At 33.7% G+C, this 72089-nt stretch overlaps 5 protein-coding genes across 10 annotated transcripts; 2 read left to right on the top strand and 3 right to left on the bottom strand.

Moving 5' to 3' along the window:
• LOC108661130 (RNA-directed DNA polymerase homolog) lies at nucleotides 21143-23442 on the top strand (the record flags this gene model as incomplete). Its single annotated transcript, XM_018117019.1, has 3 exons — nucleotides 21143-21214; nucleotides 22120-22180; nucleotides 22994-23442. Coding segments are annotated over exons 1-3 (582 nt in total), but the record flags the coding sequence as incomplete, so codon positions are not given.
• On the bottom strand, nucleotides 28893-36949 carry LOC18604378 (zinc finger BED domain-containing protein RICESLEEPER 3). Its single transcript, XM_018117017.1, has 7 exons — nucleotides 36945-36949; nucleotides 36140-36439; nucleotides 31778-31847; nucleotides 30810-30939; nucleotides 29714-30768; nucleotides 29308-29535; nucleotides 28893-29204 (listed from the first exon to the last, which is right to left on the bottom strand). The coding sequence occupies exons 1-7, from the start codon at nucleotides 36947-36949 to the stop codon at nucleotides 28893-28895; spliced, it is 2100 nt and encodes a 699-aa protein (XP_017972506.1).
• LOC18604377 lies at nucleotides 38679-49563 on the top strand. 5 transcript variants are annotated; one of them, XR_001927183.1, is made up of 11 exons: nucleotides 38679-39542; nucleotides 39784-40041; nucleotides 41944-42186; nucleotides 42354-42503; nucleotides 42711-44197; nucleotides 44738-44811; nucleotides 44941-45022; nucleotides 45105-45230; nucleotides 45570-45704; nucleotides 46609-46766; nucleotides 49057-49137. XR_001927183.1 is itself a non-coding variant. In XM_007036811.2 (11 exons), exons 1-11 carry the CDS (start codon nucleotides 39102-39104, stop codon nucleotides 49034-49036), a joined length of 3144 nt encoding a protein of 1047 aa, XP_007036873.2. In that variant the 5' UTR covers nucleotides 38681-39101; the 3' UTR covers nucleotides 49037-49111. The 5 variants fall into 5 exon arrangements, 4 of the variants coding, with proteins under 4 accessions (XP_007036873.2, XP_017973308.1, XP_007036872.2 ...); XM_007036811.2 differs by having other exon boundaries at nucleotides 38681-39542; nucleotides 45598-45704; nucleotides 49019-49111; XM_018117819.1 differs by lacking the exon at nucleotides 49057-49137 and adding an exon at nucleotides 48433-48916 and having other exon boundaries at nucleotides 38681-39542; nucleotides 45598-45704.
• LOC18604376 lies at nucleotides 49877-53442 on the bottom strand. Of its 2 annotated transcripts, XM_007036808.2 has the most exons (5): nucleotides 53241-53442; nucleotides 51991-52139; nucleotides 51441-51527; nucleotides 50921-51079; nucleotides 49877-50197 (listed from the first exon to the last, which is right to left on the bottom strand). In XM_007036808.2, exons 1-5 carry the CDS (start codon nucleotides 53353-53355, stop codon nucleotides 50099-50101), a joined length of 609 nt encoding a protein of 202 aa, XP_007036870.2. In that variant the 5' UTR covers nucleotides 53356-53442; the 3' UTR covers nucleotides 49877-50098. The 2 variants fall into 2 exon arrangements, with proteins under 2 accessions (XP_007036870.2, XP_007036871.2); XM_007036809.2 differs by lacking the exon at nucleotides 51441-51527 and having other exon boundaries at nucleotides 53241-53441.
• On the bottom strand, nucleotides 53818-55711 carry LOC18604375. Its single transcript, XM_018117016.1, has 4 exons — nucleotides 55418-55711; nucleotides 54535-55200; nucleotides 54180-54420; nucleotides 53818-54092 (listed from the first exon to the last, which is right to left on the bottom strand). The coding sequence occupies exons 1-4, from the start codon at nucleotides 55709-55711 to the stop codon at nucleotides 53818-53820; spliced, it is 1476 nt and encodes a 491-aa protein (XP_017972505.1).

Raw genomic sequence — 72089 nt, 5'->3', positions numbered from 1 at the left:
TTATGAGATTCTTATGCATCAAAGTCTTGTTCCTAAATATGTTCCTGGTCATTGTATTGTCAACAATAAGGGCATTAACAATGCTCAATGATTGGTATATGCTAAGCCTTCTTATTTTAGAAGTAAGTAACTGATCTCATAGGTTGAAACATGTGAGATACTTGGGGATAGTTTATGGGTGCTTGTTAAGGAACAAGTTCATTGAACATGACTCGTTATGAGAGTGCCATTTGGTATTTCACTCAAGTGTCTATGGAAACACTTTCATGTGTCAATAGTGTAAGTAATCCTTAGACTTGTGATGCTAGGCCATCTTGTATGTGAATTGTCATGCCTTGATTTCACCCTTACAGGTCTAAAGGCGACCAGATGTCTAAACAGGGTGCTTTTGGGTATGCCATGAAGCATGCGAAGATGAATGAGTAGTCTAGAAAGGATTCATTACCCCCAAGTGATTTGCAGGGGACATATCTCACTTGCTTTTAGCTTATATTATCAAAGTCTTTGGTCGAGGTGATCTTAATAAATTTGGATAGGTCAATATGAAGCTTTAGGACTAACATGGGATGTCGTAAGTAGACACCATGCCATGCTTCATGACATATCGTTGTTTAATTTTCTATCCACTCAAGTGTACGTATCACAAAGATAATATAGTAATGAGTAGAGTGTTGATCTTACAGAGAACTAAATTAATTCTTACTGTTAACTACTAAAATTGTAACAACTTAATCTTATCCAAACAATTAAATTTAAAATTATTAAAAAAAATTAAAACTAACAAACTAAAACTAAAATTAAATAGTAAATTTGTTTTATAAAACTCATTTAACTACTAGATCTAAGATTATGATATCCCTCAATACTTCATCTGATTATTGTCTCTCTCTTTTAACTTAGTTTAATGGATTAAGTTACTAACCTAGAGTTCTAAATTATTTACAAGCCTCTGTCTAGTTTCTCATAAAAATACCACTTTCAATTAATTTACTTTATGCAAATTAAATTGAAGAAAGATTTATTAAATTTGTGCTCTAATTTTGTCTATGTATGGCTTATAAGTGTATGTCTACCCTATATGCAAATCAAATCACCTAATCAACTAAGTGTATTCGATCATACGTTATTCTATTCAAAGTCTACCTAAATCTCCTTTGTTAAGGTTTAACCTAGGTTTCCAATTCAATCTAATTGGTGATCAGGCAATTAGAAGCATTAAAAACAGAATAAAATAAATAACTTAAATCCATCAAACATAAGCAAAAGAGAGATAAACAAATCAGACTACATATTGAGCTTAATCGTAATCTTAGATAAAAAGTTTAAACATTAAAAACAAAACCAAAAGAACAAGAGAATAAAAAAAAAAACTCAAGAATTGTATTCTTGATCTCCAAATCTCCTTAAATCCTTCAAATTCTTCTTAGCTTCAATGACTTTGTGGCTTGACTCTCAGCTGTTAATCTGATGTTTTGTTCTCTTCTAAAAGTCCTCCGAAAGGTTATTTTTATAGGGTTTTGAAGTTAGGCCAAGTTGGGTGAAGAAAGAAGTCAATTTCAATCAAGATTGCCTCATCAAACTACGTGGGCCATGGCCTACTACCTCCAAAGCCATGGCCTAGACCATTTAAATAGTATAAATCGTAATTGTTCTAGGACTGCTACAGTGTATCAACTTTGATAACATTTTTAACCATTTTCTAGGCCAAACTGCATAGAGTGGTAAACATGAAAGTTGTAAATCTTTCTCTTATCTTTCCAATGGTTGAATAATCATCTCATTTGGAGCTCTGTAGAGAGAGTTATAACTGAAATACCAAAATATATGTAGTGGAGGTTTGCACCTCAAAATTGCTCTCATTCTTTCATTAAAAATTTTCTTTCATCAAATATTTACAAAAGCACAAATAAATCAATAACAACCTATCTTAATCACATTAACATCAAATTAAGGATAAAATTAACTAAGATTAGATTGACTCACCTAAATTAACTAATTTAAAATAATTAAATAAAATCTACTAATTTTTATGCATTGCTACAAGAACTAAGCTAAATTAGTATCAAAATTAAGCTCAAATAACTCTATATCATATAGTTATCACATATCCAGAATATTTGATGAAAGGATCAAATTACATTGAGATACTGTACACTGAAAGGTTAGTTAAACCATATTGACTCTTTTGACATTTTGGTGGTCATAATGTATTGCAAGATATCCCTCATGATTTATAAAAAATAAGTAATTGGATTAGTTCATATTTATTGCCAACATATTGGGGGCCTAATGGGTCACACACAATAAGGTGACAATGTGAAATTAAAATGGGATTTGTGCTCAATAGAAAATTTGGAATTTCTAATATGGACTTAATTAAATGGTTTAAGTAAGTACAAAGGTTAAATTGTAATTAATCAAAAGTTGGATCAGCAATTTAACCAAATTATAAATACTTAAATGTGGATGTTGCTCCATATAAGAAGAATTAGAGGTCAGAAACACTTGATAGAAAATCGAAAAAGCTTCACGAGCCTAAGAAACATTTTGTTAAGAGGGTTCTAAGAATTGTTTTTCTTTGTCATCTTTTTTACCAAAACTGATTCTTTGAAAAGTGAGATTTATGAAATCTTGGCCCATAACGTCGCTTTACGGCAACACAGAATCCCTCCTCGAAGAAGGCTTTCATCTGTCACTTGTGTGGATCATCGTTAAAGGATGGACACATGAATAGCTTTGGTTTGCGATAATTGAGCTTTGGGTGTGCAATTAAGAAAAAGGGTCATAAGTTGTGATTTATTGAAATCACTACTAAAGGTATGATTCTGATTATTTGCTTATATGTATGAATGTTAGTCTAATCAAATACCAAGACAAGTGATCCTATGGAGGTTTCGATTTTCTATGTTTATTTTGGCTACATTATTCAATTTTAATTGTTAATTTTTGAATTTCGTTCTTTTATCTAAGCATGGTCGAAATCTAGCATTGGTATCAAAGCCACCTTGTATTTGCTTTTGATTGGATGATGCTTTAGTTGTTGCTAATATGAAGAAATTAGTTTTGCCTCAAAACCTTAATTCAAGTCGACATGTATACTATAATTATCAAAATTGTTTTGATTAATTTTAACATTCAATTCCAGCAAGTTAATCATCATTTAAAACTTGATGTTAAGTATTTAAATACTGATTTGAATCAAAGTTTTAAAAGTTGAAAGAATCGGGTTCAAAAATTGGAATTGTTTCATGCGAGTTTGAACTTGATACGGTGAAATATCAAGACCAGAAAAATCTGATTTTTCTAGGGTTCATGGAGTTCATTTGAGAACATACATAAGTTCTAAAGGGGTTTAAAAGAAAACCTTCTTAGGCTTAGTGCACTCTTAAGTAAAACGTCCCTTTTTACCACAATTAAAGCATTTCAACCTGAACTTATCTTTTTTCCCACCACACTTGCCTCTCTAGCGCATGGTGACTCCATCACTTTTAGGCCTTAGACTTCTAATCTTTCCCTTCTTTTGTTGTCTATTTCATTGAGGAACACACCTTTTGCGATTTCTAGCTTGAGCTATCATAGTAGTGCTGTGTATAGCTTTTCTACACTCTACCACAAGCTCTAAATGGAGAGAAATATCATTAAAAGTCTTTATCCCCTCATTATGTGTCAATACAAGTTTAACATATCTCCAAGAGGACTTAGGGGGTAACCAAATGACAACTAAGACTTGTTGCTCATCTGTGACATCATAGCCAACTGTTTTCATTTCTCTTATCATGGCTAACATGGCCCTTAGGTGCTCAACCATGGTGTGCTTTGAGTCCATCACATATTGATTGAACCTAAGTGTTAAGGCATGAAGCCTCGTAGATATAGTTCCACCATACTCGAATTTCAGTTGTTCCCACAATCGTTTGGTAGTTGGGAAGTTCTCAAACTCCCTAATGAGATCATTGTGCATGCAGCTTAATATGGCAAAGGATGCACTATGGTCTTTCTTATACCAAGTGTCATAGGGCAATCCTAGGTAGTGTTTCCAACTTCAGATGTGTTCATCTCTTTTGTCAGATGATCGAGCAACTCTTGTTCATTAAGAAGATACTAGACTTTCTTATGCCAACTATCATAGTTTTTGCCATCAAGTTTGGCACCTTTGATCAAATTGGTAATAACTTGTTTTGAAGTCATATCATTACATCATTGCATAGAATTTAATTAGGTTGACATCTAATTTTCTAATCAATTAAAATTAGACATATTTGATTTTTACCTATATTACTAGTTTGAAAATTTTACTTGCATACTAGAAATCATCGCCAATAGTATAAGCATTAATTTAAATGCCTAATCTAATTCAATCTCGGATTATGGGAACAACTCCCACTTACCACATACAACATAACATAACATATTAAGTTCTATTGAAGAACTCTATTAACATTTATAAATGCTCATATCCAAAATAATATTATACGTAAAATAATCGCAAAATTATATCCCTTTACATGGCCTCAATAAATAATTAATACAACTTAAAAAATAAATTACATCACGAGAAACCTATTACAGCAATCTATTAAAAAATATTAGAGATGCAACATTTGCTCATATGCATTTGTTATTTTGGAACATTAGCACTTGAAAAATAATTAACATAAATAATAATTAACAAATAATTAAAATAATCACAAAAATGGGCACTTATAAAAAATAAATTTTAGTATATAATTTTACTTAAAAAATAAGTAAAATATTGCAATCATAAAACAATATTCTCAAATGAAATGTAAGAGATATATAATTTTACAACATATGTAAAATAATTCATTTAACATGCATTTGCTAAATTCACTCAAATCATATATATTTCAGAAAATCAATTTCTATCATAAAACATATAATTATGATTATGGTTAGTTAAATAGATATATAACACATGTGAATTTAACAAAATAAAACACCAAGAATATAAATAACATTTTCAAAAAATAAATTAATATTCAAATTTTTTGGGTCAAATTTTAATACAAAAAAGTTATAAAGACACTATGTAAAAATAAAAAAGGGTCAAAAATTCGTATTTATGTAAAACTTATCCAGCAATGCCACTCAATCACCTTTCGACGACCACATCAGCTTTTCATGCCTATATCCGGCCCCTTCTGGTCTTTACTATACTATACTGCACTTTCATCATAGGAACACTCCTTTAGTTTAGTTATTAAAAGGTGCATTTAAGAGTTCTTATGACTGTCAATGCAAGTTTGAATCCTACTACTTACATTTTTTTCCCCATTTTTAATCTTATTTTACTGCCATTTATAAGGTGTCATATGGCTCTTGTTCAATGCATCTGTTGCACTGGATTAAAGCCTATTGGTTTCAACAAAACAAATTTGCTATCCAATTTTTTTGTACTTAATTTATCATGATATCTACATTGAAAAATATACATTTAATATATCGTTGAAAAGATAATATGGAATAGAACATATCTATTTAAGATTTATTCATTATAAATCATGTATTGATAATCAAAATTAAAAACAATCATGTTGGGCCATCATTCAAAACGTATGTTCAAAATACTAAAACTCAATTCATCAAGTTACACCAAACTTAGAGGCATGTTCTAGGCATCTTGAGGAATATTTTGACAAAAGTTTTATGACATAATATTTACAAATAAAAAATATGTTAGAGCTATCTTAAATAATTAAGCATGCATTCAAGCATAATAATGCATGTAAATATTTAATACACGAATTTAAAAGGATGAAAGCAAGCCAAAATCTTCTCTAATACCACTGTTGGGAGGTGGGCTTATCTTTCGATTGAATTTTGTTCCCCTTGACCTAAAAGCTTACTTTAAAAATTCTCCATTATGTTTCAAACGTGCATACAACAACTACACAACAACATCTCTATTCTAGTTGTTATGAAATGATTGCCAAAGTCCTCTTGTCATGACCCGGAACTCCTATCAGGCCCGTGACAACCGTCGCGACGTCCTGATAGGCACTCATTACCCCGAATGCCGATCGAAACCCGCAAGGTTTAGCATCAACTTCCGTATCTCCCCGGTGAGCGACAGTTATTAAATCTCGCATTTCAAGAAATCATAAGTCGTTTCCAAATCAAAATAATAAAATATTATTTTCTGGCTCACAGGGGCATTTTCGTCATTTTTTTAAAAATACCGACACCAGCCAAAAATATGGTGTAAAAGCTAAATATGTTTATACATACTTTTAAATCAGATAACTGAAGTATAAAATTACTTTTACAGTGACACATAGGCTCCCAATTGACCAAGAAGGTATAGGGCTACGAACCCTTACTTTCTAAAATGTAGCTCCTAGATTAATTCTCGTCTTAATCAACTATCAACAAACTATCCTGAGCCTGAAAAATGGATAGGAAGAGGAGTGAGATTACATAATCCCAGTGAGCAAACAATTACCATCAAAAGCATCTAAAGCCGAGTAGATAGAGACAATATAAAAAAATTATATTTCAATAATGTTCATAACGCAAAATTTTTTTCAATCTATACCAAACAATTTCTTTTCGTCAAAATTTCTCCGACTTATGAGTTTCTTAAACTTGGCCCCTGCCAAAATCATTCTCGCGAGTACCTTCGTTAAGGTATCCCACTGAGATCATCAAGGCTGTTAAATGTCCCATACCCATAAACATGTTTTCACATCTAACACATAGCCATTCCTTGGCGTTGGCTGAGTCTCACTCTCACGTGGTGGCCCAAACGTGAGGTGCACTCAAATCTTACCTCAGGAGATACTTCATCCAACATCTCCCCTCGGAGGTAAATATATAATTGGGTTACCATGCCCCTCTCATAGGCAGTCCACGAAAACCCCCACCACTGCAGTGACCGTGTAATATACCACCAGACCCATAAAATTTTCAGTAGCATAATATGACGAGTAAAATGTAATCCAGTCTTTCGAGACCAATCCAAAACTGTTCATATATTTCATGCCAACCCCAAAAATTTAGCCATCATGCTACCATAGTGTCATAAGCCACAATTTCAATAACATATAAAATCATAAATTTCAACACAGTCTCCATATACTCAAATTTTTCAAAATAATATTTAATTTCAAAACCAGTATAAATCTCATTTTTATTAAAAAACATTTTAATTGGAAAACATAATATTTTATAATTTAAACTCACCATTCAATAAAAGCATCAAACATGTATAATTACTGTAGATATTTAAGACGATAAATTGTCCACTCACAGTTTTAGGAGTCAATGTACTCCTAATCCCAGTCTTCAAGCACAATTTCTGTACTTTTACCAGTGTAATTTGCTCACCACCTATCCACAATGTACAATACATAATTCACCACATTAATACTTGACCATTATAAAATCAATTCAGGCTCGGTGTATATGCATGATATGATATGCAACTTATCCGACTACCGCTTAAATGCGGTGCTGACCTAATTCGACTTATTACCGATTAAATGACAATTGTGTCCGATTTAGCTCCAAATTGCTCCATTTCATTTCTAGTACCTCAATTCACCAAACATTATTCAAATAACACCAATTTCAGCATCAAAACTCTCCCATTTCTTCATGAAAAATTTTGGCCATTACAGTGCACTAACTCCATGATTTTTCCTAATTAATTTTCTTACCACCATTCATCATTTTCTAAGCCATTTCTCTTGAAATAATAACAATCCATCACCCACACACATCAAAGAAGATTCGGCCAATGAAGATTCATGGGAAAAAAGGGATTCTTTTCTTGTTGTTTTGCTTCTAAATATGTTAAACTAACCTTAATCACTAACATAACTTAAAATCAAACAATTCCAACTTCATTCTCTCTCCATACCCATTTTGACCAGCTATGAATTCACCATGAAAACATGTAATTTAACCATGGAAAATAAGGAGAAATGCTTAAAGAAAATAGATTTCAAGTTTAAAATGAAAAATCTTACATTTTTCACTTGTTTTCCTTAATTTTCCATACTTTTTTTCTTGAAATCCTCCACCTAGGTTTGTTCTTGTTTTTCCTTTCTTTCCTTTTGTCTTGGTCGAATATAGAGAAGAAGAATGGGCTGATTTATGCTGATTTTTAAGTTAAATAATAAAATATTCTAAGCTTGACACATGGCATGTTTCCATTGGTCTATTTTTAAAACTTTAAAAATTTTAAACCTTTTATCTCCACCACATGATTAGTGAAAGGTCAAAATGAGGATAAGGGAAGACCATGTGCTGGACAAATGTCCTGATGGTGGAGAATTACAAATTTACCCCTGGGATGGCAAAATTACCATTTTACCCTTATACTTCAAATTATATCGAAAATTAAAATTTTTCACTTCTAAACCTCAAATCATACTCAAATACTCAAATCATACTCCAATAAATCAAATGGGGCGAAAAAAATCTTTTCTAAAATTTCCATTTTATCCCCAGGTGGCAAATGATCATTTTACCCCTAGATAGTGAAAATTTCGGTTTGACTCCAAATTGATCCTCGAACTCTGAATTACCGTTTTGAGTCATCTCTAGATTGTGAAACTCTTAATTTCACCTTAAAATTCCTATTTGAACTAGTTCGAGGCTTAATCGACTTAATGGTACCATTAGGGGCAATATCATCTTTTAACGGTTCCTCGAATTTCTTGAATATGCAAACATTCTATTGAGCATGTAAATGACGTCGTAATTACTTTATAGGACAGGGTTTGACAACACTACCCCCTTAAAATAAAATTTTGTCATCAAAATTTCACTTATCAAACTAAAAAAAAAGGTGGGGTATTTTCTTCCATTATTTCCACATACTTCCTGTTTATCTCACAGGTATGAAATATCAATCTTCTTAATCATATTAATCCATTTCGTACAGCTTAACCATGCTATAGATCATATTTCCTTGATTTTATCTCATTGACTATTTCTCAGAGTTTCTTATGTTCATATAGTTCAATTTTTGATAACATTTCTTATCATTGTACTACTTACATCACTCATCATATATTAAGTTTGAATCTTAATTCACTAAAAATCATTTTTCATTTTAGTTGATCACAATATCAACCCCACATATGTGTATATGCCTTATAATCCCATTTATATTTTCAAGATCTATCTTGATTTGATCATTGAATACGATGCAATATCACAATTCCTTAGAGTCATCCCTTTGTCCTCAATCATCTTTTATGCCTCTAAATTGCTTTGTATCCTTCTTGTACTTCGACATTAATTTGTTACTTAAGATTTAAATTCATTTGAACTTTGTATACCTCAAGTATTTTTGAGTTCTAATTTCCACAATATAATAAGAAATTCTTACAATAATATTCCATATGAACTCATTTGCTATATTATTCTTGAAATCTTTATTTATACGTCCATCACTTGGTATTTACATATCCTATCACTATCTTACACCTTCATCTAACTTTTCACTCACTTTCTCCAGATCGGACTCGTGCTTCATCTTTTGTTATAGCGAAAACTCTTGTTGAAGAACGAGTCGATGGCCTCAAAGGTGGTTGTGCCAGGGTGTTGCTACCCATTTCAGACCGTACAGTTACCCCCTACCTCGGGTGTACTCCAGAGGAATCTCTCCTCTGCATATTCGTATGAGCTAGTGGGGATGGAGTAGCTACAGTAACCCGTCCTAACTGTGGGCAGTCACTCCTAATGGGCCCGGCTGACCACAAAGAAAACATTTTATGCCCCAACACTCCCCAACATGATATCTCCCACATTTTTCGCATTTATTCGAACCTTCAGAACTCTTCTCGAAAGTACTACTCATCCCAGACCTATTAAATCTCAAAGGTCTTTGTTGTGACTACAAAAGTGAGGGTCGAGGAAATATCACCGGAACAGATGCAGCACTCTCAGAAGCAGATGTGTCCTTACCTCTTTTGGGCAGTTGACTAGAGGATACATTCGGGTTCCTCCTCTTTGCAAAATCAGCTCGTATTCTCCGATTTTCATTAGCGAGTTTTTCAACCCTTAAAGCCATCTGTACAACTTCTTTATGAGGCTCCCGGCCTGTCACAGTCATCCGCTTTTTGATCTCGTTACAGAGCTCTTCTTCAAAATAACTAGCCTGATCTTGCTCAGACTTCTCCAGGTCTGGCACATATGACCTCAGCTCGTTAAAACGAGTCTCGTACTCGTCTATGGTCAAATTCCCTTGTTGTAAACTTAGGAATTCTCTCTTTTTCTCTTTTTGATGAAAGTATGTGTAGTATTAACCGTCGAATTCTTGTAGGAAGTTTGTCCAAATCAGCGGAGTAATGAAACGTGATTTTACCGAGCTCCACCATGTACGGGCCCTCTTCTCTAGTAATCTTGTGGCCACCATTAATTTCATATCATCATCCAATTTTATATCCACAAATGTCTCCGTTACTTGAGTAATCCAATTTTTAGCTGCGGTTGCATCCAAATCACCAACAAAAGAAGTGCAACCCAACTGCCTAGCTTCATTAAGCTTTTTACAAATGGAGACATCTAGCACTGGTGGTGGAACAGGAGGTGGTGTTGATGGCATTAGAGATACTGCTGGGGGAATAACATGAGGGACTTGACCAGCTTGAGCCTGGCCCGTAATGACATTAAGAAAAGCTGCTAATGCTTGGATTACCTTAGGAGACATGGTAGGAACACTAGAAGTAGTAGTAGGTGGTGGAGGAGGTGGAAGAATCTCAGTAGACTCAGCAGCAGGTGCTGCTTGAAAAGTAGGTGCAGCAGACTCCCCCTCCACGGGATCTAGCTGACTAGGTCTAGTACGGCCTCTTCCCCTTCTTACTGACCTATAGAGAGGTGGGCGCCCACGTCGAGGAGGCATGGTACTCTACAATAAGAAATGGAATGACTTAGATGACTTTATATTTTATATGTAACTAACTCGATCTAACCTAACTTAACTTGACTTGGGGCCACGCATTGTCAGTGTGAATTCTTAAAACAATTTTTTTTTTAAAACCAAAAACTTTAAAATCCAAAGCTTTAAAATCAAAATCTCTGATCTCTAAACCATGCTCTGATATCAATTTAATTCTTCCCACCCCTTAGGGCATGGTGGCATCAAATGGTACCTATCGAAGCATTCAGCCTTTCCTGACCAAGCTCTTGGGCGGAGAGCCATACTTCGCCACAGATCATATGTGAGAGTTCTCAGGAACAGAGCCTTTCCTGACCCTTTGCTCTGATACTAATTTAATATTTAATTATCATAACCCGAAACTCTCATCGGGACAGTGACAACCGTCGCGACGTCCCGATAGGCACTCATTACCCCGAATGCCGATCGGAACCCCACAAGGCTTAGTATCAGCTTCCGCATCTCCTCGATTAACGACAGTTATTAAATCTCGCATTTCAAGAAATCATAAGTTGTTTTCAAATCAAAATAATAAAATGTTATTTTCTGGCTCATAGGGACATTTTCATCATTTTTTTTTCAAAAATACCGAAAGCCGTCAAAAATATGGTGTAAAAGCTAAATATATTCAAACATACTTTTAAATCAGATAACTAAAGTATAAAATTACTTTTACAATGACACGTGGGCTCCCAACTGACCAAGAAGGTGTAGGGCTACGAACCATTACTTTCTATGATGCAGCTCCGAGATTAATTATCGTCTTAATCAACTATCAACAAACTGTCTCGAGCCTGAAAAATGGATAGGAAGAGGGGTGAGATTACATAATCCCAATGAGTAAACAATTACCATCAAAAGCATCTAAACCCGAGTAGATGGAGACAATATAAAAACGTTATATTTCAATAATGTTCATAACGCAAAATTTGTTTCAATCTATACCAAACAATTTCATTTCGTCAAAATTTCCCCGACTTATGAGTTTCTTAAACTTGGCCCTTGCTAGAATCATTCTCGCGAGTACCTTCGTCAAGGTATCCCACTGAGACCGCCAAGGCTGTTAACTGTCCCATACCCATAAACATGTTTTCACATCTGACACGCAGCCGTTCCTTGGCGTTGGCTGAGTCTCACTCTCACGTGGTGGCCCGAACTTGAGGTGCACTTAAATCTTACCTTAGGAGATAGTTCATCCAACATCTCCCTCCGGAGATAAATATAGAATTGGGTTACCATGCCCCTCTCATAGGCAATATACGGAAACCCCCACCACTGCAGTGATCGTGTAATATACCACTAGACCCATAAAATTTTCAGTAGTATAATATGGCGAATAAAATGTAATCCAGTCTACCGAGATCAATCCAAAACTGTTCATATATTTCATGCCAACCCCAAAAATTTAGTCATCATGCTACCATAGTGTCATAAGCCACAATTTCAATAACATTAAAAATCATAAATTTCAATACAGTCTCCATATACTCAATTTTCCTAAAACAATATTTGATTTCAAAACTAGTATAAATATCATTTTTATTAAAAAACATTTTAATTGAAAAACATAATATTTTATAATTTAAACTCACCATTCAATAAAAGCATCAAACAAGTATAATTACTCTAGATATTTAAGATGATAAATTATCTACTCACAGTTCTAAGAGTCGATGTACTCCTAATCCCAGTCTTCAAGCACAATCTCTGTACTTTTACCAGTGTAATTTGCTCACCACCTATCCACAATGTACAATACATAATTCACCACATTAATACTTGACCATTATAAAATCAATTCAGGCTCGGTGTATATGCATGATATGATATGCAACTAATTCGACTACCGCTTAAATGCGGTGCTGACCTAATTCGACCTATTACCGATTAAATGACAATTGTGTCCGATTTGGCTCTAAATTGCTCCATTTCATTTCTAGTACCTCAATTCACCAAACATTATTCAAATAACACCAATTTCAACATCAAAACCCTCCCATTTCTTCATGGAAAAATTCGGCCATTACAGTGCACTAACACCGTGATTTTTCCTACTTAATTGTCTTACCATTATTCATCATTTTCTAAGCCATTTCTCTTGAAATAATAACAATCCATCACCCACACACATCAAAGAAGACTCTGCCAATGAAGATTCATGGGAAAAATGGATTCTTTTCTTGTTGTTTTGCTTCTAAATATGCTAAACTAACCTTAATCACTAATATAACTTAAAATCAAACAATTCCAACTTCATTCTCTCTCCATACCCATTTTGACCAGCCATGAATTCACCATAAAAGCATGTAATTTAACTATGGAAAATAAGGATAAATGCTTAAGGAAAATAGATTTCAAGTTTAAATTGAAAAATCCTATCTTTTTCACATGTTTTCCTTGATTTTTCACACTTTTTCTCTTGAAATCCTCCACCTAGGTTTTGTTCTTGTTTTTCCTTTCTTGCCTTTTGTCTTGGCCGAATATGGAGAAGAAGAATGGGCTGATTTATGCTGATTTTTAAGTTAAATAATAAAATATCTTAAGCTTGACACATGGCATGTTTCCATTGCTCCATTTTTAAAATTTTAAAAATTTTAAACCTTTTATCTCCACCACATGATTAGTGAAAAGTCAAAATGAGGATAAGGGAAGACCATGTGCTGGGCAAATGTCCTAGTGGTGGAGAATTATAATTTTACCTTTGGAGTGGCAAAATTACCATTTTACCCTTCTACTCCAAATTATACCAAAAATTAAAATTTTTCACTTCTAAATCTCAAATCATACTCAAATACTCAAATTATACTCCAATAAGTCAAATGGGGCGAAAAAAATCTTTTTTAAAATTTCCATTTTATCCCCAGGTAGTAAATGACCATTTTACCCCTAGATAGTGAAAATTTCAGTTTAACTTCAAATTGATTTTTGAACTCCGAATCACCATTTTGAGTCATCTCTGGATTGTGAAACTCTTAATTTCACCTTAAAATTCCTATTTGAACTAGTTCGAGGCTTAATCGACTTAATAGTACTATTAGGGGCAATATCGTCTTTTAACGGTTCTTTGAATTTTTTAAATATGTAAACATTCTATTGAACATGTAAATGATGTTGTAATTATTTTATAAAACAGGGTTTGACACCTCTAGAATTAATTACTCATCCAAAACCCTTAGGTCTTGTTAATGGTGCTTTAAGAATACAGAGAATGCGAGAAAGTGTTTGTATTATTTTGACTTTATGAAAAACTGACGTTTCTTCCTCTCAAGAAAATTTCAATATGTCTGTTTATTATATAAAGATAATATCTCTATTCTATTGGGATAGAAAGATACAATATCTTTGTATCTTAATTAACTTGGAACTTTATCCCAATGGATTATTGCATTGATAATCCTTATTTAAATTTAAAAAAATTAAATTCAAATTTATATCCTATCCAAATTATCTTATAAATGTTTTTTAAATGATTCAATTAATAAATATCATAACAATATCCAACATTAATCAATTAAATATTTGTTAATTATCCACAAATAATTAACACAGTTGCATGCCATGTGGACACACCACATTTAAATGAAATAAAAATGATTGATGATTTTGTATTTGTTATTGCTGTTTGATTTTTGTAAAAAAAAAATGGTGATTTGTGTTATGTTTGTTGTTCACTATTTGAGTTATTGTGTTAAACAAATTGGTGAATTGTTTAATTTTTTGTGTTATTTATGTTATTGATTAATTAGTGTTATTGTGTTGAAAAAAATAGTGATTTGTCTATGTTTATTATGCAAAAAAAAAAAAACTCAAAAGTTTCGTATAAATATATTTGTAAATTTTCATTAACACATATATTTGTAATGATTTTCAATAAATTTTTGTATAAATTATTTGTGTAATTTAATATTAATGCAATCTATGACATGTAATTAAAAAAGTATGATTAATAATATAAATTAAAAATTAATATTAATTAATTAATCGTAACTTAATTAAGGTCTTAGTAATTATCTAGATAATGGAATAATTAATATTCTTAAATATGGAATTAATTAAATACTTAAATAATTTATTTACTAATTACTTATTACATAATTAGTATGTAATTGTATTAATTAAATTATAATATTACTTAATTGAGTATAAGTTTAATCATGGAAATTAATAACTAATACTATTAAATTTTATAAAAATTACTAACAAGTAATATTATTAAATTTCTTAAAAATTTTGTAATTAATAATATTTGTGTATATATGTGTTTACTATATATATATATATATATATATATATATATNAGATGAAACGAACTAGATCGATTAATTCGGTTAATAATCAAATTAATCAAAATTTTATAATAACATTATATTATAATATAATAATATATATATATATATAAATATATATTTGTTGTGTTGATAAAAGATTTGGTTGTGTATTTTGTGTTAGTTTAGTTCAAAATTATAACTTTTGTAATTTAGTTATATAAATTTTTAATTAAAATTGTTAAATTAATAATTAATAATTTGTTTTTTCTTTTGTTGATAGTTGATCAATTATAGTTAAGTTCAAGCATTCCGAGGGTTGAAGGTAGTCGATTGTTGCATCTAGTTTAGTTGAGTAACCTTTGCCTTAACCACCATTGATGCTGACTATTACTCAAGCAGTGGAACCTCTGGTTCCATCGTCGACTATAACAACTGCTTTTTTTGTTGATCCACCAGTAGCAGTCCCACTTGCATATGCTTTGATGCTTACTGCTAGTGCATCTTCTACTTGTGATAAAGGTAAGGGTGGCTCTTGTTTAATAGCATAGTGTAGGGGTAGAGGGCCTAATGTACGGCTACCCACTCCTATCGATTCGAAGCAACGTTTACGTTTGACTTTGGTTAGAAAGAGGTAATTTCATAACTCTAAAACAAATACAACTATTAATTATTTAGACTATATCTTTTAATGATGCATATAATTACATTACAGTACGATTGTAAAGATTGAAGTGGCTCCACCAATCACGAGAATAATTAAGAGTCACTTCAGTGGTGCCTAACATACTTGGAAGGTTGTTCTAGACGATGTAAAGCATTAGACGTGGAGAAAATTTGAGGTACCATGTGATATTTTCAGTAAAATATTAATTGTTATTGAAAAAACTATATTTTATTGGTTTTAACACTAATACTTTATTATTTTTACATATGAGTCTTTTATGCGAGCCTTTACAAATGCTTTAATGGATTGAAAAATATGAGAAAAAATTTGTAAAGACCGTTTGAAGGATCTTTTAGGGAACGAGCGTGAAAAAGCTCAAAAGGAGGTCAACGTTAAAAACATCATCTAGACGAAAGAAATGCCTCAAGCCTAAATCACGACAAAAGTCTTGGATGCCCTCACTGATAATGTTTGGGGCATCAATGAGTGGTAGTGTCAATCTCGAAAGGCCAAGGAGAACCGCTTGAAAAGAATAAAGGAAGCGTGATGAAACATAGGCAGTTCCTTACCCTCTGACATACATGCGATGAGAATGTTATGTGTTCTTAATTTGCATTAATATATTTACATATGAATTGTTATTATGCATTTGTTGTTGTGATATCTATTGTTGGAGAATGTGAATAGAATGGTTGTGATTTTGTGTAATTAAACATGTTTGGTTCTTGTGATATTGGAATATATTGTTTGACTATTTTGTTGGTATATATGGTGTGTTTATTGATGTGATTGTGTTGTTGAAGAACACAAGGAGAATGGTTGTTGTGATTTTTTTGTAATTAACCATTTTTAGTCATTGTGATATTGGTAGACTTAGCAATTCGTGTTAACATGTCGTAAACGTGTCAAACACGATTAGATACGAAACACGTTAAGGCTAAACAGGAACACGACAAGTTTAATATTCGTGTCTTAAATTTAAAACACGTACACGTATACGTTTAGTACACGTGTAACACGGCACGACACGATTAACACGTTTATTAAACGTGTCAATATAAGACACGACACGATTAATGACACGTTTAATACGATTAATATGTTTAACACAATTAAATAAAAATATTTACAATTAAATATAATTTTATTATTTAAATTTAAAACCTATAATTATAAAAATAATTATAACAAAACAAAAATAATAATAACATCAAATATAATATAAATTAATATAAATAATATACATAAAATTCATTATCATATAATATGATAAAATACATCATTAACAATTTAACATCAAACTTTCGAACACTAATAATATTAAAAATCATTCATAATTTTCAATCATAATTAAAAACACATCATTAACCACATCATCAACCATGAACAAATCAAAATTGAAAACTAGTGCTCCAATGTCACATCATTCCGACGTCATAAAACCTAATAATAAAATGAAAACAATATATTAATAAAATTAAATCAATATAGAAAAAGTTAAATAAAATGTCAAAGTTAGTTTAAAGCATACCTTTTCATTGATGATTAATCGACATCAACAGTATTAGAGCATACGGCTGATGACATTTCTTCCTTACTAATTTCTAAATTTATGACATCCGAGGTAATACTGTTCATATCTATTTCTACATATGCTACAATATAAAAAAATATTTATTAAAAATAATTAAATAAATCAAAGTTACACTAATCATGCATTTAAACAGAAGAAACATAGCCAAAAATAAATGAAAGAATGTATTACCAGTTTCTCCATGTAAAACCTGACCCTATAAACACATGTCATGACATACATGCACTGAGTAGCATGTTATTACGCTAAAAAAGCACCTAAGAATAGATGAAACCCGATATTGTACCTAACGGTACACTTAAATTGATTTAACCTCGAACTAGTTCAAATAGGAATTGTATGATGAAATTTAATATTTTATAGTCAAGGAATGACTAAAAATGATTGTTTGGAGTTCGAGGGTTCATTAGGGGTAAAATTGAAAATTTTGATGTTTAGGGGCAAAAGTCGTCATTTTGCCACCTAAGATAATAATTTGATCAGGGAGTAAAATTTTTGATCAAGATTAACTATTTGGAGTATAATTTAATGATAAGAAGTGAAAAAGTTTAATTCTGGTGATTTCTGGAGTGTAGGGGCAAAATCGTAATTTTACCATACGCGGACAAAATTTGAGATTTTGAGAGAATTTAGATCAAATTTGACAAATTTGAGAATGGCATGAGTATAAGGGATGAAAAATATGTCTATGGGTAATTTTTCAGTTTTTTGGGCAAAAATGTAATTTTTCACTTTTATGAAGGTAAAAGTGTAAATTTCAAAAATTACTCCACCGAGATTTTGGATAAGTCTGAGAATTTTATCTAAGCTATGGATATGTGGGACAAGTGTATGGTGAAAATTTGGAAACAAATGGATGAAATTTTAAAAATGGGCCAATGGAAAGTGACACGTGGCATTTTTAAATGAAATAATATTATTTTAATGAAAAGTCAGCCCATTTAAACCCCATTTTAAGTGCTGGCTGTCCATAAGGAAGAACAAGAGAGGAAATAGAGAGGAAAGGAAGAAAAAAAGAAAAACCAAAGAGAAACAAGAAAATTCAAAGGGGAATTCACGTTTTTCGCCCGTTTACGCGTCTAACGGTAAGATTTTTTGATTTTAGCTTGATTTCTACCTTTCCTATGCCTTTATTTCCATTTAGCATGCTTGAGGAGAGAGATCAAAAAGTGATATCAAGGGCTGGATGAAATTGTAGGGGAGAGAAATTGAAATTTTTAGGTTTTGATTTTTAGTTAAATTGATAATTTTTGTTAGTTAAATGTGTTTAGAAATTAAATTGGGCAAGAAATCATTAAATTTTCACAATACCCACTCTTGGCTGGATGCTCAATGCTGTACAATGATGATGAATTGATTTTATTCTAAGGGAAATGAAGAGAAAATGATGAAAAACGATTAAACGTGATAGAAAAACAAAGTAGAAAATTAACCGAGTTAATGTCCCATTTTTGGCCGAATTTTCCAAGGAAGGGAGTGAGCTGATTTTGTTGTTTTTAGAAGGTTATTGGCTGATATTTAATGGTTAGAAATGTTGGAGAGAGAATGGGATGATTTAGAGCTAAAATGGAGCGCGTTAGCAATTTATCGGGCAAAGTGCCAAAAATAGGTTAATACCGCGTTTAAGCCGTTTTAGGCTATTGCATTTCATACCATGCATTAGTATAGGATTTAAGTTAATTATATAGTGATTTAGCATCAATGTGATGAATTGTGTAAATTTTTGTAATGTGTCTAGGAGGAGAGCCTTCCGGAAAAGGCAAAGAAGTCGTACCCGACGAGTAGTGATCGGGGCGCTTAGAAAGCTTTTAGTTTGTACAAACGGTGAGTAAACTTATTATTATTGTAAATTATCTAGAGTTTATTTTAAATGCCCTTTATGTATTTTATGAAATGAGAACGAGATTAAAACGGGATTTTTGATGTTTTAGGAATAAATGTGACAAATAAAAATATATTGTATTGATTATGAAATTGAGTAATTGGAGGCTGCAAATTGACTTGAAAAATATATATTTTCCTAGGAATGGCTTATGAGAAATGAGTATATGTGGCTATATTTTGTGAGTGCATTTGGGAAATTTATGTAAGTTGGTTTTACTATGCAGGCTGGATAAATAAATAAAAGCCACGTTATACTGTCGAAATTTTATTAAAATTGGTGGGTTAGTCACTGCAGTGACGGGTTTCCGTGGACTGCCTATTAGAGGGGCACGGTAAACCCAGTTATATAGTTACTCCGGTTGTAGAGGCGAGGAGGGTAACTCCCGGGGTAGTATTAGAGCTCACTTCACGTCGAACCCCCACGTGAATGTGTAACTCGGCCAACGCCAAGGGACGGCTGGTTTTAAAAATAAAAATGTGTTTCACGTGTGAATATTTTAACACCCTTGGCGGACTCGGTTAGATGCCTCGGCCAAGGTATCCCCGAGGATTAGTTTTGGCTTGAGCCTTGTTTTAATAAAAGACATAAGCCTTAACAACTGTTTTGGTAAATTACAAATATTTTATGGTTTAAGAAATAAATTGAAAACATTATGAAATGGGTTGAAATTTGTTGTTTAAACTTGCCTCCATTTTACTCGCCTTTAGATATTTATGATAATGTCTGTTTACTCATTGGGATTGCAAAATCTCACCCAACTCCTTTCCACCCATTTCAGGTTCAGTATAGACTGTAGATAGCTGATCTCATCGAGGACTACCATTGGATCTGCATTTTCCAAACCGTAGGTTCACAGTCCTCTTTACTTTTGTTTATTCGGGGGCCCTCTTGTTATTGTAAATTAAATTAAATATTTTGGCTTACTGTATTTCAGTATGTATAAATTTATTTAGCTTTTACGCTATAAAAATTATTCACGTATAACTCTATAAATATTGTTTTATAAGAAAATAGAATATTTTCCTTAATATTTCTTTTATTTTCTTATTATATTCAAATAACCGTAATTTCGTTTTAAATGAAGATTTTAGACTTTTAAACTCATTTTGAATATGAATTATGTGTTTTTGTACTTGTATATTATGTTTTAGCCAGTTTCAAAAAATTTGAGAAAAAATTACCAAAATATCCCTGTGTGGCGAAAATTTTATTTTGATTGTTTTTTATCTAAAAAAGTGTATATTCTCTAAAAACTCGATATTTAACAACGATTGCTCATAGGAAAGGAAAGAAACTGATATGTAAGCCTTGCAGAGTTCTGGTTGGCATTTCGGATAATGAGTGTCAATCGGGACGTCACGGCGATTATTATAGGCCTGAGGGAGGTTTCGGGTCGTGACAATTCTATTGGTATTAGAGCTTTTGGTTTTAAAGATAAGAGTTTTTGGTTTTAAAGTGGTTTTAAAAATTTACAGTATCAGTGTGGCGTCAGATTAAGTTAGATTTGGTTGAATAGAATGCCTGCATTTTCATATAGAGCCTAAGGTTCCCTAAGCTTGTTCGTTTTCTCTTATAGATTATTATGCCTCCTCGACGCGGACGCCCACCTCTCACTAGATCAGTTGGGACGGGAAGAGGTCGTTCCCAACGTTGTCAACTAGATGCAGTAGGGGAAGAATCGGCTGCGTCTACCATTCGGGCAGCACTTGCTGCTGAGCAGGCCGATAGTCCTCCACATCCTCCACCTCCTCAGCCACCTACTGGTATTCCCGCCATGCCTACTGAGGTAGCACAGGCATTGGCAGCTTTTTTTACCGCAATGGCTGATGGAGCTCAGACTGGTCAAGTTCCACCTATAGTACCACCAGTTACTCCTTTAGTTCCACCATCGGTACAGGATGTATCCATTTCCAAGAAGCTAAAAGAGGCTAGATAGCTCGGTTATGTTTCTTTCGCGGGTGAGTTGGATGCCACTATGACAAAGGACTAGATTAATCAGGTTTTAGAGACTCTCTCTGATATGAGATTAGACGACGACATGAAGCTGATGGTGGCTACGAGATTATTAGAGAAGAGGGCTCGTACTTGGTGGAATTCAATGAAGTCCCGTTCCACTACTCCTCATACGTGGTCCGATTTTCTCAAGGAATTCGTGGTCAGTATTTCACTTATTTTCATCAGAAAGAAAAGAAGAGAGAATTTTTTAGTTTGAAACAAGAGAATCTAACTTTAGAGGAGTACGAGACTCGTTTTAACGAGTTGATGTTATATGTGTCGGATCTGATGAAATCTGAGCAGGATCAGGCCAGTTATTTCGAGGAATGGCTCAGTAATGAGATTAGAGAGTGGATGACAGTGACTGGTAGGGAGCCGCATAAGGAGGTGGTACAGATGGCTTTACGGGCTGAGAAGCTCGCGACTGAGAATAGGAGGATTCGGACTGAGTTTGCAAAAAGGAGGAATCTTGGTATGTCTTCTAGTCAGCCAGTAAAAAGAGGCAAAGACTCAGCGATTTCAGGGAGTACTACTTCTGTTTCCGTGACATCTCCTTGACCTCCATTTCCACCATCACAACAGAGACCTTCGAGGTTTAGCAGATCTGTTATGACTGGTTCTGGGAAGAGTTTTGGAGGTTCTGACCGATGCAAAAATTATGGGAATTATCATAGTGGGCTATGTAGAGGGCCAACAAGATGTTTCCAATGTGGACAGACGGGTCATATTAGGAGTAATTGCCCACGGTTAGGATAAGCCACGGTAGTTGCATCATCTTCACCAGCTCACACTGATATGCAGAGGAGAGATTCTTCTGGGTTGTCACCGAGACAGGAAGTGGCCATATTGTTCGGTGTGGAGAGTAATACCCCGGCACATCCACCTTCGAGACCACAGACTCGTACCTCGATAAGAGTTTTCGCTGTGACGAAAGATGAGGCACGGGTCCGACCTGAAGCAGTGACAGGTACTATGTCTTTATTTGATAAAGATGCTTATGTTTTGATAGATTCTGGCTCAGATAGGTCTTATGTGAGCACCACATTTGCATCAATTGCTGATAGAAATCTGTCACCATTAGAAGAAAAAATTGTAATTCACACCCCTTTAGGAGAAAAGCTAGTTAGAAATAGTTGTTATAGAGACTGTGGGGTAAGGGTAGGCGAGAAAGAATTTAGGGGTGACTTAATTCCTCTAGAGATCCTGGATTTTGATCTAATATTGGGTATGGACTGGTTAACTGCACATCGGGCGAACGCAGATTGTTTCTGAAAGGAAGTTGTTCTTCAAAATTCGGAGGGAGCAGAGATTGTATTTGTAGGGGAACATCGAGTATTACCGTCCTGTGTAATCTCGGCCATCAAAGCTTCGAAATTAGTGCAGAAAGGGTATCCGACTTATTTGGCATATGTGATTGATACTTCAAAGGGGGAACCTAAGTTAGAGGATGTCCCAATAGTAAGTGAGTTTCCTGATGTATTTCCTGATGATTTACCTGGACTACCTCCTGATCGAGAGCTTGAGTTCCCTATTGATTTATTTCCGGGTACCGCACCTATTTCTATCCCTCCATATAGAATGGCTCCGACAGAGTTGAAGGAACTGAAAGTCCAGTTGCAAGATTTAGTGGATAAAGGTTTCATTCACCTTAGCATTTCTTCTTGGGGAGCACCAGTTCTATATGTCAAGAAAAAGGATGGCACTCTTCGATTGTGTATTGATTACCGTCAGTTGAACCGAGTGACCATCAAGAATAAATATCCTTTACGCCGAATAGATGATCTGTTTGATCAATTACGAGGTGCGATGGTATTCTCTAAGATTGATTTGAGATCTGGGTACTATGAGTTGAGGATTAAGGAGCAGGATGTACCCAAGACTGCTTTCAGTACGCGTTATGGGCATTATGAGTTTCTGGTGATGCCGTTTGGTTTGACTAATGCCCCGGCAGTTTTTATGGATCTTATGAACAGGGTGTTCCATCCATACTTGGATACGTTTGTGATAGTATTCATAGATGACATCCTGGTTTATTCGAAGAATGATGATGAACATGCTGTCCATTTGCGCATTGTGTTGCAAACTTTACGCGAGAGACAACTCTATGCCAAGTTCTCTAAATGTGAATTTTGGTTGAAGGAAGTGGTTTTCTTGGGACATGTGGTGTCTGGAGCTGGAATTTATGTCGATCCCAAGAAGATTGAGGCAATCTTACAATAGGAGCAACCGAGAATGGTAACTGAGATTTGTAGTTTTCTTGGCTTAGCTGGTTATTATCGGAGATTTGTTCAAGGATTTTCTTTGATAACAGCTCTTCTGACTTATTTGACTCGTAAAGGAGTTAAGTATGAGTGGGATGATGTTTATGAAAATCGATTTCAGGAGCTAAAAAATCGGTTAACCTCCGCTCCCGTATTAACACTTCCTGTTAATGGAAAAGAATTTGTGGTATACAGTGATGCATCTAAGTTGGGATTAGGGTGCGTATTGATGCAAGATGAAAAAGTAATAGCTTATGCTTTCCGACAGTTGAAGAAGCACGAGACGAATTACCCTACTCATGACTTGGAGTTAGCAGCAGTAGTCTTCGCGTTGAAGATTTGGAGACATTATTTATATGGTGAGCGTTGTCGGATTTTTACTGATCATAAAAGCTTGAAATTTTTGCTCACCCAGAAAGAGCTTAATTTGAGACAGAGACGATGGTTGGAATTGATTAAGGATTACGACTTGGTGATTGATTATCATCCGGGAAAGGCAAATGTTGTAGCGGATGCCTTAAGTCGTAAATCCTCATCGTCGTTAGCAACACTTCGGAGTTCTTATTTTTCTATGTTACTTGAGATGAAATCTCTAGGGATCCAGTTGAATAATGGTGAGGATGGAACCCCACTTGCTAGTTTCGTTGTGAGACCTTCATTGTTGAATCAGATCAAAGAATTGCAGAAATCTGATGATTAGTTGAAACAGGAAGTTCAAAAGCTGCAAGATGGAGAAATTAGTGTGTTTAGACTCAACGATGACGGTACTTTGATGCTTAGAGACCGAATTTGTGTCCCTAAGGATGATTAGTTGAGACGAGCTATTTTGGAGGAAGCTTATTCTTCCGCCTATGCTTTACATCTCGGAAGCACCAAGATGTATCGGACTATTAAAGAAAGTTATTGGTGGCCGAGTATGAAACGAGACATAGCAGAGTTTGTAGCGAAATGTCTCACATGCCAACAGATCAAGGCGGAGCATCAAAAACCGTCAAGTACTCTTCAACCTTTACCGATTCCAGAATGGAAGTGGGAACACGTGACTATGGATTTTGTTTTGGGATTATCGCAAACACAGAAGGGAAAAGATGCAATCTGGGTGATCGTAGATCGATTGACTAAGTTCGCTCACTTTCTAGATGTCCATAGTACATACTCTATTGAGAAGCTGGCTCAGCTCTATATAGATGAAATTGTGAGGCTACATGGAGTTCCCGTTTCTATAGTGTCAGACAGAGATCCTCGATTCACTTCTCGATTCTGGTTGAAATTTCAAGAAGCTCTCGGAACCAATTTGAAATTTAGCACTGCTTTTCACCCACAGATGGATGGTCAGTCAGAGAGGACTATCCAGACCTTGGAAGATATGTTACGGGCTTGTGTCATTGACTTTGATAGGAGTTGGGACAGACATTTGCCATTGGTGGAATTTGCTTACAACAATAGCTTTCAGTCTAGCATTGGTATGGCACCGTACGAAGCTTTATATGGAAGAAAATGTCGTACTCCACTTTGTTGGGATGAAGTGGGTGAAAGGAAGTTAGTGAGTGTGGAATTGATCGAGCTAACTAATGACAAGATCAAGGTTATACGAGAGAGGCTAAAGGTAGCCCAGGATAGGCAGAAGAGCTATGCAGATAAACGGAGAAAAGACTTGGAGTTTGAGATCGATGATAAAGTTTTTCTTAAGGTTTCTCCTTGGAAAGGTAATAATTTGAATACTTTGAAGTATTAAATCTTATTGATTATACTATCATGATAAATTATGGTGTTTTATTGGATAATGAAAGGTGTGATTCGATTTGCGAAGAGGGGAAAGCTCAACCCAAGATATATTGGACCATTCCGAATCATTGAAAGGATTGGACCAGTGGCTTATCGGTTAGAATTACCTCCGGAGTTAGATCGGATCCACAACGTTTTCCATGTCTCCATGCTTAAGAAATATGTACCAGATCCCTCTCACGTCCTCGAAGCACCTCCGATCGAGTTGCATGACGATTTGAAGTTCGAGGTACAACCTGTGAGTATCTTGGATCGAAAGGATCGAGTACTGAGAAACAAGAGTATTTCAATGGTCAAAGTATTGTGGAAAAATGCTCGAATGGAGGAAATGACATGGGAAGTAGAGCATCAGATGAGGAACCAATACCCGCATCTATTTGTCGAATCTGGTAAGTGAAATTTTGAGGTCAAAATTTTATTTTAAGGGGGGTAGAATTGTAAAACCCGACCCTATAAATACATGTCATGACATACATGCACTGAGTAGCATGTTATTATGCTAGGAAAGCACATAAGAAAAGACGAAACCCGATATCGTACCTAACGGTACACTTGAGTTGATTTAACCTCGAACTAGTTCAAATAGGAATTGTAGGATGAAATTTAATATTTTATAGTCCAGGAATGACTAAAAATGATTGTTCGGAGTTCGAGGGTTCATTTGGGGTAAAATTAGAAATTTTGATATTCAAGGGCAAAATCGTCATTTTGCCACCTAAGATAATAATTTGATCATGGAGTGAAATTTTTGACCAAGATTAACTATTTGGAGTATAATTTAATGATAGGAAGTGAAAAAGTTTAATTCTGGTGATTTTTGGAGTGTAGGGGCAAAATCGTAATTTTGCCACCCACGGACAAAATTTGAGATTTTGAGAGAATTTAGATCAAATTTGACAAATTGGAGAATGGTATGAGTATAAGGGATGAAAAATATGTCTATGGGCAATTTTTCAATTTTTGGGGCAAAAATGTAATTTTTGACTTTTACGGGGGCAAAAGTGTAAATTTCAAAAATTACTCCACCGAGACTTTGGATGAGTCTGAGAATTTTATCTAAGCTATGAATATATGAGACAAGTGTATGGTGAAAATTTGGAAACAAATGGATGAAATTTTAAAAATGGGCCAATGGGAAAGTGACATGTGGCATTTTTTAATGAAATAATATTATTTTAATGAAAAGTCAGCCCATTTAAACCCAAATTTTGAGTGCTGGCCGGCCATAAGGAAGAACAAGAGAGGAAATAGAGAGGAAAGGAAGAAAAAAAGAAAAACCAAAGAGAAACAAGAAAATTCAAAGGGAAATTCGCGGTTTTCGACCGTTTACGCGTCTAACGGTAAGATTTTTCGATTTTAGCTTGATTTCTACCTTTCCTATGCCTTTATTTCCATTTAGCATGCTTGAGGAGAGAGATCAAAAAGTGATATCAAGGGCTGGACGAAATTCTAGGGGAGAGAAATTGAAATTTTTAGGTTTTGATTTTTAGTTAAATTGATAGTTTTAGTTAGTTAAATGTGTTTAGAAATTAAATTGGGCAAGAAATCATTAAATTTTCACAATACCCACTCTTGGCTGGATGCTCAATGCTGTACAATGATGATGAATTGATTTTATTCTAAGGAAAATGAAGAGAAAATGATGAAAAACGATTAAACGTGATAGAAAAACAAAGTAGAAAATTAACCGAGTTAATGTCCCATTTTTGGCCGAATTTTCCAAGGAAGGGAGTGAGCTGATTTTGTTGTTTTTAGAAGGTTATTGGCTGATATTTAATGGTTAGAAATGTTGGAGAGAGAATGGGATGATTTAGAGCTAAAATGGAGCGCGTTAGCAATTTATCGGGCAAAGTGCCAAAAATAGGTTAATACCGCGTTTAAGCCGTTTTAGGCTATTGCATTTCATACCATGCATTAGTATAGGATTTAAGTTAATTATATAGTGATTTAGCATCAATGTGATGAATTGTGTAAATTTTTGTAATGTGTCTAGGAGGAGAGCCTTCCGGAAAAGGCAAAGAAGTCGTACCCGACGAGTAGTGATCGGGGCGCTTAGAAAGCTTTTAGTTTGTACAAACGGTGAGTAAACTTATTATTATTGTAAATTATCTAGAGTTTATTTTTAAATGCCCTTTATGTATTTTATGAAATGAAAACGAGATTAAAACGGGATTTTTGATGTTTTAGGAATAAATGTGACAAATAAAAATATATTGTATTGATTATGAAATTGAGTAATTGGAGGCTGCAAATTGACTTGAAAAATATATATTTTCCTAGGAATGGCTTATGAGAAATGAGTATATGTGGCTATATTTTGTGAGTGCATTGGGAAATTTATGTAAGTTGTTTTTACTATGCAGGCTGGATAAATAAATAAAAGCCACGTTATACTGTCGAAATTTTATTAAAATTGGTGGGTTAGTCACTGCAGTGACGGGTTTCCGTGGACTGCCTATTAGAGGGGCACGGTAAACCCAGTTATATAGTTACTCCGGTTGTAGAGGCGAGGAGGGTAACTCCTGGGGTAGTATTAGAGCTCACTTCACGTCGAACCCCCACGTGAATGTGTAACTCGGCCAACGCCAAGGAACGGCTGGTTTTAAAAATAAAAATGTGTTTCACGTGTGAATATTTTAACACCCTTGGCGGACTCGGTTAGATGCCTCGGCCAAGGTATCCCCGAGGATTAGTTTTGGCTTGAGCCTTGTTTTAATAAAAGACATAAGCCTTAACAACTGTTTTGGTAAATTACAAATATTTTATGGTTTAAGAAATAAATTGAAAACATTATGAAATGGGTTGAAATTTGTTGTTTAAACTTGCCTCCATTTTACTCGCCTTTAGATATTTATGATAATGTCTGTTTACTCATTGGGATTGCAAAATCTCACCCAACTCCTTTCCACCCATTTCAGGTTCAGTATAGACTGTAGATAGCTGATCTCATCGAGGACTACCATTGGATCTGCATTTTCCAAACCGTAGGTTCACAGTCCTCTTTACTTTTGTTTATTCGGGGGCCCTCTTGTTATTGTAAATTAAATTAAATATTTTGGCTTACTGTATTTCAGTATGTATAAATTTATTTAGCTTTTACGCTATAAAAATTATTCACGTATAACTCTATAAATATTGTTTTATAAGAAAATAGAATATATTTCTTAATATTTTTTTTATTTTCTTATCATATTCAAATTAACCGTAATTTTGTTTTAAATGAAATTTTAGACTTTTAAACTCATTTGAATATGAATTATGTGTTTGTACTTGTATATTACGTTTAGCCAGTTTCGAAATTTTGAGAAAAAAATGACCAAAATACCCTGTGTGGCGAAAATTTTATTTTTATTGTTTTTGATCTAAAATAGTGTATATTCTCTAAAAACTCGATATTTAACAACGATTGCTCATAGGAAAGGAAAGAAACTGATATGTAAGCCTTGCGGGATTTCGATTGGCATTCTGGATAACGAGTGTCAATCGGGACGTCGCGACGATTGTCATGGGCCTGAGGGATGTTTCGGGTCATGACACCCCAAATAGCCAATCCTTACAACATAAAATTGACTCCACAACATCTGGTTTAAGTGAGCTCCGATATTGATCAAGAACTTTAACGTCAACACTAAAAGCAGACTCGGAAGCCACTGTCGATATAGGAATGGCCAAGATATCTCGAGCCATGGCAGAAACCTTAGGATAACGAAACTGATTGGTCTTCCAAAATTGTAAAATATCCAATTCAATTGTCGTTTCAATCCTTTGTTCATCCAAATATTGCTCCAGTTGAGATTTGTTCTTCGCAGTCCCAAACTCATGTTGAAAATTGTCAAACTCCTAATTAATAAAAACAAAATAATTAAAAAATATTAAAATAAAAAACAACAATAGAAAATTAAATTTAATAACAAATAATACTTCAAAAATAAAAAAAAATTACCTTCAAGAACTTGTTTTTTCCCTTGTGCACGTTTTTCTCATCAAAAGGTCTGTCATTTAAAGAAGATGGAGTCTTAGGAACCTTGACAGCATATTCATCATAAAGAGCAAACAAATGATCTTTAACCTTTTTAAATTCAGTTGAATCACTCCCATAAAGCTTTGTGTAACTCCATTCCACAAATTGAATCTTGTACCGAGGATCAAATATCACAACTATAGCTAAAATCTAACTAAATTTAGACCAATACTTCTCAAACTTAAAAAACATTTGAGTAGCCATATTTTTCAAATACACATCATCTCCACTCATATGTTCTTCCAAGGTCATGTGTGCCATGAATATAAAAGGAAAGTACAAGTCAGTTGTGGGATACTTTGTTCTAGAAAACAAATAAGTAAAATACACTTAAGAACTTGCTAAGTTTCTCAATTCTATCCCATTCATCTTTAGATGGAGAATGATTGAAATTTGAATCACTAATTTCCAAATGAGAAAAGGCCAAGCGAAAATAAAGTGCACTTTCAAGCATGAGAAATGTAGAGTTCCACCTAGTTGGCACATCTTGTTTTAAGCCTCTTTTTGCATTCAAATTCACTAGGCTCACACACTCTAAAAACTTTTGTTTTCTCCCTTGAGAACCTTTCACATACTTAATACTTTCCCTCACTTTTTGGATCGCACTATCAACTTCTTTCAAACCATCTTGCACAATCAAATTAAGTATATGAGCACAACATCTTATATGAAAAAACTTGCCTCCTCCTAAAAGTTGCTTTCTCATATTCAATTGCACTTTCAACAAATCAACAAAAGTATCATTTGCAGAAGCATTATCTAATGTTATTGAAAACAATTTACTTTCAATTCCCCATTCAACTAACAATGCATAAATCTTTCTACTCAAAGCAACACCATTGTGTGGAGGTGGCATATAGGAAAAATTCAAGATTCTTTTCTGTAGAACCCAATTTTTGTCAACAAAATGAGCAGTAAGACACTTATACCCATCAGTAACAACAGAAGTCCACAAATCAAAAGTCAAACAAATCCTCCCAGGTGATTCTTGAAGCAAGGATTGTATCTTACATTTTTCTCTTTTATGCATCTTAATTATATGAGCTTTAACAGTGTTCCTGAAGATCAGAACAACATCTTCACGCAAATAAGACAATATAGACTTAATGCCAGTATACTTCACAAATGATAAAGGCAAATTATGCATCACAATTGCAGCTACCACTAATTCACGAAACTTTTCAGGATCAAACTTTGAAGACTTCATTAACATTGAATTATGTTCTTTAGAAAATATCATTTGACCTATATCACGTGTGTCTTTCCTAACACAATTATCATTATGATGTTTCAAATTACCTGTCCCATACTTACTTTCATAATTCAAAATATACCCACAAAGCTTGCACTTTACTTTTGATTTTCCATCACTTGAGTTCTTTTCTGGCAAACGTTCAAAGAATGTCCAAAGCTTTGAAGTTAACTTTCGTTTTTGGGTTGGCATGGCTTCTTTTCATCTGTTGCTCCTAACTGATCAATCTGTAGACAATCATCAGATTCCTTCAGAAAATGAACATTTGATTCAAAAGAAACATTGATATTGTCAGATTCCATCTGTAACCATCAACAATATAAATAACATCAAAAATATTGCCACATAACACTTGATTGATGAAGAGTAAGTTTAAAAAATTTAATGTTTCTCTTACTAAAAAAGAAATAAAACATTGAAAATTAAGTGTAGTTATCTAGGCAAATTTTATAATGTTCAACAAAATTACATATTAAATTAAAAAAAATAAATAATAAAGCTTGGCATTTGTTTAAATCAACCTACTCATATCAATAGAAAAATCTAGAGGAAGTATCACAGTTGAAGTTCTTATAGCACAATGTCAGTAACATTCATCAATACACACTCAGCTTACTCTGAAACCTTATCAGAATGAGTCAATTAGATTCATGTAATTTTAATTTGAATATCCGTCAGATACTATAACATTTAAATCACAAACTACAAAATAACCTAAGGTTTCGCTTTGGTCGAAAAACGAAGCCGACTACTTGTATGGGTGAAATTTTGTGAGAGAGAGTCAACATGCATAATACAAGACTTTATCTTAATTTGGAGTTATATCAGACACATCCAAATGTCAATTACAAGATACAGATTCCAACCATTTGAGTATCATTACTAATTTAAAATCTTTTTGGTTTTCTTTCAAACAGGACTCAAGCTTTCAAAGGGAAAAGTGCGGTGGTTTTCAAGTTTGAAATCCGAAAGTAGTTAATGGAAGAAGGCTACAAGATATGGGGGAACGTTGGCGACCAATGGACCGATTTGCAAAGGGAATGTTTGGGCAACCGAACTTTTAAACTCCCAAATCCAATGTATTATGTTCCTTAAATTAATCCAATAAAAGAAAATAAAATGTAAAAATAAACTACTTACCTCTGCTTTAGTGAAAAGGGAAAAAGCTACTGAAGAAACCCGCTTAACACTCCCAAGTCCCAATCTAAATCTGCTGAAGTAAAAAGGAAAAAAGAAATTGAAGAAGAGAAGAAAGATTTGGTGACGAAGAAAGATCTGGTGAAGAAGAAAAATCTAGTGGTTTGGTGGTGTCGTGGTCTGGTGATCTGACGGTGCCGTGGTGCTGTGGTCTGGTGGTCTGATGGTGCCGTGGTGCGCTGTGCATTAGTTGTGCAGGCTGAGGCAATCCAAAATAAAAACCAAAGGTGAAAAATTAAGGTTAAAGGATGTATAATTACCTTAATATCCTTTATAAAATTAAAAAAACTTTTTAAAATAATTATTTAAAATTATTTATATAAGGTTAAAATAGTCTTTAACTATTAATGCTTAATAGGTTAATAAACGTGTTACGTGTACACGTTTAAAAATGATAACACGATTAAGTAAACGTGTCAGACACATTTAGACACGAAACACGTTAAGGGTAAACCCATAACCTGTTTAACTCGTGTCTTCTCGTGTCATGTTAACATGTCGTGTCCTGTTAACGTGTCGTGTCCAAAATTGTCAAGTCTAGATATTGGAATATATTGTTTAGTTATTGTGTTGGTATATGTATGATGCGTTTGTTGTTGTAATTGTGTTGTTGAAGAGTTCGAATAGAATGGTTGTTATGGTTTTATGTAGTTTAACATGTTCAATAATTGTGCTAAGAATGCGATCAGTGCATTTTCGAGTAGTCGATTATTCCTGTCTCACTTCAAGTCTAGAGCATTTTGTTTTGTGAGAGTCGATCATTGCCTTCTCTAGAAGTCGATTCTTCTTATCCGTTAAGTGTTAAATTGACATTTCAAATTTGATATTTCCCGCTGCATCCTTGTAATATTCTTCCTTTTTGCTTCTTCAACAAGTTTCCAATCTTTCTTCTTTACAGATCTAAGAATCGATCATTGGATACTTGAGAAGTCGATTCTTTTTTTCCAGTGTCTTTTCATTATGTTTTTGCCTTAACAAGAAACGACCTTTTCTTCTTTAAACATCTATTCTTCCTTTTCCAATAGCTTTTTATTTCATTAAGAATCGATGTTTCCTTATTAATAAGTCGATTCTTCTTGTTCTAGAGAAGAAATATTGCTTTCTAATATACAACGAATAGATGCATCACTTTGAGAAGTCAATTATAACAGTTGGAAATTGTATTTTAAAGTGTTTAAATAGATTTTTCTTTTCACTTATAACTTCAAAACACTTTAAGGAATGTTCTTCAAGTTCAAAATCGTTTGCATTTAATTTTAAAGCATATTTAGATCATTCAATTTTGTCATTTTAAAACTAAGCTCAATTTTAAAGCTAACATTCTCTCCCCTTTTTAATATGAAAAAACTAAGAGCTAAATTTGCTTATGAAGAAGTCCCCCTACATTTATGCTTCCCTGTCAAAACATTTAAGAAAATTTTAAAAGCATTTTTAGGTTATGTTTTAGCAATAAAATAAGAAAACATAGCAAATTTACTTAAAAAATTCTTTCTCTTTTTATTATATCAAAAGGACTTGGAAAGTAAAGTTTTTGATCAATTTTAAAGCTCATGGAAACATAAGATGGTTAGTAGCACAAGTACTCAAGAAGGCAAGGGATTAAGTATATAGCATCATAAGTATAACCATGCAAATAATCGTAACATCAAGCAAAGAGATGGGTCTAAGGCATATTCATTAATCCTAGTTTAGCTCTAATCTTATCAAATTTTTCATGGTCTAGTGGTTTTGTGAATATGTTAGCCTATTGATCATGTGAATTCACATATTCAAGAATTATGTCTTCCTTTTGAACATGATCTCTATTAAAATGGTGCCTAATTTCTATATGCTTGGTCCTAGAATGATGTATTGGTTTCTTGGAGAGATTTATAGCACTAGTGTTATGACACTTTATGTGAATCTTTTTAAAAGTTATTCCATCATCTTCTAATTGTTGTTTCATCTATAGAATTTGTGCACAACAACTAACAACAACAAAATATTCAATTTCGATTGTGGATTGAGCTACACTATTTTGCTTATTAGAGAACCATGAAATTAACATACTTTCTAAAAATTGTAGATACATTCCTTATAAGAGGTGATGTAGATACATTCCTTATTTTACTCATAAAATGTCTTAAGTTGGTATTCATTACGGTGTACATCTTTGAAGCTAAGTAGATTCTTCTTTGATCTACTACTTAGTAATGCATCCTCGATATGTAAGGTGGTGCCATTTGGTAGAACAATTGTGGCATTCATAAAGCTATCAATAATCTCAACGAGACTTGATATTGTACGAACATTTGCCTCACGCAAGGTCACACTCAAGAAAAAGTGCTTGCCACAAAGTATGGTATTTTGTCATTACACTATCAAACAAACAAACATCTTTTTTTTTTCTCGATGGTTCCCATTTGCTCTTGTATTGACAGCTGCAGGTGTCAAGTATCATAAAAATTTACAAATTAGTCATGCGACTAAAAATTTCAAATAATAAATATGGATTCAATTTCATAATAATTTTATTAAATGACTATATTGTTCTTCCTTGGGAATAATTAACCAAGGGTAATACATTTAGAAAAAGGAAAAAATGAGGAAAATACTAAAATCTTAAGATCCTAAGTTTAGGCTATCCTTCATCATTTTGGTGCCTTATCTTAGCTATCAAGGTCCTCGAAGAAATCGAAGACTTCCAAGGATGTTCATGCTTCTACAAGAGCATGGGGAGTCATCTTAACAAAGGCATTGTTAGCTTCAACGTTGGTCATGGTAGTAGAATTCTCAATGGCGTCAGTCTCAGCACGATTGCCTTTATCCTTCAGGGTGCTTGGTATAGATTAGCAAAGTGCTTCGGCGTATGATAGGTATGTGACCAATGTCCAACCATGCCATAGTGGTGGCAAATACATTCATCATGCTCCTTTACCGGCTTCTTTCCTTTCCAATGATTTGGGCTAAGGTTCAATTGCTTAGGGTGGTTAAGTCTTCCGCTACCTTTACATGGGTTATGCCATTGCTTGCGTTCACGGCCCTTAATTCGATTTGTACTCTTATTAAAGCTAGCATTTGCAATAGGCAATGCTTTCGAGCCTACAAGTCTAAGATCATGATTCTTGAGCAGTAGTTCATTAGTCTACTCTGCAGTCAAGAAGACAGAAATCAACTTTGAGTACTTTTTAAATTGACGCTGCCAGTATTGTTGTTGTATTACAATATTTGAAGCATGGAAGGTGGAAAAAGTTTTCTCTAATAGATCTGATTCAGTGAGCTTAACACCGCATAACTCCAACCAAGAAACAATATCAAATAACGCTGAGTTGTAGTCTTGCAGCCTGAGATGCTGCTAATCATACTGTGCCTAAGGGAGGATAATTGTCTTAGTATAATCATACCTCTTTCTCAACCTCGTCTATAGGATCTCAGGGTCTCGGACAAATAAACATTGAGTCTTCAAGCTCTCATGTAGATGACAACGAATAAAGATAAGTGCATTTGCCTTATTTTTGTCATTTGCTTTCCCATCTATAATAATTGCATTAGCAAGACCTTGCCTTTGGAGATGCATCTTCATATCAAGGTACCAAGTTAGATAATTGCTTCAACTCACTTTCAAGATATGGAACGTGGGCTTTTTGATATTTACCATAATTCTAAATACAAAAAAAATAGAACTGTAAATTAATTATGACAACTATAGGGGTTCTTGGAGGCCCACTACTGCTTTAGGGTCCGGAGGGATACTATAAGTTCGTTTTCAGCTTCAGGTCGACTGGATGGTATACAAAATCAAAATCTAATTGATTGATTAAGAACCAAGAAAATTACTTCCCCTTTTAATGATCATGCTGATAATGTGTTGTAAAAGAAATAATAGAAATAAGAAGAAAAGAGAGATATTGAGAGAATGCTCTTTATAGATTACTGTAGCAATGCTTAGAATGAAAAATAATTGTGATACCAATGACTGTACGTTTGGTACAAGGAATAGCTTAGCTATTCCTTGTCTATTCCCATGTGTTTGCTTTACCTCCGTTTGGTAAGCAATGTCATAAGGAATAACTATTATCTAGTAATAGTTATTCCTTATGACAGGGGAAAAACTCAAGTTTAACTACACCCAAGCTTCCCCATGGGTTTTGCTATTCCATGATTGAGGGAATAGCCTTAAAATGTGATAAGATTAAAATACCCCTTATAACTTAAAAATATTACAACCCTAGACCTATAAATATTTCTTTTTTTTTTCTCAGTTTCCCTTATTCTTTCTTTCTTTTCTCACGTTCTTTCCTCTCTCATTCTTTCTTTAGCTTGCACTCATCACCAGAGATAACGTTGGCGGTAGCGACTGTAGTAACGACGACGATTTCACAACCGAATAGGGTCGAAAAGCATCGATATAGTCCTTTTCGACAAGATTCAACATAAATCCAACTAGATTTGGCCACAAGAAGCATCGGATTTGGTGCTTCTCGACCAGATCCCGCGATTGGATTTGACACTCCATGGTCAAATCCAGTCGCGAGAAGTACCAATCTGGTGCTTAAGTGGCCAAATCTGACATATGGTGTGCCAGATCGGCATTTCATTACACCGGTCACTTTTCCGATGGCTGACCTATGGAGAAAAAGAAAGGAAAAAGGAAAAAAAAATAGAACAAAAAAGAAAAAATTATTTATAAATTTTAAAATATTAATATTATATATATAACTTAAAAATTATTAATATTAATATGATTAAAATATTATAATATAAATATTTTAAAATATTAATGTTTTATTTATTAAATTATTAATATATTAAATTTTTAATGAGTATAAATAAAAAATAAAAAATTATTAATATTTAAATCATAATAATATAAATTATAAATAAAATATTAAAATTAAACTCTACTAAAATATTAATATTTAAATTATTAATTATTAATATTTAAAAAATAAAATAAAAATAAATAATTATATATATAATAAAGGGTTTTTTTATTTTTTTATTTTTTATTCTTTTCTTATTTCAAAATTATTGTTACCAACCAAACATTGTAATAAGTCATAATAATTATTTTTATTTTATTCTATTCGTCATACCAAACTATATAATACCTATTCTATTCTATTCTCACCTCATTTTATTCCTACATAATAGCTATTATATACTATTTCTATTTATTTTGCGAACCAAACGTGTTATGAGGGTGGGGTGACTCTTTATTTATAGTTGAAGCCCTTTACAGATCAATGACTATCACAATCTCCTACTAATATTCATCTCTAAATTACATTATTTTCTTGATAAATCCCACATCATTACCTAGATAATATCCACATGTAAATGAATTTTGAAATATCTAGAATGTGGATAATATATTTATCATTTATCAAATTTACTCTAATTTGAATTGATCTAATATAGTGTGATATGTTGCATATCAAAAAAAAAAAATAGTGTGATATGTTTATATTCCATAACAAAATTTTCTTTCATTAAATATATATATATATATATATATATATATATATATATATGTCTTTGGACTTGCTGTATTATGATAAAATTTGACCCAATTAGTAGTGAGCAGCGATCGATTGCAACCGACGGTTCGACTTGATGGTTGCTGTTGCAATTGTCAACTGCAATGATCGGCCTCTCCAATCGATCGATTCGATCATTGGGGGGAACTTTTTCCCCCCTAAACTGATCGAAGAACAAACTCCCCTTTCTTTTTTTTTTTCTATTTTTTCGAGGGTTAAAGAAAGTCAGCACTGTTATTGATCTTGTTTACATTAAGTAGCTCACAAAAGCCTTATCAAGGCTATAACTTACACGTGTATGGCTAGAATACAAATCCAAACAAAGGATCAAAGCACTGCCATTTTGGTCTTACCTCGAAGAAAAACCTTTCAGTCCAAGTGGGTTAACGTAGGCTTGGCGAATTAGTTAGACTTGTGAGTTTCCCTGTTGGAATTCAAACTTCAGTCCTTGGCAATCGCAGAACGGATTTGCCTCAAGTGATTATGTTCTCTCATTCCCTTAATTTCAATTCCCATGTTTTGTTTTATTAGCAAAACTCTTCTTCACAAGAGAGACAAGATCACAGCCCTTCAAACTATGAAGCTTTTTTGCATTCTTCAAAAGAACCCATCGATGTTATCTCTCAGATTATTCTCCACCACTTCAAATTAGCAACAATCTTTTACGGTTTCTTACCTCATTAACACTTATTGGTTGTCTTTGGAATCTACTTTGCATGCCCCTAAAATTGTTTACTTTGAAACCCCAGATAAGCTTGACTCTATCTCTATCTTTTTCAAGACCCATGATTTCTCAAAAACTCAAATTGCATCCATCTCCAAGAAGAGGCCAATGTTACTTTTATATGATGTTGAGAAAATCCTTTTATTCAAAGTTGAGTTTTTTTACTCTAAAAGTGTTTCTCACAAACCCAAATTACAATTATTTCCAAAATCAATTGAATCGAAGTCAATTTTAACCAATCAAAATCAATCTCATATATACTTCGATTCAGTCAATTTATAAAATAAAGCTTTTTAGTTGATTTTTATCGAAACGAAACCAAAAACCGATTAAACCAAATTAAAAATCGATTAAACCAAACCGTACTCACCCCTTACCATTACGAGATTTAATTGGACTTCCCGGTTTGTACCAACATACAAACTGTTGTTCCGGAACCAAACCCGAAATGTGGGCGAAAGCCAACACACGTAGGCTATACACAAGCGAAACACGCTGTAGGTGGGGTCCCAAGGTTGCGTGCATGTACGCCAGGTGTGATAAATAAATCTAACTCAAATTTCACTTGACGAACGCACAAGTCTAACCCAATGATTAGAATCCCAATTAATGACTCCCCACATCCAACCCCTACCCCTACAAACTTACAAAACCCACGACATCCCTCTCAATCTCTGTCTTCTCTCCATCCTCTGCCCATGGCCGTCTCTCTCTCCCCTATTCCCCCTAAACCTCCCTTCTCTCTCCTATAATACAATTCCATCCCTCACTTCCCTATCCATTCGATTTCTTCTTTTGAAACTTCACCTTCAATCTTCAAAGCAATTTCCTTCCACTTTCTTTTCCTTCTCTTTTCGCACTTTGTTTTGTAAATAAGCTTCTTTTATCAACAGTTGGAGAATTCTGATTTCTTCACATATGTGTACACGGGGGATATGAATTGCTGTTCTTTTGTAAGCTTGGGTATGAGCCGGCGGATGATTTTCTTCTGTTTCTAAAAAAAAAACCCTTATTCTGCTGCCCAATGGCGATCGTCACAGGGGATCGCTACCTCGAGAAGCTGGTCAAATTCGTTGACGAGGAAGCGGGGGCTTTGATCGAAGGGACAAAGGTGCTGAAGCTCAACCCGGCGGGGCTCCACTACGTGCAGTCTCGGCTCGAGGCGTTGCAGGAGCTCGAGAGACTTCTCGCGGGAGCTCCGGTTGACTATCTACGTGCCTACGTGTCGGATCTTGGGGACCACCGTGCTCTCGAGCAGCTTCGCCGGATTCTACGGCTCCTAACGACTCTTAAGGTGGTATCTGCCTTGCCCCCGCCTGCACGTGATCCCACACCGCTCTCGCTGCTGCCGTTTGGAAGACTTAAGGTTCTGGAACTCAGGGGGTGCGATTTGTCAACGTCAGCAGCCAAAGGATTACTTGAGTTGAGGCATACTTTGGAGAAGATTATCTGTCATAATTCAACTGTGAGTCTCTTCTTAAGCTGAATATGTGAATTTCTTTGGGTGTTTTGCATTTACTTTCAAACAAAATAATAATTAATTTATTATTCGCTTTTGTTTGTCCTAAGTACCATTTAATGCTATTACGGCTGGGTTCTGTGAACAAATTCTCTTCCTCAATTTTTTTTTAATCAACAGTTGGTGAATTAGTTTTGGAAACTTCAGAAGATTTTATGGATTATGATTGTCCTCGGAAATTATGTAGGATGCTTTGCGACATGTGTTTGCGAGTAGAATTGCTGAGATAAAGGGCTCTCCACAATGGAACCGGTTGTCCTTTGTTTCCTGTGCATGTAATCGCTTGGTACTAATGGATGAGTCTTTGCAACTTCTTCCTGCTGTTGAAACCCTTGATTTAAGTCGAAACAAATTTGCGAAGGTGGATAATCTTCGGAAATGTGCTAGGTTGAAACACTTGGACCTTGGATTCAATCAACTGCAAACCATTTCATCCTTTAGTGAGGTAGGAATCACTGGAATTGTTAGTATTGTATTCAAAAAGTCTTAAATGAGGGCATATGTTAGTATTGTATTTTTCAATTGTAGATAGCTTGTTGTTTGCAGAATACTTTTGTTGATTTCCCCCATTTTCATTTTGTTTGTAATTGTACAATAGCCTGTACTACATTTTGTCAGAGTTCCATAGTAGCAGTCGTTGTTTTGCTTAAAACAAATTTTAAAGTTTTTTCATGCTATAGATGAGAGAAGCTTATTAGGCTTTATTCATTAACAAACACAATAAGGAAGTAATGAGCTCTAGTATAAAGTCTGATGTTGTATCTTGAGCTAACTGAGTTGATGGCATCTGAATGTTGTTCCAACGTCCTTTCTCTGTTTTGTTTATAGGACAATGGTCTTTCTCACTCTCCGAAAAGAGAATTTCAGAAAAGATATTTTATATCAGTACCTCTTTTTTCAGGTTTGACTTGTCTGTTAGGGTCTGGGTTTAGGATTTCATACTTTTGTTCTGGTGTGGATGAGTTTGGGTTGTGTATTTTAACTGTTGAGTGCTGCAATATTTGCAAGCAAGTGGTTGGAATTCAGTAAAGTTTTGATACTATCAAGTAGCAAAGATTTGATACTTCCTTTCTATGTCAACCTATCACTTGTCTTATTAGTACCAAGTTGTGTGATAGTGTCATGCAACTTATTTTTATTGGTCCTCCATGTTGCATGGGTGGTCATCTCTCACAATCTTGTAACTTCTAGTTCACAAGTGCTTGATATTTTATATGAAAAAAGTATTAGCAAGCTGCAGTGTTGTTGAAGATTGTACTAGGAATTGCTGAACCTTTATGCTCACTTTACCAAGACAGAGGGAAATAGACTGAAAGATAGATTACCTTTTTGAATTTTTTCAGGTATAATGTAGTTGTTACTTTTGCTAAAAATGTAAAATGTTTTGATAACAAAATCATGTTTTTTTTTCTATCATATTACATCTTAGTCATTTGTTCGTTTTTGATGCATTGTGATTTTTTTTTATACCATTTGCTTTCGCTTTTTAATAACTTATTGAGGAAGGCAATGATAAGCAAAGCACAATAGCAACAACCAAATGGAGCCTTATTTTGTAATGTAAGTGGTTTCAGTATCTTGGCTTCATCACCAAAAAGATGGAAGTTATTATGGAGATGTTAACAATATGACTTAAGCAATGTGGCCTTGAATGTTGGGTACTTAAATGTCCATATGTGCAGAAAATGATGGTAGCTGCATGAGGCTTTTGAGATGAATATGTGTATATATGAGAAAATGTAGATTAGATAAAGTTGCATGCATTTAGGAAAGGTGATGGTAGCACCTATTGGGAACAAATAATGGACACGTCTAAGTTGGTTTGAACATTTGAAACATCGAGAGAGAGAGAGAGAGAGAGTAAATTAGATGTGAAAGTATCGTAAAAAGACCTTGCTCTTAGTGCTCGTACTCAAGTTATATGGTTTTAAGTAGAAGACAAAGGTCTAATTTGATTCTTTTACCTGACTTCACATGATAGGAATTTTTTTGTATTTTTGTTCATTGGTTGTTTTCTTGTGTTCTCCTTGAGTACTTTGGTTGTGCCTCTTTTTGTTTTTTTTCTTTGCACTTCTGTTTTTTTTTTCTTAAACTTAAAAGAGAATGAGCCCAGCATTAAACAAAGGGGCTTTCCAGTTAACTGAGGTAAAAAAATGGAAAATTTCACAATTTCTCTGTTTAAAATTTTACTTATCAGACATTTATTTTGCATTTTTTCTGGGCAAACATCTCTTTTGCTTAAGTTTCAAGTAACATGCTCTATGTCGGGAATGTTTTGCCTTTCTCAAACGTTCTCATATAGGAATTGGCTTTGGATCTATACATCATTGTTGTTGGACAAATGCAGGTCTCCTGTCATATTGTTAAACTTGTTTTGAGGAACAATGCTCTAACTACATTGCGTGGGATTGAGACTTTGAAGTCACTTGAAGGACTTGATGTTTCCTACAATATTATTTCCAATTTTTCAGAGTTGGAGTTCCTTGCGAGCCTCCCATCTCTACAAAGCTTGTGGTTGGAAGGGAATCCACTATGTGGTGCCCGATGGTATCGAGCACAAGTGTTCAGCTACTTCAGTCATCCAGAAAATGTAAGTCTTATAGGTATTCCTTAGCAGTTGGCATGTTTGTGTTGTTGAACTTCTATCTTTCAATTTACATCATACTCCTTTCTGTATACATTTCATAATTCTGTTTTTTGTCTTGTTATTCTGCTAATGTTACAGTTCTCCTGATGTTCTGTTGTATTGTTGACTAGTTGAAGTTAGATGACAAGGAAATCAGCACCAGAGAGTATTGGAAGAGAAAAATTATTGTTGCCAGTAGACAGAAGCGACCTTCCAGCTTTGGGTTCTATTCTCCTGCAAAGGTTGATGCTGAAGGAGAGGGGGGTATCAACAAAAAGAGGGTGCGTAAAGTTTCCTCAATTCTTGAACTTGTATGTTGTTTTAACTTTACAGTCATCCATCCTCCCTCTCTCCTTGTGGTGAAATGGTTTTGGCACCCTGGTTAGTCTTTTAAAAGCATATTTTTTATGGTTATTTTTGGTAGTGAATGTACTTTATATTTTATACCTTGTTTATCAGTGCTAATAGGTGGTTATTTCTTATTGCAGATAAAGGTGTCTCGACTTGCTTGCATTGAGGGTGAACGAGAGAGCACATATATTTGTTCTGATCTGGATTCTGTATCATGTGATAATGAAATTCAAAGCAGAGAGGAGAATATAATATCTGAGGATGAAGCTGAAATAGTTGATTTGATGAACAGAGTAGAACAATTGAAGAAAGAGCGCTCCATTCTTTGGTTGCGGGAGTTCAAGGACTGGATGGATCATGCTTCTGAGAATTTTGCAGATGATGGTGGGGCTAGGTTACATCTTGGAAAAGAAAATTATAAGAAAAGTGGGAAAAGTGAGAGGCAACTTAGCGAAAGTTCAAGATATGTTTCAGACTCGGTTCAAGCTTCAGGAGATGAAAGTAGCATGAATTTCCTAGAATCTGATAATTCATTTGCAGATACATCTACTGGTGTGCATGCCCACAAATACTCTGACCATATTGTTCCCTCAGGTATTACTGGTGGGGTCTCTCTACCAGGCTTGAGGACAGTGGATCTTAAACAGGAGTATCAGAAATCTTACTTGCATGATGAGACTAGCAGTGGATCCATGCAAGCTGAGAGTTCTCATCATAATTTTGTTACTGTCCAAGGAAGTAATAGGATGGTTGAAAATGCCAGTGTATCACAGTTGAATACAATTAATGATATAACTGAGTCTAATTCTTCCTCTGCTTACCCTGGATCACCGCCTCATTATCAAGAGGACCTTTTGCATCGCCGCCACAATTTGGTGGAAGAAATTCTGCAGTTATCTGCGGATTCCTATTCAATGGCATCATCTGATAGTGATACCAGCTGTAGTGAAGATGATTACTGTGAAGTTGGGCTACCAGTCCTGGGACATCTCAATAGGAGTGTTGAAGGGCATTCTCAATCGGATCTTTTTGAGGATAATTACCATGAAAAAGGAAACAAGGTTTCAGATGGAAGTGAAAATGGCATCTGCTTCATTGATTCATGTGCTGAACATACCTTTAGCACCTCTAAAACTGTAATTGCAAACCAACCCCTGCAATTGTCTAAAGACTTAGATATGGTTTCTCATGATCTAGACATACCTTCGTTTACAAAGCAAGAGGCTGATTGGTTGGAGAAGAGAAAAAGCAGAAGGAAAACAAAAAGAAGGGTGATTTCATTGCTGGAAGAGAATAATATGGTTGGCCGTAAACAGGTGCCACAAGAATCAAATGATAATCTGGATGCTTGTGGGGCTGATATTGAAGACATGCAGGGGAAGCACTTTTTAAATGGGATTGATCAGAAAGATTTTGATAAAAATCAGATGAGGAAAAATGCAATTTCAACTCCTCTATTTGATGATGCTGCTAGATATTCTGATGCTAAATGCTCTTCTCAGGGGAAGAATGATTTTATTGAGGACTACTTCAATAAAAATGTTGCAGATTTGAGAGTTCATGAGACTTGTATGCTATATATGCGTTGCAATTGTATACTTGACCAGTCTGTCTGCAAAGAAAGGTAGGTATTAAAAAGGAGGTTTTAATTTGTTGTAATGAGACTTTAACAGTCTCCTGCTAGAGAATACGAAATGCCATCACTTGAATAAGATTAAAACCATTGATATTGAGTTTTGATTCACAAGAGAACTTTGTGTTAATATCTTTATCTGAAATGTTTTATGTGAAGTTATACCCATCATTTATCATTGTTTTATTCTTTTGTGGTTGTCTTTGCCCTTGCCAATGTGTTTTAATGAATTTGTCATTTTTAAATAAAAATTTTACTCTCTTTTTGGTATTAATCTTCGTGGTTTTCTATTATGTGATTCAGGATAGATGTAGTATCATGTGTTATTCCTTGATTGCCTGTAGTGAATTATAATATTTAAATTGGGCATTTCTGAAGTCCTCGATCTTGTATTGCTTGATTTTGTTTTAATGTTTTTCTTTTATTATTGATTATGATTTTCATAACCCTGCACTAACTGTATCTTTCTTGTAAACAGAAAATTTGGCATTCTAAGTAATTTCTTTTTTTTTGATATCTTTCCATCTGCAGAGAAGTAGCTCTACTATTAAGCAGTGAGGAAAAGTTGTATGTGCTGCTTGTTGGTGTTGCATTTGATGGATCAGGTTGGATTATGAAGTAGTCTTTTGCATGAGGCATGCTATTCTTGATTGTATTGGTGGTGATTTTTTGAAATAATTTCTTCTGCTGATTGTCAAATATCATTGGGGTGTTGACTTATAATGGCTTTGCAGATACTATCCTGGATTTATTAGGTTGCCATAAGGTTGAAGATATAAGAGAGGTTTTTGTTGGTCTGGGTCTTCAGATTGTGAGGTTGGTGATTTATGATAATTCTGTATAAGTTGAGAAACTAATTGCTTCTCTAAAACTGTCTCTTCTTTCTATTGTTGGTTAGGGCATACATTGAGGGGAGTGTAGCCTACTTGTTCATTACACGTAGCATCGAGAAATCAACTCAATTGCTTCAGACTTTGAAAGTTTTTGATTCATGTGCGCCAAATGATAAATTTGCTTTAAGGAGGTGATTTCAATACTCTCTCTCAAACATGAAACCTACTGCCTAACTTATTATATGTATTCCTCTATCTAAGTTTATGTGATATAAATACCTTTCTTGAACTTCCAAAAATGAATTTTATATTAGTTTTGTTTTCTTTATCTTTCTTCTGCTTCTTCTTTTTCTTCTTCTTCTTCTCTCTCTCTCTCTCTCTCTCTGATTTTTCCCAATGTCTGTGAATGTGGTTAAGTTGCATGCACTGGTCGTAGAACAACTATAGGTTAACCATCTATATCAAATGGAATGAGGAATATAACCATTATTACTTTTGAACTTTATCATTTATTTTCTTTGTGATGGTAGATTGAGGTTTTGGAAATTTAAATGGCAGTTTGGAGAAGGTGCAGGCTCAGTTATTTGAGAATGAAATATGCGGAGGTTCAAAAATAAGCATATTCCAGTATTCCATGGTGCTTTTTCAGCAAGGTGGCAATGAAGGTAGTTTCACCTAATTTCACCTTGGTTATCATTTGTTATATTTAATTTGCTTGTTATAATTCACATGTTTCTTATAATTGTGGATGGAATTGGGAAGGTGCATGCTAATGAAAATGTGAAAGGTAGAAAAACAAGTGGCAATATAATGTAGAGTCAATTGTGAATTGTGCTTATTGTTAAAATTGTTGTGCTTTCAATTCCTGATAAACTTTTTTAGAATCCATGTCCTGCCAATTTCTCTGTTGGATTTGAATTTTTCCCTTTTGTGTCATGTTTGAATAAGGTATGGCTGGCATCAATATTATTGTTATTATTGTTATTGTTATTATTACTGTAATAAGGCTTGTAGTGTACAATTTATAAACCTTGTGTGCTTGCACATATGTCTAAAAAGGATACAGAGGTTACCAATGAATATTGTTTGTTGCAGAGTGTGTTTGTGTGTGTGTGTGTGTGTGTGTGTGTGTGTGTGCGTTTGCATGTTTGTTAGTCTAGAATTGTTGACTAACTTGTAGGACATGTTATAGTTTACCTTTTCTGAGAGCTAAAAGTAAAATCCCTTGAATTAGCGAGAAAGTGTCTTGATAGTTTACAGTATTAGAATATGTTTAGATTTTTTCTGCACGACTATCCTTAATTTGCTTGCTGTGCATTCTATTGTTGTTGTGGATGCTGACTTCTGTGTTCCTGAGTGTACATACTTTCATAAGAGAAAGTTTTGTTGTATGGTTATGTTCGGCAGTTTGTGTTCTTACTTTGGGATAATATGACACCGCTTGATCTTTGCAAATTCATGTTCTTGCCTTGCACACCAACTCGTGTGGGCGTGCACAAGCATGCAAACACAAATCTTATTCTCAGTGCTTTGTTATGCTTAACCTTCTTTTATGTCATAACTGGACAGAGGAATCATGGAACTCAAGATCACTGTTTGTTATCGGAGGACATGTGCTTGTGTGTGTTGAAGATATTATTCAGTTCAGCTCTCTCCCAAATGATGCAAGCTCCCCTCCATATTTCTCACTCGATTCATGCTGCAACATCACAGATATATCTGAGATGGTAACTTTCCTAGCTTTCTAGTCTTGCATTCTGCAACTTCTATATTATTTTTATTTTTAACATGTTGCTCTAATAGTCCTCATTTCAGTAGATGGTCATACTTCTCAGTTCATACTTGTTTGATGTTGGCAGAATAATGATTCTTTATTAGAAGATCATGAAGAGGTTCCTCTAATTGTTTTCCATGTTAAGTCATTGATACTTTTCAATTGATAGGTCTATTTATATGCAATATTATCAGATTTATTTTGCTAGTGTGGTTTTTCTTTGTTGTTGCTTTATATCATCAATGCAGATGGGTTATTTGCATTTTATGTTATTTTTCTTCTCTCTCTTGAAATTCATGGGAATAAGAACTTTATTATAAGAAAGAGGGATGAGAATTTAGATGATACAAGATAAAGTCATGCTCATTGAAGGACAAAATTATGTAGAGGTTTGTTTCATTAATTTTGTATATTTTTTATTTGTCCAGTTGTAATTTTTTCTATTTAAGGAATTATTAGGGCATTTATGGTTGGATTATATTTTATGTTTGTGTCAGGGTTTAGGGAGTATGCTATATGTCTATGTTATTCCTATTTATTGGAGCTTTTTGTTTATTGGGACATTATGCATTGAGTAATGAAAATTTTTTCCCTTTCCCTTGGTTTTCTTTAGTTCCTCTCCCTTGTTTCTTCTATTTCTCATCTAAGTGTCTCTGTTTCCTCACTTTGTGTCTAATTTTTTTTTTTCATTCTTACTTTGTCTGTCCTTCCTCTCCCGTGTTTTGCATCAATTAGGGAGACTGATGCAGAACAAGATCATGTTTATTGGAATTAAATTATGTAGGGATTATTTATTTTTAACGGTGTTTCTGCCCTTTGTCTTATCTTTCTCTATCACTCTCTGCCTCTTCTTCCCCACCCCTGTTTTGCATCAATTAGGGAAAGAATGATTAGAGATTGATATATATATTTTTTTGGGTGCATTTGTAATTTTCAGTATTTAGAGAATTTTTACCGCATTTAGGTTATATTTGGTATTTTGTGTTTATGTTAGGGTTACAGATTAGTCTAATACCATCTATGATATTTTTAGTTTCTGGTAGCTTTTAATAATGGATTATTGAGATTTTCCCTCTTGGTTCTGTCTTTTCTTTCTCCACTTTTCTGTATTTCTCTGAGAATTTTCATTCTTACTTTGTCTGTCCTTCCTCTCCCTTGTTTTGCATCGATTAGGGAGACTGATGCAGAACAAGATCATGCTTATTGGAATTAAATTATGTAGAGATTATTTATTTTTAATGGTGTTTCTGCCCTTTATGTCTTATTTTTCTCTAGCTCTCTTCGCCTCTTCTTCCCCGCCCTTGTTTTGCATCAATTAGGGAGAGAATGATTAGAGATTAATATATATTTTTTTTGGGTGTTTTTGTAATTTTCAGTGTTCAGAGAATTTTTACCGCATTTAGGTTATATTTGGTATTTTGTGTTTATGTTAGGGTTACAGATTAGTCTAATACCATCATGATATTTTTAGTTTCTGGTAGCTTTTAATAATGGATTATTGAGATTTTCCCTCTTGGTTCTGTCTTTTCTTTCTCCACTTTACTGTATTTCTCTGAGAATTTCTTTTAACCTTTCTATTAATTTCATTGTATTCTCTACCTTCTCATCTCCTTATGCAGCACTAGGGAGAGGAATGAGAGAGAAATGGAGATCAGAAAGAATTAGAGGGAAAGTTGAAGAAATTGAAGAAATTTAAGTAGAAATAGAGGAAATTGGGAAAGAAAGAGATGGAACCAAGGGAGAAACTCAAAAGTCCACAATCAAAAGCAGCCAAAATCTAAAAATAACGCAAATATAGCCTTCTTCCAAAGCCCTAATGAAAATATTAATGCCAAATATCCTATAAGGGTTGTAATCATTCCCTAAATACTAAAAATTGCATTGATCCATAAAATATGTTGAATTTAATTAAACAGATATCTGAATAGTCTAATCCTTCAGTAAGCATATTTTGTGCTGCATCACCTCCCTTGTAAATTTTGAGGGTTCTTCCTCATGGTCAAATAGGTACATTTAAATAGAACAAAGCACATTGGGTAAACTGACCACTTGTAAAATCTCATAGCTGCTAGTGAATAGATATAATTGTGGTTGTTCCTTATAGTTGTGCATCGTCAACTCTCTGGAAGCTGTAACTTTAGGAGTTATGATATAATCTGATTTACATGCACAATTTTCATTGTGTTTTGATTTACTTGCTATCAGATTCAGGAAAAGAATTAAAATCTGATTTCCACTTTTAGGTCATTGAGGGAAGGGAAAGCCATTGTGTGACATTAGCTCTCGAGTGCACTACATCAGGGGCCTGCTCCTCAACCAAAGCGCAAAAGGAGGTTGCTGCAAGTAAGAAAGAAAAGAATGTAGCAGGGGCTCGGAGGTGGAAACTGAAGTGGTTCTCAGAAGAGAGTCTATTCCAGTTTGTGGCCTTGATGAAGGCAATCCATCTAGGGATGGCTTTATCTCCCTTGCTTGTAAGATGTGTATCATGAAAAGTTTCTAGTTTTCGGTTTTGCACGTTTCATATTCATTTCATTCTTTTGATTTGGGGCTTTCATTTGCTTGTTTCTTTCTCAACTTTTTTTTTTTTAAATTTTTTTGCTTTAAAGTTTGCAATTTTGTTTGGTTGGCTACCATGGTGTGGCAAGTTGATAACTTTGTGTCAGTATTCTTTGATTTGTATTCTGTTTTAAGTTAAACTTTCCCATGTACAGATTGTACAGTATACAAAGAAATGCATTGATGTTGAGTCATTTTTCGGATGTTTTCTCAAGGGTAAGATGTACAAGTTGCTTTGACCTTGGAGAGTGATTGTATTATAATACACCATTATTATGGTGCCTATATCCAGAAAATAAATGAGATTTTCATGTGTTTATGTCTGGCTGTGTCTAAGTGGTATTTAAGATCGAACCCAAAATAATTTAATCATAATGCTCGAGTTTTAGAATGACCCGATATGTGTAGTAATCCGATAATCCGATTCGATAAAGACTCGATTATCCTTAATCCAGGTTGCTTTATCATATGCACCCAAAAGCAAGAAAGAAAAAAAAAAAAAAACTATTTCGCCATAAAAATGAATCCTTGTTGACCTGAAACTATTTGGCGTTGTCCAGTGATTGATTCTGGGTTTCCGTAAATAACATACACAAGCATTTTCCTTTTGCCCAAAAGTTAACAACAAATGAGGCTAACTTCAGAGCATCCTCCAAAAGTTACCATTTACAATGAGCCTCTTACCTTGATTCCTGTCAAAATTTAATGGGATATAAAATATAAAGAGCTTCAGTTAACCTGCTCTCCACTTGCTTGGCTCCTCTTCTCTTCTTCGACTTGTTCTAGCAATGCTTCCAGCTCAGCTTCAGTCAAACCTTCTAGACGTTTCTGCAAAACGGTATATAAGATTAAGTTTAGGGTCAAGGAGTCAGATTTTGGGATCCTAACAAAGGGATTCATGGAACAAAACACATAGGAGATCTGGAAAGGTTACGCTTGCTGATTGGGATATGACTGGAAACTAAAGCCAATTTCTCATTTCTTTTTCTTCTTCTTCTCACTACCTAGACCAAGTCATAGGCTAGCCATGATACCATCTTCCGTTATTCTGTATCAGTGAAGGTTCCGAGTCTGTCTCATTGCCACTACTACTAGGCTTTGCTAATTTACATGTTGCTGAAGATTGATAGTTGTTGAATAGACTGCCCTTGTGTAGCCGTGTGATGAGAAACAAAGTTCAGAATGTTTCCAAGTGAAATATCACTGATCTAGTCCAACCAATTAGGAATAAATCCAATGTAGCCCCAAGATTCCTCCAACCTAGATTGGAACTATATCAAATGTCAATTTCCATAGCATCTGCTTCAAACAGGCAGATCCTCCATTAACAAACAATCTAAGATAAGGTATTTTACTGAGCTATTGTGTTGATCATTTTACTATAGCCAAAACGCTGCATAGTTCTGAAGCATGATAAGGAAATAAAACTTCTTTGCGGCAAGATGAAACCAAATGCCTAAAAAGCAGTACAGCAATGTGGCAACGAGTAGAGCACCAATTTGGAAGATATTAGTCCTAAACATTGGAAGAGAAAAGTGTAGAGATGCAAACCTGCATGACTTTGTCTTCATAGTCACGTAATTGTTGAGCATATGTCATTTCCTTGTTTGAGACTCTAAAGATGTATGTTGAAATCCATCCAACTGTGAGGCCCAAAACCAATACCAACTGTACTACATTTCCTGCTTGTAAAGGATCAACTCCGGCAAACTGCATAACCATCATCACAGGGATTCTTACAGAAAGGAATTACTCACTAAACCATCTTGGTGAAATGTGCTCATCAATCATATTATAAGTTCTACGAAAAACTTGAGAAGATAAAGCAAAAATAGGGAGCCTAATTTTGTTATAAACACACAAGAGTAAGGACGTCCATAAATGAATTAATTGAAATAATGTCTCATCTCTGTCACAACGTATTGGATTATGTTATTCCAAGAATAAAGAATAAAAGCATGCATGTAGAATAAATAGTGTGTCTAATTTTATTTCAAGAATAGAATTTTGCAAAAGAAGCCAAAGTTGAGAGCCAAAAGTAAGAATAAATATTACAAGTGAACCTGGATACCTCCAATCCACTTTTCAAGCCAACCCCAGCAACAGTGACTCCAACACCAATCAATAAAACATCCTTCCTTGTGTATCCAAAAGGTGTCTGCCCAAGAACAAGCAGGATATGACTTCACCATCCAAGTCAACCATATGAACCCATAATGAAAGTTGAGGGTAGTTAAGGAACCATAAATTAGATCAAGCATATTTAAATGAAGAAGGAGAAAGTGAGCAATCCTTTTCCTTAAGTTCGGTGATCAGGTGTTTTTGATTTGTTAAACTAGCCTAATTGACACATTGTTCAAAGAGCTTCTTCCCTTTTTTAACTTTTTGAGGGCTAATTGTTTCAACTAACGAGTTTTAGTACAATTTCAGGTAAGCTAACAATGCCTCGTCCAACATTTGTAGGTCTAAAAGGTCTAAAAACAGAAGACCTGATATATTCCTAATCTCAATACATCTTATAAACCTGTCTCTTTTCTTGCAAAAGAAGCTAGAGGGCAAACTTTACATGCATGATATAGGAAAAGATACGCGTTGAGCTAGCAGTAGTATGGCGTATGTACCTTGCTTTGATCTTTACTTTCATTGGAGTTTGAGGAACGGCTACATCTGGGAGCAACAGAGATCAGTTTCTTTGACCTTGAGTTGTTCAACCTGTTTTGCAGATATAAAGAAGTTCCTTTTTGATACAAGATCTGAGCTATAGCTGTACCTGAGAAATTTGAGTAGAAAGAAGCACAATCAAATAAGGCATTAGGTGTTGTTTTCTATACCAAGCATAGAAGTTTAAGTTCTATAGCAGGCTCTTTGATTGACATTGAATAGAACACCAGAAAATAAAGCGGACTTCTTATGTTCCCACAAAACAATCACCAGTAAACTGGTATGTGCATTATAAAATCAGTGGAAGAAGAAGTAATTTAGCATTGATGTTTCACAGTTTCACGGTGCAGCTATACTCTTAAGGAATGACAATTGGAAGGAAATGTCAACAAACTTCGATCAACTGATAAACAAGCGTTAAATCAACTAATACTTCTAGCAGAGTTACCGTTGCAAGAAAGAATTTTTTTGCGGACAAGCTTTGAATTGTTTATCAAAATTATCAGTCTCACAAAAGGATTCAAGTCTAAGGTTCAATAAAGCATGTTTGAAAGATGTGTTAGTATCTAACATAAAACCAATTGGTAATAGGTAGAGAAGCTTAACTTGAATACAAGGCCAGAAGGAAGTTAAAATATAATGGATTTGGGGTAAAATTAGGTCCAACAAAACCAATGAAACATAGAAACATCGCGAAAAACACGAAAAGAAATGGGGAAATGAACAATCAAGGCTTCTATATCAGGTTAAGCTTCCAACTTAAAAGCAAATAGTAATTGGTGGAGAAGCGCAACTTGACTGTAGTGCCACAACAAACCCCCAACTTAATCAATGTGGAACAATATTACATAACGAAATAGACCTTAAAAGAGAAATGAAAATTGTTTCCCCTGTATGGCACAAACATAATGACTTAAACATATCATTAACCAACAGAACAGGAGCGTAATTCACCAGTACTCAAGCTTGTTCAAGACATAAAATTCAGATGCGAAGAAGGAATCCACCAATAACAGCTAGGCAAATCAAGCATGAGGATGCCTGGGGGCAAAATCCCAAAGAATGATTGAAACGAACAATTTATGATAGGCCAATGATTATAAAGTTGCTACTGGGAACAGAATAAAAGTTTGCTTCAATAAAACAAAAGAAGTTACACATAGAAAGCAAAACCTGCATATGAATGACTCATGACAACAGAAGAAATTACCCCGTAAGAAAGAAACAGCAGCTGATCGTGTTGGCGGTTGCAAGAACTGAAAAGCCGAAACACCCAGAAAAGAAGTGGGACTGACAGTTGGGTGTCCATGCAGAGGAGAAGACATCTCCGTAGTGTTCTTTTTCTGAGGATAAAACAAATAAAAAATAAGAGAAATCAGCTCAGGTGAGTAATTGGATGATGAGAAAGCGGGTGGCTAGCAGTTAAGCGCCTTCCCTACTTATTATTTAATCCATTCGTCATTCCACGATGCACGTGCATGGCACGTGAATTCTTCTTCCAAGTACTCCTTAAGCCTCGTGATTTTGATTTGCAGCTCTTTTTGGCTATTTTCTTTTTGTTAAAAACAACTTATTACATTTCAATAATACCACAATTGTCAAAAATCATAGAGAATTAACAATATTCGACCGAAAAACAAACATCCCAACCCATTTGTTACTCACCCCATGGATTTGAGCTTCGTTAAAAACCTTATCATAGTAAACTTAGTGGGACAAACCTATAATAATAATAAAAAAAATACTCATCAATCATGAGATAGAACAATCTCGGAATCAAATTCAAATTACCCTTCATGTCTTAGGAACAAAACTCTATCATTATCAACAGCTTCTTGAATCAACACCGGTAGATGTGAAGAGTCCTTCCATTCTATCATTTCATCCATTATTCTTTTAGCAATCTGGGCAATTGAATGTGCTGTCCGGTTGGTCTCTCTTGAGCAAAAATCAATGGCTTGACAGTTTATTCTTTCCATCAAAATTGTACAATCCTCAATAAGATGTTCCAAAGCTCCAGTAAATTGCTGCTTTTTAATCCATCCCGTAACTACTTGGTTGTCTAGAAAAACATCAGCAAGCATAATTTGTTCTTAAACACAATAACTTAACGCCCAAACCAAAGCTCGTAACTCAACTTCCTCCACACTTGCACAATACTGTATTTTCCTTCCGACAGCACAAAAAAAACCACCATTCAGTCTTCTTATGATAAATCCAGCACCTACTCTCGTAGTTCCATCAACTTGGTCCATTGCTACATCTGAATGCAAGGTTAGTCCTCTCGAACGAAAACCTCTATTTTCTGTCTCCAATACTCGATTCTCTGTTGCACTAACCTCCATAGCCATATGATATTGATTATTCATGTCAAGTCCCAGCTTAAGAACCTGAACAGGATTCATAATCTGGTTGCCAAAGATTCTTAAATTTCTTGCTTTCCATATAACCCACAATATGCAAGCTATTTCTCCAACATCTTTAGGGCCAAGATTACAACTTACCTGGAAAATCCAATCAAAAACAGAGGTGGAATGTGCGCCTATGTCTCTAAATCCCCATTTTGAAGACAACCACGTTGCTCTCGCAAATTGACAGTAGCATAAAATATGAAAATCAGTTTCTTCATCCTCTTGGCAGAAAACACATATATTGTCCACATTATTTTTCCGATGGCTTAATGCTTTCTTGGTTGGAAGAGCACCTTTCAAGGCTTTCCACATAAAGAAGATAATTTTACGCGGAATAGAGAGCTTCCAAACTTCCTTCCAAAAGCCATCGAACGAATCGGACGAACAGCCAGGTTCAGAATCATCCAGGAGAGACGAAATCAAGCGATAACCAAACTTAACCGTATATTGTCCATGCTTACTGACAACCCACACCTGTCTATCAACAGGAAGCCTCACACTGAGAGGGATAGACAAAATTAAATTACTCTCATAAAGAGGAAAACACAGCTTAACTTTCACTTCATCCCACTTCCCACCTCTCGCATCGATAAGTTCAGACACCATCATTGAGTTACTCACATTTTCCTCATATGCCATTGCAACCCGAGGTGTTTCATATGGGATCCAAGAGTCCTCCAATACCTGAATATCATTGCCGTTGCCAACTCTCCAAACTAATCCTTTTTTAAGGATTTGCTGACTTTCTTTGATGCTTCTCTATAGGTAACTGGGATTAGACCCAACAGGGGCATCCATAAAATGAACCCTTGGAAAATATCTTGCTTTAAGAATTTTATAAGCAAGAGTCGGCTGCTGCATTTGTAATCTCCACCCTTGTTTTGCCAGCAAAGCTAAATTAAAGCAACGAGTATCTCTAAATCCCAATCCTCTAGAGAATTTAAAAAGACAACGATTTCCAGCTCTTCCAATGTACCTTTCGTTTTGAATCATCACCATTCCACCAGAACCTTGCTATCACTGAATCTATATATTTGCAAATGGCCTTTGGGAGTTTAAAACAACTCATTACATAGTTAGGCACTGCTTGAGCTACAGCCTTAATCAACGTTTCTCGACCAGCAGCTGACAAGAATTTATTTTTCCAGTTCAGAACTCTTTTCGTGACTCTTGCCTTCACATAACTAAAAATTTGTCTCTTTGATCCTCCACTGATTAATGGCATTCCAAGGTAAAAACCTTCCCACTGTTCATTTTTGATGCCCAACATTTGACAAGCCACCTCTTTTTCCACTCCAAAAGTGTTTCTACTAAACAGAATTACTGATTTATCACAATTAAGTTTTTGACCAGAGGCTAATTCATACCTCTAAAAAATGTTTTTTAAAGCCATCAGCTCTGACTTTTTAACTTTCCCCAAAAGCATGCAATCATCCGCAAAAAGTAAATGAGTCACGTTCGAACCTCCTCTACAAATTTCAATACCCGAAATATCCTTGGAGGCTTTAACCATTGCTAACAATCCTGATAGGGCCTCAGAGATGATCACAAAAAAAAAAAAAAAAATAATAACAATAACTTATTACACATTTGGTGCTTGAATTATAATTAAATGCTCGATTTGATATCTATACTTTAAAAATTATAATTACGTATTTGAAATTTATTAGTAAAATTAGTGATATGTTAAAAAAGAGCTAATGAAAACTATAACTTGTCTAAATTTATTTATTTTTATTTTTCCAAAATTTTAATTAAAAAATAGAAAAAATTCAAAATAAAAAAAATAATGTGACCTTTTTAGGCACATGAGATGTTTTTATTGATTCTTTTTGAACACGCCATTTATTTGATTAATGGTGCTAATTTCGTGTGCAAACTAATAAATAAAAATAAAATTTAAATACTTAATTTCAAATATGAAATTTAACATTTTACTATAGTTTAAGTTTTAAATGTGTAATTATTAACTTATCATATTTATAAAGTTCATACAAACCGCAGTAACATGTGGTATTGAACATAAAGATAATTATAGCAAAGCATAGTATAGAGAATACCTATTATTAGGACATGTGCATATCATAACTCCAAAACATCTTGGATAATATTGTCCTCGTCACTTTAGGACACATACAGCTATAGGTGGCAAAAGAGTTACACATATTAAATTGACTTTATGATTAACAACCATTTAATTGAGAAGCATGGGAAGTGGACGGATTTATATATAAATATAATGCTAGTGAATTTAAATTAGAGTAGGGGATCGTGAATAGTCTATATTAGGTGTAAAAGATGCAGTCCAAGAATTCCTTGAAAGGCCAGGTCAAGATGACTATGGTGGAATTATTGAAGCTACTGGTTATGAGAATGAGGACTAGAATTCTCTCGAACCCCTCATTGGTATGGTCCACGGAGGAGGCTTTTAACTTCTTCTAGCACATGCATTATTTTGTTATCATATTATTTCATTATTGTGTTTACGTTTTGTGAATGAATTCTTATATTTTTTTTTATACTTTAACGTTTTATTTACATGCAATAATTGTATAATCATGTGAACTTAACTCTAAGATATGTAGTAAAATTCTAAAGTTAAACTTAAAAACTCAGGTAGTGTTTGGTATTTTACTGAAAATGTGATTGTAGAGTATGTGATTTTTGAAAAATAATTTTGCAGCATTTGGTATAATATGAAAAAGTGATGATTGTTTTACAATGTTTGGTATAATATGAAAAAGTAATGATTGCAAGGAATGTTGAGAAGATTACGTTATAGTGTTTGGTTTGGAAACACTTACCTTCTTTTTAATATAAATTTTGAACTATTCAATTTATCTCTTAAAACAATAAATAATATCATGAAAAAATTAATATTAAAATATGTAAAATTACTAAATATTTATTTTTTTATAAATTAGTTAAGTTTTTTAAAAAATAAATTAGTTAATTTAAATTATTTTATAACTAAATAAATAAATAAATAATTTAATTTAATTAACTAATTAATTAATTTAAACACACATTTATATAATCAATCGTCATTTCTAATTAATTCATATGCTCTTTATTTTAAAATTTATATATAATTTATTTATTTATTTTATTCAACAGATAAAATTAATTTTTTTAACACATAGAACTCCACTTTCCTTTTTTTTTTCTTCTTTTTTTCTCACCTTCCTCGTTGCACCCCCCTCTTCTAGCAAACATAGGCTCAAAGAAAGGTAAACATTATAGCAAATGGATGAGTCATTTTCTCAACTTTAACCTAGGATTCCATATCTTTTCTAGCAAACATTGCCTCAAAGAACGCCTACTAAATTATTGTGCAGCTTTCTATTTCTTGGGTATTCTGTAGCCACCCACATTGACGCTCAAAAGGTTCAAGTGTGACTTGCCTGAATTTCTTAATTTCATTTTGGAAAACAGCCTCGGCAGGAAGAAGAAGAAGGATAATAATAATAATAATAATAATAAATAGAAGAGAGAATGTCAAGGATATTTTGAAAAAAAAAATATTTTAACTTTCTTTCAGTTGAGAGAAAGTTACTTTCCCTCCGTGAGTTAAAGAAATGACATTCCCTTAACTCATTGTAATAACATTCCCTTCCTTTATACTAAGATTACATTCATTTAAATTGCAAGGAATGCGAAGGACTTCCGCAATACCAAAAGCCTCCTTAAGATGTTGAGAGTTTTGACTTGGTAAACTTAAAGTGAGGCTCGTTAAGATTATTCCTTAACCCTTCTAAGAAAGCTTCCATGTGGCATTATTGACATATAATGGCTTAAACTTTTAAATATACTTCTATTGCTTTCTTTTCAATTGTCACCTTCTCATTAAATCATGGAAGTTCTCTATTATTATAAATAGTTAGCCTCTCCCAATAATTAAAAGCACCTATTTTTCAAGAAATGAGGATCTACACAATCAGAGCTTCTGTCCTTAGTTTTACCTATCACCTTTCCCAAACTATCCATATCTTATCAAGGAGCACCCTTTTCCTCACCACCACTTAACTACCCTTACCTTATCAACCTTGTTGTCACTTGCCATCCGTATTGAAACTTTTAAAGATTGCCCATTTCTTCCTTTACTTTCTTATTTGTTCCATTATTTTAGCAATTCCAATAGGGAGAAGTGATTACACTAGTTAATGCAAGTTAAGAAAAGATACCCACACTTAAAATGCTCTCGTCCTCAAATTCATGGCCAAGAGACATGTATGATTCAACGAACAACCAACAGAGAAAACCCCTTATATACGAGAGATGATGAGGATGTTTCAAATTTCCTAAGAAAAGATATTAGAAACCATTAAAAAGATGATTGAGGAGAATAACAAAAAGATGATGGATACCTTCACTAAACTTCTTCTTTATGTGTCCACTATGTCCTTAAGCCAACCTTCCCTTCCAGATGGGTTGCAAAGCTTGGTTAGAACAAGGATATACATTTAGCTATCATTGATTTGGGGAAGGATAGTCATGGTAAAGATGCCATTACTTACAAGATCCATATTGGAACCCCTCAAGCCAATGCTGATTTTGTTTTCTTTTGTTACAAAAGAAGAACTTCAAAGGATGTTAGAAAAAAAATAATGAAAGTATGAAATTCTTGGAGTTTGACCTTAAAATTCCCTATCTGAAAAAGATAGTAGCAAAGCCTTATCCTAAGGACTAAATCAATTTGAAATTTAAATGTGAGACCTTTGAATCTTATACGGGGTTGGAATTGTAAATGGGTAAGGCACTTGTTAAATTTGAGGTACTCGAACTCAAACCTTATTATTAAGTAGGGTATGCAAACCCTACAACTATTTGGATATTTTTGAAATTTACTACCATAATCCAAACCCTAATGTATACCCACTACTTGATAATTATTTGAACCCATTTAAAACTTGATTATATAAAAAAATTATAAAAGTGCTCTTCATGGGTATCCAATTACCTGAACCCGAATCTATACCTGTATTCATATACAATAATAAATTATATTTTCCATCCATATTCCATATAATTAACTAATAATTAAATTTACATAAGCACACAAATAATAAATTTTAAATTTAAATAATCATAAACAAATATCTCAAATATCAACTTCAATAACTAAAAACAAATATCTAAACAGCTACTTAAACAACATTACAAGTTTTCAACAACCATTATTTAATTTCCACAACAAGGCAAAAACTCATGAAAAATTCAATCATCTTAAGTGTCAGTGTTAGTAGTGTGGCAGTTGAATCTTCAATTGTTATAAATGATCCTACACAAATAAAAGAGATAATAATATATGTAACACTTAAGATAAAAGATAATTTTTTATATAAAATAAATGAAATAAATATTTAATGAGTTTATTTACCTTTTGTTTCATTCCTCAACGAATTTTGAGTGCACATCAATACCTCCAAAGTGTATGGATTAAGCCTACTTTGATGGTTAGTCACCACTCTCCCACTAATGCAAAAGGCTGACCCAGATGCAATTGTAGAAGCAAGAATAGCAAGAAAGTGTCTGGCAATCATTTGCAAAGTGAGATACTTTATCCTATTTGTCTTCCACCAACTCAAAATATCAAAAACTTTAAAAAATGGCAAAACTTTGTCATCTAAATAGTGATCCAATTTTGACTTCACATGTCTATCACTAGAAGAACTAAGATATTCATACAACATACATTCTTCTGTTTTAGATGATTCATCAAATGTTGTTGTTAATGAATTATGAGAAGACTTTGATTTTTTATTAGTGGATCTACTCTAGTATTCATGAAGTAAATCATAACAAGTTTTCTTAACTTGTTTAATCTCATAAGGAAAACAATACCCAACCACCTTCATTTTATACCTAAGATCCAATATAATCACCACAACTAACACAATATGAATATCCTTTCAATATTTTTCAAACTTGTCAAACATTTTCTTTGTCATTGCACTAATTGTCACATCATCAGAGCACATCCAATTCACAATTGCAATTTAAAGTTTACAAACTTTGACATAATAACAATATGTAGTAAGATACTCTATCCCAAAAGAAAAAAAAAACAACTTAGTGAGATCATACAACATTTTCAACTTGTAAGTAATATTTTTTCCTCTCTCCCAATATTCCTTACTAGGCACACAAGAGTAATGTTTATCTCTAAGTTTCAGCTTAGGGAAAAGATCTTTGTATCCTATAGCATTTTGAGGTATCACGTAAGTTGAATTCCACCTGGTTCTATAGTCTAGACTTAACTTTTTAAAATATGACACGTTAGCCTAACAAGCCACTGCTTCAAATTTTTTCGATCTAGATGGACTAGTTGACTAATATACTACAGTATTATGAATATTTTCAATTACATCTTTTATCACAAATTATCCATATCTAGCAACAAGATTCAATATATGTGCACAACATCTCATGTGAAGAATTCTTCCATCAAGTAAACGTTCAGAACACAAGTTATTCACTATGATAAAAACCATATCATCATTAAAGCTGCAATTATCCATGGTGAGCGTAGAGAATTTGCTTTCTATATACCATTCAGTCAAGGCATTCATCATTTCTTGAGCAAGAACATCCATGGTGTAGTTGTTGGCACATATACAAACTGCATGTTAACAAAATAAAATTAATGAATTTGCTTAATTTTTTTTTTCACAAACCATTAATGTATAACATAACACAATTTAAAGGATTAGAATAAAAATTGTTTACCTCAAGATACATCTTTGCGACTCCCAAGAATCATCAACATAATGAGCAATGATGGGCATGTAACCTCTAGTTTGATTGAAGTTCATATATCTGTCATGATTGCTATTTGACTTTTTAACTTCTCAAATCTAAGTTGTAGCTGGGACCTCTTTGAGCAATAAATCTTGTAAATGTCCTCTTTAATCGTATTGTTAGAAATTGTCTTAAACAAAGGTTGAAGACAAGAAGTAAACTTTTTAGAACCAACATGAGTAATGTTGTTGAATTTTTTCACGCAAGTACACATATCGCAACAAGTAATATAGAGGTAAATAGAGTGTCAAATTCCACAGGGAATTGCATCAATTTAAGCTAATAACTAAAATTGTGGCAAACTAATTTTATGCAAGTATTCCAAATTAAAAAAATTAATCAAAACCAAAATTAAACTAACAAACTAAAATTAATATTTGAAAGGCAAAATTCACTAGAAAAACAATTGATTAAAAGCCTAGGATTATGATATCCCTCAGCACTTCATTTGAATCCTCTTTCTCTCTCTAGAATTATTTCAATGGATTGAGTTGCTAACCTAGAGTCCCAAGTTATTTAAAAGTCTTTGTCGAGGTGCTCATAAAAATATCTATCACAATTAATTTACTATATGTCTATGTAAATTCAACTGAAGACAGATTCATTAAGTTTGTGCTCTAATCTTAGCTACATGCGACACATAGGTATATTTCTATTATATATGAAAATCAAATCACCTAATCAACTAAGTGAATTTGACCACTTGCTATTCCATTCCTAGCCTAATCTAAACACCTTTAGTCAAGTTATATTTGGATGTTTAAATCAATCTAATTGTTGATCAAGCAATTAGAAGCATTGAACACAGAATGTCAAACCCTGATTTGTAAAATAATTATAATGTCATTCACATGCTCGATAGAATGTTTGTATATTTAGGAAGTTCGAGAAATCGTTAAAAGACGATATTGCCCATAATGGTATCATTAAGTCGATTAAGCCTCAAACTAGTTCAAATAGGAATTTTAAGGTGAAATTAAGAGTTTCACAGTTTAGGGATGACTCAAAATGGTAATTAGGAGTTCGAGGATCAATTCGAAGTCAAACCGGAATTTTCACTATCTAGGGGTAAAATTGTAATATTTCCACCCGCGGACAAAATTTGAGATTTTGAGAGAATTTAGATCACATTTGACAAATTGGAGAATGGTATGAGTATAAGGGATGAAAAATATGTCTATGGGCAAATTTTCAGTTTTTGAGGTAAAAATGTAATTTTTCACTTTACGAGGGCAAAAGTGTAATTTTTAAAAATTTACTTCACCAAAACTTTGGAAAAGTCTAGAAATTTCATGGAAGACATGGATAAGTGAAGAGGATTGAGTGGTAGAAAAAGAAAGTCAAAAAGATGGCGAGAAAAAAATAAAATAATAAAATATTCAAAAGGTAAATAAAATAATAATATTTTATTAAGCCTATTAAAAGGCTTGAAAATTTCAGAATTCTTCATTGGGATGGTCAGCCAAAACCAGCAGGAGAGAGAGAGAAATAAGAACAAACCCTAGAGTGAGAAAATTCAAAGAAAAAGTGTGATTTTTCAAGGAATCAAGTGTTTAAAGGTATGATTTTTCAAGCTTAGCTTAAGATTTATCATTTCCATGCATTTCCCATCATTTTCCATGGTTGAATCATGTGATTTGAGGATGAATTCAATTCTGAAAAAATGGGTTAGGAGAGAGAAACTTGTTAGATTAATTTGATTCTAAGTTATGTTAGTGTTTTAAGTTAGTTTAGCATATTTAGGAACAAAACAACAAGAAAAGAATTTATTTTCCTCCATTACCATTATTGGCTGAATTTTCTAGGGGAATATTGGCTGATGATCTTGATGTTTATTTGAGGAATTATGATGAATAATGATGAATTATGAGTCTAGAAAAATAATGGAAATTTTCGGAGCAAAAATATGAATTTTTACCCATTAGGGGTATTTTCGTAATTTGCTATCAGGACTGATAATTTGCACCACACTGAGGGACATTAAGTCAATTTGGGTGCAATTGAGGTATAGAAACTGAAAAAAATTAATTTGAGATTAAATTGGACGCGTTAGTAATTTAATCGGGTAATAGGCCGAATTAGGTTAGCACCGCATTTAAGCGGTAGTCGGATAAGTTGCATGTCATATCATGCATATATACCGAGCCTGAATTGATTTTATAATGGTCAAGCATTGATGTGGTGAATTATGTATTGTACATTGTGGATAGGTGGTGAGCAAATTACACTAGTAAAAGTACAGAAATTGTGCTTGAAGACTAGGATTAGGAGTACATCGACTCTTAGAACTGTGAGTGGATAATTTATCGTCTTAAATATCTAGAGTAATTATACGTGTTTGATGTTTTTATTGAATGGTGAGTTTGAATTATAAAATATTATGTTTTTCAATTAAAATGTTTTTCAACAAAAATGAAATTTATACTGGTTTTGAAATCAAATATTGTTTTGAGAAAATTGAGTGTATGGAGACTGTGTTGAAATTTATGATTTTATATGTTATTGAAATTGGGGCTTATGACACTATGGTAGCATGATGGCTAAATTTTTGAGGTTGGCATGAAATATATGAACAGTTTTGGATTGGTCTTGGTAGATTGGATTACATTTTATTCCCCATATTATGTTACTGGAATTTTTATGGGTCTGGTGGTATATTAAACGGTCACTGCAGTGGTGGGGGTTTCCGTGGACTGCCTATGAGAGGAGCACGGTAACTCAATTATATATTTACCTCCGGGGGGAGATGTTGAGTGAAGTATCTCCTGAGGTATGATTTGAGTGCACCTCACGTTCGGGCCACCACGTGAGAGTGAGACTCAGCCAACGCCAATGAACGACTGTGTGTTAGATGTGAAAACATGTTTATGGGTATGGGTCATTGAACAGCCTTGGTGGTCTTAGTGGGATACCTTGACGAAGGTACCCGCGAGAATGATTCTGGCAAGGGCCAAGTTTAAGAAATTCATAAGCCGGGAAATTTTGATGAAAAGAAATTATTTGGTATAGATTGAAATGAATTTTGTGTTATGAACATTATTGAGATATAATGTTTTTATATTATCTCCATCTACTCGGCTTTAGATGCTTTTGATGGTAATTGTTTACTCATTGGGATTATTTAATCTCACCCCTCTTTCTATCCATTTTTCAAGCTCAGGACAGTTTGTTGATAGTTGATTAAGACGAGAATTAATCTCAGAGTTGCATCATAAGAAGTAAGGGTTCGTAGCTCTAAACCTTATTGGTTAGTTGGGGGCCCACGTGTCACTGTAAACGAAATTTCATACTTTAATTATCTTTATTACTATATGAATAAATTTATTTTACTGTTACGCTACAAAAGTTATTTTAGAAAGACTTTGAAAATATTGTGTTTTAAGAAAATAGAATATTTTATTTAATGTTTTTATTATATTCAAATAGCTATAATTTTACTTTAAACGAATGTTTTAGACTTCAAAATTTAATTTAAATCATGAAATATGTATTTCCACTTACATATTACATTTTTTTCAGATTTCAAAATTTCAAAAAAAAAAAAAAAAGGAAAAAATGCCCTTGTGAGCTAGAAAATAATATTTTATTGTTTTGAGTTGGAAACAACTTATGTTTTCTTGAAATGCGAGATTTAATAACTGTCGCTCACCGAGGAGATGCGGAAGTTGATGCTAAGCCTTGCGGGGTTTCGATCGGCATTCGGGGTAATGAGTGCTTATCGGGACGTCGCGGCGGTTGTCACGGGCTCGATGAGAGTTCTGGGTCGTGACACAGAACTGGAATAAACAACTCACATTCTATTGAAAATAAGCAAAAGATTGATAAAAAATTCAAATTACATGTTGAGTTCAATCAAAATCCTAGAAAAAGGAAATTAGTTTATAATATTAACTGAAAACATCATCCAAAGAAAATAACCATTAATCCAAGTCAAAGGAAGTAAATGAAAAAAAAAAATTAACGAAAGAATTGAAGTTTTTGAATCTCCAATCTTCTTTGAATTCTCTTACTTTCTTGCTTTGTTTTTGGCCTTTTTTTTTTTCCAAACTAATTAATCTTTATCTCCCTTTTGAAACCTCTAAAAAAGACTCTTTAAATCATCCTAAAAAACCCTAGTTTCAAAATTCCCATAAAAAAAAAAGTTTTGGAAGCATGTTTGGTGCCACGGCCTTGGCCTCTTTGGCACCACGGTGCCCTGATCTTGGGTCAATGTATGGGATGTCTTCTCTTATGTTGTCTCTACTACACTACTTGTTCTTGTGACATAAGTTTCTCCTTTTTCAGGATAAACTGGGCAAAGTGGTAAGCATGAAAGTTGTAACCCAATCTCTTAGCTTTCTAATGGTTTAAGAATCACGTCAATTGTACTTCTGTAGAGAAAGTTATGCTCAAAATACTACATCATGTACAAATAAAACTATCACCAGACTTGCATGGATTATCACCAAATGAGGCCTTTTCATAAAATTTCCTCTAAAAGCAGTAAAAAAGATCAACAATAACTAAACTTAAAGTAATTTAAAGCAATATAACATAAAATTGAACTAAAATAACTTAATCTAAACTACTTAACATGCATTAAACTTAATTAAGGAAAACAATTTAAATACGTAATTTTGAACCTAAAATCTCAAAGACTTAGCTACTTAAGCCCCTAAAATATGGCAAAAATAACTCTACATAATAGAGTTATCACACTTCTAAACTTAAGATTTTGCTAATCCTCGAGCAAAATTTAAAATAAAATGAAAAACATAAATGAAAAAAATCAACTAACTAGAAGTAGGTTGCACCAAATCAATGATCACATTTAATAGCCTTGTAAGTTATCGCATATTCTCAACTTAAAGAGTAACATAAATATTATTTAAGTTTACATTACAATTCAAGTGCAAGCTCATTCTCGAATAGATTCCCATGTATGTGTGCAATCTTTTTACCAAGAACATCATGCCAAATGGATAAATTTAAGCTCATGCAAAATTCACATTAGTACTAGAGTTTCACAGGTTTACTTTTCATCTATCTTCTCACTAATATAGACTAATATTAGGTCAAAGATCATTAGGTATTTATCAAGTTTGTAATGTATTGCTAGGATCAAGGTATGATAAAGGATATTTATAAGGCTCAAATCACCCAAAGTACATAATCATTCTATGACCCATAAAGAGCTTTAAATTTCCATCTCCAAGTAACACCCTCTTTTTTACTTCAAATTTTTCTTTTATCAAACACTTTATTTATTTTTTTTCTTCTTCTATTTTTGTCATCACAATTTTGCACCCCCAAAATTATTTCTTTTTGTAAGTAGTGGGGTGAATACTAACACAATTCTTGAACTTTTTCAACAACTCCACTCTTTTTACCTTTTTCAACTTTTAGCTCAATACAAATCCTAAAATGATATATATACTTAAGAGTGAAGGATGCAAAATTGGAAAATTATTAATAAGCAAGGGTGAATAATTATGTGTTCAACAAAGAAAAGGAAAAGTATGCTTAAAAGGGTATACTAAGGATAAACTTATGCACAGGTAGACTTGAAAGGCTAAAATGGCTCAAAGATGACCTAAATCATCTTCTTAACTAAGTATTTCCTAAGATTTCACATTGAGAGAGAATCAAACAAATTCTAGAACTCAAGACATAATTCAAAAATTTACATTCACATAAACCTTCTCCAGATGTGCACAATAATTCAAAGCAAAAGATATGGTGCTCAAATTGTGGAAAATCTCATCCGAACAATGATGCTTAACATAAGAATTTAACATAATACTTAAACAATATTCATAGTTACTAAGAGCAAAATATAACGAAATAACTAGGTTTCATCATTGGATAGGTAAATCAAAAAAATTAGCACAACTAATTCTAGCTCAAGTTCTCAAAACATGTAGAAAATTAAATGATAAACAAACTACCTAAACTTAAAAGTTAAAAACATAAATGGGAGAAGATTAAACCTAAGCTTAAAAACTTAAAAATCCCCCCCAAACTTAAACTAACATTGTCCTCAATGTTACTAAAATAGACAAAGAAAGGAAAGAGAATACTCCCCTGGAATTGCAGATAGCTCTACTTTTCCTCCTCATCCTCATTGTTGTCACTAATGCTTGTGGGAGGCTTTTTATTTATCGCAAAAAGAACAAAAATAGAGATTAATATAGAAATATAATTAAATAAAATAAAAATAACTGAAAGGAGAAAATATGTGTTTCATAAGCTTGGGTTGTCTTCTAAGAAGCTCTTCTTTATAGTCACTAGCTTGATTATGGCACCCCCTTTTACACTTCTTCATCCACAAAGTAAGGCTTGAGGCTTAGTCTATTAACCATGAATGTGATAGTATCCTTGCTATCGATCTCTATTATACCACAGGGATAAACCTTTACCATATTGAAATGACCCAACCATCTTGTCTTGCATTTCCATGGAAAAAGTTTGAAGTGTGAATTACGAGCAAAAGTTGTTGTCCAACTTCAAAATCAAGACAAATGGGAAGTGGTGGAAGATTCTCCTCATGCAATTGCTTGGTTTTGATATGTCAAGAAGGTGACCTCAACTCAAAGGTTGGTGCTTACTCACTTGTAAGTGGAGAAATAGGCTAACCTTTGCCCTCATTAACTAAATCCACTCCATAACAATGATCTGTAAAGGCATGATGCTTAATTCCATTGAGACTATTAAACTTGACTACTTCCTCTCCAAGTTTAAAAGTTAAGTTGCCTTCTTTCGCATTAATGATTGTTTCTGCAGTAGCCAAGAATGGTCATCCTAAGATTAAAGGAATTTCCACATCTTCTTCCATCTCAAGCACAATAAAGTTCATCAGAATGTAGAGATGCCCAATTTTAGCCAACACATTTTTTATAATCCCAACAAGGTACCTAATTGTTTTATCTGCTAGCTGTAAAGAAATTATAGTAGGTTGATCTCATAAAGTCCAAGTTTCTTGATAATAGACATGGGCATAATTGAAACATCAGCACCCAAATCACATAAAGCTTTAGAAAGTTTAACACTACCAATAGGATAAGGGATAGAAAAACTTCCTAGATTCTTAAGCTTTGGTGGAAGCTTATTTTGGATTATAGCACTGCACTCCTCAATAAGTGCAATTGTCTCAAAATCTTTCAATTTCCTCTTCTTAGTTAGAATGTCTCTCGAGAACTTAACATAGCTTGGCTTCTGTTTGAAAGCTTTTATAAAAGGGATATTAATATGGAGTTTCTTAAATACCTCAAAAAATCTCTAGAATTGCTTGTCAAGTTTCTGTTTCTTAAAATGTTGAGGGAAGGGTGGTGGTGGTTATGATGGATTTGATGGAGTTTCTCACCTTGAGCTTGCTCCTCAGAATTTTCAACCATTGTTTCTTTTTCAATAGGCTAACATGAAGAATTTGATTGCATACTACTACTTTCTACCTCTTTTCCACTTTTGAGTGTGATTGCATTGCAATGCTCCTTACCTTTTTTCCTAGGATTGGCTTTAGTATCTCTAGGTAAGGTCCCTTGAGGCCTATTATTGATGGCATTGGCAAGCTGACCCACTTATGTCTCAAGATTTTGGATTAAAGCTACTTAACATTGAATGATGGTTGCTTGAGTTTGGATGATGGCATCATTCTTTGCCATGAATTGCATAACTCTTCCATAGATAGTTTTTTCTCAAGCATAGGAGCTCAACTTGAGGTGAAAATCCATGAGGAAATTTGGGATTTGGAGTCAATGAAGATCCCTGATTATTGTTCCAAGAAAAGTTTGGATGATTCCTCTAATCGAGGTTATAGGTGTTGGAATAAGAGTTGTTCTGTTGCTTATTAAATTCCCAACAAGTTGAATTGATTTAAAACCAACCAGACAGTGATCCAAGATGCCTTTCTCCACAGTAGTCATAAGTAACAAATAGACTCTAAATAGAATGAAACCCCATTAAATCAAACTTCTTAGTCAATGCCATTACTTGTGCAATTAATCCATTGATAGCATCCAACCCATGAACACAAACTAGTTTTCTAAGAATTCTTTTTTCAGATAACCATTGATAATTATTATATGCCATTTCTTTTAACAAATCATACGCGTCATCAATAGACCTAGCCATAAGAGCTCCCCTAACTGTTGTATCAATAGTAGTCCAAATATGACCTTTCAAACCATTATAGAATGTTTGTATCTAAAGCCACTTTGGTAGACCATGATGAGGGCAGCGTCAAAGCAAATCCTTATATCTCTTCTAGGCCTCATATAACGATTCAGAGTCAAGTTGCATGGAAGAAGTAATATCATTCCTCATATTCGCTATCTTGGCCAAAGGAAAGAACTTGGCTAAGAACTTTTGAGCAAGATCATCCCAAGTTGTAATGGAGCCCGTAGGAAGAGAATTCAACCAAACCTTCACCTTGTCCTGCAATGAAAAAGGGAAAAGTTGCAGTTTAATAGCATTATTGGTCACTCCATTATGCTTGAAAGTGTTGTAGATCTCCAAAAAGTTTTAAATGTGAGCATTTGGATCATCGTTAGGTAGAACCCTAAACTGTATTGAAGTCTAAATAATTTGGATGATAGCTAGCATTATTTCAAAGTTGTTAGCTTGGACAATTAGCCTTCGAATGCTCAAGTGAAGACCTTGGACTAATGGAACCACATAATCTCTCAAAGATCGATTATCTTCCACTAATTGCCTTTGAATTTGATGCTCTCCTTGTTTAGCCATTAGTTCTATGTGAGTTGAAGTTTGTAAATTTTCTATCTGAAGTCTTTGAAAAGTCTTTTCTCGATTGTTGAATCAAAAGGTAAAATCTCCAAACTTCTTACTCTTCGCATACAATGATTGAAAGTACTTGAAATAAATAAAAACAAAGCTTGAAGTAAGACTAGTTTGCTTTGTATTAATATTAGCAAAAAATAGGAAAAATAATTCCTTAGCAATGGCACCAAAAACTTGTTGTTGAATTTTTTCACGCAAGTGCATGTATCACAAGTAATATAGAGGTAAATAGAGTGTCGAATTCTATAGGGAATTGCACCAACTTAAGCTAATTACAAAAATTGTGGCAAACTAATTTTATCCAAGTATTCAATATTAAAAGATTAATTAACAGCAAAATTAAACTAACAAACTAAAGTTAATAGTTGAAAGGCAACATTCATTGGAAAAATAATTGATTAAAAGCCTAGGATTTGATATCCATCAACACTTTGTCTAAATCCTCTTTCTTTCTCTAGGATTATTTCAATGGATTAGGTTGTTAATCTATAGTCCCAAGTTATTTATAAGTCTCTGTTGAGGTGCTCATAAAAATATCTATCTCAATTAGTTTAGTATATGTCTATGTAAATTCAACTGAAGACAGATTCAATAAATTTGTGCTCTAATCTTAGTTACATGAGACACACATACGTATATGTATATCCTGTATCAACTAAGTGAATTTGACCTCTCGCTATTCCATTCATGGCCTAATCTAAACTCCCTTCGTCAAGTTATATTTAGATGTCCTAATTAATTTAATTGGTGTTCATGTAATTAAAAGGATTAAACACAAAATTGAAATAAATAACTCATATTTCATTGAAAATAAGCAAAAGATAGATAAAGAATTCAAATTACATGTTGAGTTCAATCATAATCCTAAAAAAAGTAAATTAGTTAATAATATTAACTAAAAACATCATCCAAAGAAAATTAACTATTAATCCAAGTCAAACGAAGTAAGAGAAAAATAAAAGTAGAGAGAGAAACTAAGAATTGAAGCTTTTGAATCTCAAATCTTCTTTGAATTCTCTTACTTTATTACTTTATTTTTGGCCACTTTTTCTTCAGAATAGTTACTCTCTATCTCCCCTTTGAAACCTTTAAAAAGGCCCTTTAAATACTCCTAAAAAACCCTAGGTTCAAAATTTCTATAAAAATAGAGTTTTGGAAGCATGTCTAGCACCACGGCCTTTGCCTCTTTGGCACTGTGGTGCCTTACTCTTGGGTCAATGAATGGGATGCCTTTTCTCATACTGTCTCTACTGCACTACTTCATTTTGTCATGCAATGTTCTCATTCTTCCGAGCTGAAATTGGCAAAGTAGTAAACATAAAGTTATAACCCTATCTTTTAGCTTTCCAATGGTTTAAGCATCACATCAATTGGACTTCAGTAGAGAAAATTATACTCAAAATACTACATCATGTACAAAGGAAGCTGTCACCATACTTGCACGAATTATCACCAAATAAGGCCTTTTCATAAAATTTTTCTATAAAAGCAATAAAAGAGATTAGCAGTAACTAAAATTAAAGTAATTTACAGAAATATAACATAAAATTTAACTAAAGAAACTTAAACTAAGCTACTCAACATGCATTAAACTTAATTAAGAAAAACAACTAAAATACTCAATTCTGAACCAAAAATATCAACGAATTAGCTACTTAAGTCCTCAAAATATGAAAAAATAACTCTCCATAATAGAGTTATCAAGTAACAATAGAAAGAGGATACTCATGTAGGATTATAGCACAAGCCAACTCATGTCTTGAAATGTCTTAATCAAATGTGTAATTTCTAACCTGAATCCTCACATCGTTTTCGTCTTTGTGCCAAGTTGCTTTTGCCTTTCAAAGCATTATTCAATGCTTGAATTTTTTTCTCATTGCATAATAACCCATGTGATTTTTTACGACTTTTATTCCATTCTTGCTATTGACCTTAAAAACAACTTTACAGTAATTACAAATTACCACATCTTCTCTTGATGTTGATCTAATTTGAGGTTGAGTGGAGTCCTATCCTTGTGACTATATGTGTGCTTGTAGGGATGATGGTAAATAAGGATGGTGGTGTTAGTC

This window comes from Theobroma cacao, chromosome 3, assembly GCF_000208745.1.
Source record: "Theobroma cacao cultivar B97-61/B2 chromosome 3, Criollo_cocoa_genome_V2, whole genome shotgun sequence".
NCBI lineage: Eukaryota > Viridiplantae > Streptophyta > Magnoliopsida > Malvales > Malvaceae > Theobroma > Theobroma cacao.
This window is presented reverse-complemented; position numbering and strand designations above follow the sequence as displayed.

Bases quoted from the DNA above. Each gene is read 5' to 3' on its own strand.
- LOC18604378 (XM_018117017.1), bottom strand. The intron at 29,536-29,713 runs GTATTTTACTTA...AAATTTAGTTAG, and splicing joins AACTTAGCAAGTTCTTAAGT to ATTTTAGCTATAGTTGTGAT. The intron at 29,205-29,307 runs GTAATTTTTTTT...TTTATTAATTAG, and splicing joins GAAAAAACAAGTTCTTGAAG to GAGTTTGACAATTTTCAACA.
- LOC18604375 (XM_018117016.1), bottom strand. From the start codon at position 55,711: ATGTTGGGCATCAAAAATGAACAGTGGGAAGGTTTTTACCTTGGAATG. The intron at 55,201-55,417 runs GTACATTGGAAG...AGTTACCTATAG, and splicing joins GTGATGATTCAAAACGAAAG to AGAAGCATCAAAGAAAGTCA. The intron at 54,421-54,534 runs GTAAGTTGTAAT...AATCCTGTTCAG, and splicing joins TTTTTGATTGGATTTTCCAG to GTTCTTAAGCTGGGACTTGA.
- LOC18604377 (XM_007036810.2), top strand. From the start codon at position 39,102: ATGGCGATCGTCACAGGGGATCGCTACCTCGAGAAGCTGGTCAAATTC. The intron at 42,187-42,353 runs GTAAGTCTTATA...ATTGTTGACTAG, and splicing joins ACTTCAGTCATCCAGAAAAT to TTGAAGTTAGATGACAAGGA. The intron at 44,812-44,940 runs GTTGGATTATGA...ATGGCTTTGCAG, and splicing joins TGTTGCATTTGATGGATCAG to ATACTATCCTGGATTTATTA.
- LOC18604376 (XM_007036808.2), bottom strand. From the start codon at position 53,355: ATGTCTTCTCCTCTGCATGGACACCCAACTGTCAGTCCCACTTCTTTT. The intron at 51,528-51,990 runs GTACATACGCCA...GTTCTTGGGCAG, and splicing joins AAAGTAAAGATCAAAGCAAG to ACACCTTTTGGATACACAAG. The intron at 51,080-51,440 runs GTATCCAGGTTC...ATGGTTATGCAG, and splicing joins GCTTGAAAAGTGGATTGGAG to TTTGCCGGAGTTGATCCTTT.